This window comes from Leptodactylus fuscus, chromosome 6 (assembly GCF_031893055.1).
Source record: "Leptodactylus fuscus isolate aLepFus1 chromosome 6, aLepFus1.hap2, whole genome shotgun sequence".
Taxonomy (NCBI): domain Eukaryota; kingdom Metazoa; phylum Chordata; class Amphibia; order Anura; family Leptodactylidae; genus Leptodactylus; species Leptodactylus fuscus.
The window spans coordinates 55646420-55718508 of NC_134270.1; the positions used below are offsets into that span (position 1 = coordinate 55646420).

The 72089-nt window shown below is 41.9% G+C and overlaps 1 protein-coding gene across 1 annotated transcript; it reads left to right on the top strand.

Annotated features, from left to right (window-relative positions):
• Positions 1–10193: 10193 nt before the first annotated feature.
• Positions 10194–31254, top strand: PLOD1 (procollagen-lysine,2-oxoglutarate 5-dioxygenase 1). The gene is made up of 19 exons (XM_075280001.1): positions 10194–10351; positions 13575–13666; positions 15425–15537; positions 15766–15929; positions 16211–16323; positions 17456–17519; positions 18706–18803; positions 20965–21066; positions 21267–21401; positions 22246–22367; positions 23483–23587; positions 23677–23802; positions 24079–24220; positions 25800–25913; positions 25999–26064; positions 26474–26578; positions 27725–27871; positions 28872–28997; positions 29177–31254. The coding sequence occupies exons 1-19, from the start codon at positions 10279–10281 to the stop codon at positions 29330–29332; spliced, it is 2163 nt and encodes a 720-aa protein (XP_075136102.1). The 5' UTR covers positions 10194–10278; the 3' UTR covers positions 29333–31254.
• The last annotated feature ends 40835 nt before the right edge of the window (positions 31255–72089 follow it).

A 72089-nucleotide genomic window follows, 5' to 3' on the forward strand; every position in this document is an offset into this window, starting at 1 on the left:
AGGGCCATATGCCAAAGATAGACCAAATCAATATCTATCTGTGCATGTTTTACACTGTCTACTTCAGGTTTATACGGTCTATGAATTGGCTTACTTTGTGCCCGAATTTTATACCAGGTTTGGCTTACTTATACCATGTCCTTTTGAATATGAAGCCATATGTTAGGAACCTGATGCAACAATAACGGACAGTTAGTCCTGGGCAACTAGAATCCCCAAGCACCGAGGCTAAAACAGTCCTGAGACACTCTCCTAACCAGAGCGGATCCAGGTCCCAGAGGTCTTCGCCAAAGCTCCTGATGGTGGAGTTGGACCTGGTAAATTCTGGGACCCAGAACCGCAACCGCCCAGAGAGCATCGCACTCCCAGAGCACCCCAAGTATCAGAGGCTGCAGAAAACCCTGGAAACACTAATCTCAGCAGATGAAGAAATGGGAGAGCTGGTCAGCAAGGAGAGGGATGTTCTAAGGTATGCCAGGAGGTAGCAGAAGCACTGCAGTAGTAGAGGCCAAGACGGCAAACAGGAGGTCTCACAGGTTCCAGGGATAGCCAAAACGAAGTCAATCAAGCTGGTTCAGTACACAGGAGGTCACGAGGTAGCAGGAGGGAGAGGCAAATGCGTAGACAGGAGAGCCGGGTCATGCACAAGAGGTCACGGAGAAGCCAAGCAGAGGTCAAGCAGCAGTACTCAGGAAATAAGCCAAAGTCATCCACAGGAGGTCAGAAGGGAGCCAAATCAGAAGGTCAAGGAGAGGTAGTCTGGAAGGTAAGCCGAGGTCATACACAGGAACACAGAGGACAAACAGGAGGTTCAGGGTCAGAATAGCAATAAAAGTGCAGGATGGAACTGTCATCAGGTATACTGAATAGCCAGCAAACCAGAATGAGGCCCGCCGCAAGACCCCTGCGGATCTCTGTTCTCACGCTTGTGGTCGGACCTCCATCATATATTTATGAATTATCATGTGGATAGACAATAAATATTTTTTTATAAAACCAGAGACATTCATTTTGCGAATAGGGCATGTCATTAAATCTTTGCCATTTTTGCCAGCATGAAGCTAAGTCCAAAACAGTACATTTAAGGGCGGGTTCACATTCGCACCCAGGTCTCTGCTTTCAGGTTTCCGTCTTCCGGCAGAAGAGGAGACCAGGGTGCAGATGTGAACCCGCCCTTAGAAATATGCTCTAATGATTGTACAAGGCTGGCACCATTCCTTTACTAACGTTTCATTTCTTAGCTGTTCGCCTGTTTTATAGACCTTTTATTTATTTTTTTGCTTATTTTGCTAGGGTTTGTAACAATGAGTCTCTGTTCTGTCCTCCTGGGAGCGCCTCTTATTATCTACATAGAAAGTAAGTCTTTTTCCAAGTTCTCTGGTCCTCTACACTTCAAGAAGCAGGAAACTGACACCATGCTTATTCTGGAATGAATATGGTCCTGAAGAATACAAAGACTTAGTCATCTAGACGGTAAGAATGCATGTTAAATAAATGAAACAGTGAAGAGCGCCTGAAGAAGAAAATACAACGTGCATAAGACAGAGTAAAATAGAAATATAGTTAACTCATGATACAGTGAAGGAAATACCGTAAGTATTTGATCCCTTGCTGATTTTGTAAGTTTCGCCACTGACAAAGACATGAACAGTCTACAGTTTTAAGGGTAGGTTAATTTTAACAGTGAGAGATAGAATATCAAAGATAAAATCCAGAAAATCACATTGTATAAATTTTATAAATTTATTTGCATTTTGTATAGAGAAATAAGTATTTGATTCCTCTGGCAAACAAGACTCAATACTTGGTGGCAAAACGCTTGTTGGCGCTCACAGCAGTCAGACATTTTTTGTAGTTGATGAGGTTTCCGCACATGCCATGAGGAATTTTGGTCCACTCCTCTTTCCAGATCATCTCTAAATCATTAAGATTTTGAGGCTGTCGCTTGGCAACTCTGAGCTTCAGCTCCCTCCATAAGTTTTCTATGGGAATAAGGTCTGGAGACTGGCTAGGCCACTCCATGAGCTTAAAGGGGTTGTCCCATCACAAGGATCCTATCTATATTGCTTGTTAATGTGAATGTAAGACTTTTCCTAAATACACTGCTTCAGCAAAACTGCTTTGTCTGTCCACTATCTTACTTTATTCAATTCTTTGTGGCCACAGCCCTGACTTATTTGCTCAAAAGTCAAGTGATGTATCTGCTGCTCTCAGGGGGGAGGGAGGAGGCGCTAAGTGCATGGGAGCGAGCCTGTGTTTCTAGCTATTCCTGTGTCTGCACCACATGACCTAGCTTCCTGCACTCAGATAGGGGAGAGGAGCTGCTTTCGTTTCTTCTGTTCTCCCAGTTATCAGGCTAGCTAATTCAATTGTGTTCATTATGGCAGAGACAGGCAGTCTCTGTATGTAACACAGAATGGAGTTGCTCCTGCCTGTACTTCATAGTCCAATATTGTGCATATAGTGTTGTTTGAGGACCTTTGATGACATCACAGGCCCTTCAGCCGCCCCATAGGATCACGCTATGCGGTGGGCGGAGCTACACACTAATTTGGAGGTGGAGCTAAACGGCAGGTTGCATGTGAAACCCCGCCCACCAAATGATACAAGAAACCAGGAAGAAAGAAGATTTTACAGCAGTGAAGACTGGTGAGTATGCGACGTGGGAATACCCCTTTAATGTGATTCTTATTGAGCCACTCCTTTGTTGCCTTGGCTGTATGTTTTGGGTCATTGTCCTGCTAGGAGACCCTATGTGCTTTAGTGTGGTGATGTTTGACTCAGATCTTCTCACCCCATATTCAATTGCCCGAGATGGCCCGATTTCGTTTCATCTCAACTAACTAAACCGTCACTAAACCTTCACTTTACTAAACAGTCCCCTCTACAGTCTATGCTGAATTCAGCAGTCATGTTTCAGGTCGAGATTCTACACAGATGCCTCTGCTTTGTGAGATTCACTGCATCGGTTTCCTATCCACCATAAAGTAAAATTAAAACTTATAATTTTCACCCACAAAGCCCTCCACAGTGCTATACCTCTGTACATCTCCTCCTTCATCTCTGTCTACCACCATAGCCATTCTCTTTGTTCTGCCAATGATCTACGACTACCATCCTCTATAATCAAACCTCCCTATCCCAGCTATAAGAATTCGCATAAGTTGGACCAATTCTCTGGGATGCGCTGTCCTAGTAATCAAGTGAGTGCACTCAGTCTGACTTAACTCTTCCCTGACCTCCCTTCTCTTTTACATTATTCTTCAGAATGACATGCCTTAACAGTAACACTGCACTCTATACACTTAAAGGGAGTGTGTCACTAGGGTGAAGCATATTATGCCACTGCCAGCAACACAGATAGATTAGGCTCATATGAATATAATACTTTTTATCTCTATGAAAATTTGTGACTCAGTTGCAGAGATATTCATTTCTTTACTGAGGGTGTCTCCATTGCTCCAAACCACTACACTTCACAGTACTCTAATATGCCTCTCCCTCTGTTCTTTGTGTGAACGGACCAGGGAGATATACTGATATCTCACCTGGCCTTGTGTTCGTATTGGCATATTAGAGCAGGTTAGGATGTAGGTTTAGAGCAAAATAGGTGCCCTTAGTGCTCCAGATTGCTTATTTGTATAGTGTGAACTAAATTAGTACCTCGGCAATGCAGACACAAATTTTCATGGGGACAAAGGCATTACATTAAATTGAGCCTGATTTACCTAGCTGTGTTGATGGATTAGTAAGCTTCACCCTTGTGATAGACTCCCTTTAGAAGCAACCTTACAAAAATGATGTGACAGCACTCCGTTTTTTCCCTGCATAAAGTATATATTAACAGTTCAAGGTAAGGTGCAACGTTAACGTTTCGGGAACTTGTCCCTTCATCAGGCATTGGTCCAGAGGCAGGTAGAATAATAATGGTGATGTCAAGTAGTAGACAGGAAAGTATTAAGAAATACTTTATGCAGAGAAGAACTGGAGTGCTGTCACATAATTCTTGTATTATTTCAATGTGGGAGCTGGTCAGTTCCCCAGTGAACACACATCCGAACCATTTTTGAGTCAATAGGAGTCGAATGCCGTCCTGTACCCCATTTCTGCAAGTTTAAAAGCAACCTGTCATGATTTCTGTCATAATAAACTATTCTCAGGTCCTTATAGACCAACAGTTATGGATATTTGGAACCATAGGTCCCCCCCAAAAAATTACATGTTCCCTTTTAATGCATTTCATATGTGACAGACAGATTCTAACTGATGTATGGCTCATACTGCTTTATATGCAGGACGCTTTAACTATAGGGCCACTGGTGCACGTGCAGCTATGGTAGCGGGGGCCACCTTGGGACAGTAGGACAGTCCTGCATTTGCTATCCCGCTGTGCTGGGTAGTGGGTCTGGGCTGTCCTAACACCTCCGGACACCAATGAGTTGTAGTTGTGGTGAAGTAGGGAGTCGTTCACCATGTAGCCGCTGTTTCTGCTCCTGGTGTCATGATGTGGTGATGTCACTAACATTGTGCCTGTTGCTCCTTGAAAACACTGAGAACAGAAACAGGAGTAAACAGGAGAACAGGGATTAGCCCTAGTAGTGATACAAGAAACACTAACAGCTCAGTGATATATGCAGAACATCTTGCCTTTCTTGGCAGGGCTTTTAACTGGCATTTTTTAGCAGGATAATGCTCAGGGCTCATTCACATCAGCGTTGTGAACTCCGTTCTGCAGGTTTCCGTTTCCTGCCTAAAACAGAGGCAGGAGACGGTAACCTGCAGGAGTCTCTCTCACCCATTCATTTGAATGGGTGAGAGAGATGTCCGGCCGTGAGCGGCGGTGAGCGTTTTATGCTCTCCGCCGCGAAACCGGGTTTTATAATCCGGACACAGAGTCGGACATGCAGTACTCTGTGTTCGGATAAAAAAATCCGGTTTCGCGGCGGAGAGCATAAAACGCTCACCGCCGCTCACGGCCGGACCCGGTCTGTGCTTTCCGTCTTATGGCATGCAGAAGACGGAAAGCACAGAACGGAAAGAAGAACGCTGGTGTGAACCTAGCGTTACCCACACACAGAAAGGGTTTCCCAGGAATGGCTCCTCAATATTGCAACACTTGAGGCACAGCAGCCTTGGAAGTCTAAGAGCGTTCAGGATCCACAAACCCAGATGCAACATCCATGGTGCAGGATATTTTATGGAACCTGTATGCCTCCATGTTGAACCGTAGCTTACCTTGTATCCAGACTAGAAGTGGCCCATTGTTACATTCACATACATAAAGATTCATTAGAGTACAACAATGCCTTATGGTGCATTATATTTTGTATATATTTGCCTCCCAAACTGACCTTTCTGGCAGGTTGCCTTCTCTATTGTAGTAACAGTGTTATTTCCCTGTAGATACAGAAGAAAGCATCACTGTCATGTGAAAACAAACATGTACAGGGTCAGTATCATTTGCACAGCTGAGGGGCACATAGAGAGTTGTGTACACGTATAGGGGCACTCTGGGCACCTTCCCCGTCACTATCCAGACTGACATGTCTTGTTCTGATATGTTAAGTTGACATGTTGTGTTTTGTTAGTAAAACATCCTGGGGACACTTTGCCATTTTGCATTTTGGTTTCTTGTTCTGTTGTAATAAAACAGTGTAATCTAGAAAATTCTTATGCAGACAGCATTACCCTAATCACACTAAGATTCAGTGGCGTAACTAGGAATGGCGGGGCCCCGTGGCGAACTTTTGACATGGCCCCCCCCCCCAACCGACACCGACGTCAAAGACCTCGACCGACCCCCTCCTCCGCACTCTATTATGTCCCTTAGTGGCCCCTGCACACAGTATAGTGTCGGCAAGTGAATAGGGCCCGTAACGGCCTATTAAAAAAAAAAAAAAAAACGCAGCGGTAGCGGCTGTCACCAGGCCCCCTAATGGCCCGGGCCCTGTGGCAGCCGCCTCCGCTGCCTCTATGGTAGTTACGTCCCTGCTAAGATTGATTAAACTCCTTAGCACCCATAACCATCAATATCAAGAATTTGCTATAGGGATGAGGTAGGGGCCCCGGACAAATGATTGCACCAGGGCCCCCAAGACTTTAGTTGTGCCACTGAGTGAACCTAACCTCTCTGCTGTCTGAGGTGAACTATAGAAAGGTCCCCCCCCCCCAAAAAAAAAAAAAGGATACGCACACACAGTACACAATCCCTTTTTTTGGCCCCCACATGGTACACAAGAATCTTTTTTGGCCCCCACTCAATATACAGCCCTGCTTTTCTTGTCCCCCCCACACAGTCCTCTCCCCACTAAATCACCCCATTTTTCATCCCCTCTCACAATATATGAACCACTTTTCTAGGCCTTCTTTTTTGCCTCCACACAGTATATGACCCCCCTTTTCCCTTCCCACAGTATATGACACCCTTCCCCTCCTAGTATATGAAGCCTTTTGCCCCCCCCCTTTTCTTGGCCCACATAGAGTATATCCTTTTTTTGGCTCCCCACAGTATATGATCCCTTTTTTATGCCGCCCCAAGTATGTGACTACATGGCGTCATTCTTTTGTGACTGGACTGCTACATTTTGTATTATTGCAATAAGTAGCAGCTGATACTTTTTTACTTACTCCATGCTCATGTACAGGCCGGCTCCGCTGCCACTTCCTAGCTATGCTGTAGCTCATGTACAGCATCCTGGCGTCCTTCAGCACTGTGATGTGAGGCGCAACCTAGAGGCAGGAGCGGAGCTGGCCTGTAATGGAGCGTGGGCAGGTAAGTAAAAAGTATCTGCTGCTACTTAATAGTAATAAATAATTAATTGTAATTAGAAAATACCACCTCCCCCTAAGTTTATTCCATGAGGAGCCGCCTGAGGCCATTGCCTCATGTAACCTCATGGAAGGTGCACCACTGAAAAGACCCCATCGTTTGACAACCAGCCATTGCAGTTCACCAGGAATTATTTGACATCAGCCAGAGGTAAACAAGGTTTTTACTGAATGACAGCAAATGGAGGTGTGGAAAATGAGAAGAAAATTTATTATGCAGTCTTCTATTGTGAAAAGTCACAAAATCCATGTCATTGCTGGGCAGTGAGGCCCATCCTACTGACATTGTAGGGATATCAGTGCAGTAATGAATGGCACCAATATCTCTGTTACCGCTGCATGTACCAGCAAAGCAGACAGTGAAACCGTCAGCTCTGTAGCAGTATACAGTCCTATGAAAAAGTTTGGGCACCCCTATTAATCTTAATCATTTTTAGTTCTAAATATTTTGGTGTTTATAACAGCCATTTCAGTTTGATATATCTAATAACTGATGGACACAGTAATATTTCAGGATTGAAATGAGGTTTATTGTACTAACAGAAAATGTGCAATATGCATTAAACCAAAATTTGACCGGTGCAAAAGTATGGGCACCTCAACAGAAAAGTGACATTAATATTTAGTAGATCCTCCTTTTGCAAAGATAACAGCCTCTAGTCGCTTCCTGTAGCTTTTAATCAGTTCCTGGATCCTGGATAAAGGTATTTTGGACAAACAATTCAAGTTCAGTTAAGTTAGATGGTCGCCGAGCATGGACAGCCCGCTTCAAATCATCCCACAGATGTTCAATGATATTCAGGTCTGGGGACTGGGATGGCCATTCCAGAACATTGTAATTGTTCCTCTGCATGAATGCCTGAGGATTTGGAGCGGTGTTTTGGATCATTGTCTTGCTGAAATATCCATCCCCGGCGTAACTTCGTCACTGATTCTTGAACATTATTCTCAAGAATCTGCTGATACTGAGTGGAATCCAAGCGACTCTCAACTTTAACAAGATTCCCGATGCCGGCATTGGCCACACAGCCCCAAAGCATGATGGAACCTCCACCAAATTTTACAGTGGGTAGCATGTGTTTTTCTTGGAATGCTGTTTCTTTTTGGACGCCATGCATAACGCCTTTTTTTATAACCAAACAACTCAATTTTTGTTTCCAAAATGAAGCTGCCTTGTCCAAATGTGCATTTTCATACCTCAGGCAACTCTATTTGTGGCGTACGTGCAGAAACGGCTTCTTTCTCATCACTCTCCCATACAGCTTCTATTTGTGCAAAGTGCACTGTATAGTTGACCGATGCACAGTGACACCATCTGCAGCAAGATGATGCTGCAGCTCTTTGGAGGTGGTCTGTGGATTGTCCTTGACTGTTCTCACCATTCTTCTTCTCTGCCTTTCTGATATTTTTCTTGGCCTGCCACTTCTGGGCTTAACAAGAACTGTCCCTGTGGTCTTCCATTTCCTTACTATGTTCCTCACAGTGGAAACTGACAGGTTAAATCTCTGAGACAACGTTTTGTATCCTTCCCCTGAACAACTATGTTGAACAATCTTTGTTTTCAGATCATTTGAGAGTTGTTTTGAGTAGCCCATGATGCCACTCTTCAGAGGAGATTCAAATAGGAGATCAACTTGCAATTGGCCACCTTAAATACCTTTTCTTATGATTGGATACATCTGGCTATGAAGTTCAAAGCTCACTGAGGTTACAAAACCAATTTTGTGCTTCAGTAAGTCAGTAAAAAGTAGTTAGAGGAATTCAAATCAATAAAATGATAAGGGTGCCCATACTTTTGCACCGGTCAAATTTTGGTTTAATGCATATTGCACATTTTCTGTTAGTACAATAAACCTCATTTCAATCCTGAAATATTACTGTGTCCATCAGTTATTAGATATATCAAACTGAAATGGCTGTTGCAAACACCAAAATATTTAGAACAAAAAATGATTAAGATTAATAGGGGTGCCCAAACTTTTTCATAGGACTGTATAATACCGTCCATGTCAGAGGACATGAAAGGCCCTCTGCATTCACACTGAGTAACGCTGGCGTTTTTTGTGCTTATTTTTGCACATAGCGCCGCGTTAATGCCGCGTATACGCCGCGCTATTTTGCGGTCGCGTTGAATGGCGCAAACGCGGCATATACGCGGCCTTATTGCGGCGCTATGTGCAAAAATAAGCACAAAAAACGCCAGCGTTACTCAGTGTGAATGCAGCCTTATTTATTAGAGCTGTCTTCAGCAGAGAAGAACAAAGAGTCCTGAAAGTGATGATATGACCCCCACATCATCCAGTCCGTCTGGGATTACATGAAGAGACAGACAGAATGGAGCAAGCCTACATCCACAGATCCTTGCTTAGTTCTCCAAGATGGCGGGAACAACTTCATTGCCGAGTTCCTACAAAAACTTTGTACCTATGCTGTGGTGGTCACACCAAATATTGATTTTAGATTGATTGATTTTAGATTTATCTTATTTCTCTTATTTAGATTTATCTTTTGATCATTATCTTTATTTTGTTTATTGACAATAAATTATTAACACGTCTAGTTTTGAAAATATTTTTTCACACCAGCCGAAATATTTAGCACTGCACATTAATGATATAAATATATTGCTTAATATAAAGAATAAATGCATTACTATTACATGAAAAATTCTAATCTATAACTAAAAGAATATGCAAATAAATAATGGTGTACAATAAGCAGAAATCCATGACTGCACATATAGAATGTCTATATACATGCTATTTCCTATGTGCTGCTGTGTGCCTGGTGCTGAGGAGTCTTCTATGGGGTCTGCACACTTCTCACGTATTGCACGTACATAGTACAACATCTGGGCTGGGACAAGCAGTGACTGGCAGGAAGCAGAGCATCTGTCTATAGTGCAGCCTGTGCTGCTGTTGCATCTGCTGTGCACTGCACCTTATAGCTGCCCTCTGTGCCTGTACATTGTGCAGCATGCACTAACTCCAGAGCTGTCACTCACCACCTTCCTACAATGCACAGAAGCTGGAGCTGACATTGCATTGGCTTTGCATTTTGGCTAGGTATCTGGAAACTTCTTGAGTTCTATGATCCCCAGCCTTGGTTTCATGTAGCAGTCCCGGGCACTGAGCTGAAGGCTCATTCATAGACTCTGTGTGATAAATGGATCCAGATGATATATAAAATGCATCTAATATGCAGAATATTCCATTAAAAGTCGCATTAACCCTGTATTACCCAGCCTAAGGCGATGGGCGTGACCGAGTCCCCCAAGTTCCCTTGTCATAGCTTGGGTGGGAAGCGTCAACTTTTTGGGCCAATCAGCGGCGGGAGTGTCGGTGAGTGACGGGAGTCGGGCCGGCGGTAGGCGTGGTCATTGCGTGGCAGAGTCTTGGGGAGGCAGGGGGTCCCTGGGATTCCAGTGGAAGCTTCTGTGGATGGTGCGACATGTTCCTGGGACTCCTGATCACCTTGCTCCTTGGTTGTGTGCCCCTGGGGGCCCTTGGCTCCAGCCCAGAGGGTGAGTGTTGTCTCTGGAAATCTGCATCATTGCATAAAATCACATGTGCAGCCCCCTGTAGACTAGATACATCTGTATATTGTGGAGTGTTATGGTGGTCCTATACTTCTTATATGTCTCATGCATGTGTAGCTGGCATCCATAAGGGCATTGCCCCCTGTATACTGAAGTCCTCTGCTGGAATTCCTGTTACTTCCCATCTCTCACGCAGAACTCTCTGGAATCGTCACCTAGCTGTCACAGTGTCATATATAGAGATGACACCTACAGGGACCTCACTGGGTGCTGGCACCGTCCCGGGTACATAGTTACAATAACTAAGTAAATGTTATTAAAGGGGAAACAATTCCTACCCTGTCCCCGCAATGGACTGTTTATTTATTTTGCTTATATAGTATCATATTCCGCAGCACTATGCAGATATCGTCAGCACTATGCCATATAGGGCTCACAATCTATATTCCCTATCAGGATGTTATTTATTATACCTTATTTCCGGGATGTCCATCTATACTTGTGGGATAATCACAGTCCAATAATTCACATTGTAATGGTCAGATATGGGACCAAAAACAGTAGATAGTTACAAAATACACTTGTATAAAAAAAAAAAAAAAAAAAAGTAAAAACAGCTAAATTTTTTTAACGTGGGTTCTGCATATTTAGCCCCAGCAAACTCCTTGTGATTGTAACGTTGCATAACTGCTATTGAAACGTGCAGACATCTGTGTAATGCATGTAGGCAGTCGGCCCTACACCATCGGCTACTATAAGAGTGGTCGAGGAGTTAATATTATCTACAGTATGGGTTATGGAAAAGGATGCAAAGCAAACACCATTAATAATGATGGAAAGATATAATATGCTGCAATTTTATCTCATAAGATTGGCTTATTTTGATAAAAGGCTTGTCCCCTATGTCCTTTTGGAGCATATGCACATTATAAGGGGGGCTTCCAACTCTGTTCCACTTTCCGTCTTATATTACATAATTGACATAGGTGCTATATGTTCTGTTTCTGGTCTAGTGTCACCATCACTGGCTGATCACGGGGTGAGGTGGAATGGGGTGCTGTTATATTACGCAGGGTTGTTTGTTTAAAGGTTTTCTAGAACTAGTCCTCTTCCATGACCAGGTTGGGCATTGTATAAAATACACAGAACAGTTTTGTAGACAGAGTGTGAAATGAGGTGGGGGATGAGAACAAAAACCACCATTCATTCACCAGAGCTGCAGGAAGCCCCAACACTGGGCAGCCCACCGATAATACTCAGCGCAGACTATACTGTCAATGTTCACCTCACACATGGTCCTTACACTCTAAAGAATGTAGCCTGTCATAAATACCTTCCTTGTCTTATGTACCAGACTTTTATTTTTTTCCAAGAACACATTAAAAAAGGAATTTTTAGGTTTATAAATTCTATTAGCATAGTGATGTATTTACAGAGCTACTAAACATGTAGACCATTAAAAGGTATACATTTATGCAAATACAAATAAATCATTACAGTTTTCTCTAACGATCTTGGTGGTGACCGTCTTGTGTCTTGATCGGTTGCCAATCGATACGTCCACTAATGCACTAACATTCTATAGTCTGGGACTTGTCAGACACCCAGCCATGGTTTCCTTATTGTGGACAGGTTATCCTATAGGGACACTACATACGAGCCATCATGGCTAGGTTTCTGACAGGTGCCATACCATAGAGAGCTCCTGTATTCATGGCTGTATCCATTAGCAAGCGATCAAGACAAACGACTGTCATCACTAAGGTGACTTGACAAGATCTGTAAAACTGAAATATGGTTATGTTCATGGGAATGCCCTTTAGTGCCAATAACTTATAATAGAGCAGTGATATTATAAGAGGAGCGGTTGATATTCCACATGTAGATATAAATAAAATTCCTTATTGCTAAAATTCCTGTAATGACGGTACCAGTGAGCACATGCTTTATTTTTAGTTCTGCAGCAGAAAGGGAAGGGAGATGTAGTCGGAGATTAGTGTCCCTTTAAGGGTCCGAGTTCTGTCACTAACAAGTATAAGTCTAAATGTTGGGTCTCACGATGTTTTTCCAATATTGTTGTTCCTTGTGTTTGAATAATGGAAGAGCAAATCCAGATGCTTTGTGACATTTACTGGCATTCTGTATTACATATTGCAGCTATTAGCCATTACTATCCACCGCCTCTGCTTTGGTGCTGCCCCAGTGACTTGGCTGTTTCCCAGTTTCCTATTTCCCATAAGGGAGTTTCAATACATATACTGTATATGCAACCTCTTCTTCAGGCATGGAAGGCTAGAAAGAATCCCTCTTGGGATTGGTGGGGTCCCAGCATTCAGGAACCTTCATCAGACATTCAAGGCTCATCTTATAGATACGCCATAAATGTCTTGTAGTGGAGAAACCCTTTTAGCTTGAAATGTTCTGATTAAGGAATCATCAATAACACCAATGGCACAACTACCTGTGTCACTTAAAGGGGTTGTCCACAAAATTCAGGACTCAAGGAGGAGACCAGGGAAGATGAAACATTAAAAAAAAAAAAAAAAAACATATTCGCCTGTCCGAGGGAAGGAACTGGTGACTATACTCATATATGTGAGCAGTTCCTCTTCTGTAGCTGCTGACCCCTTCCAGGCCACCATACACATTAGAGAAATGTTGTTAGAACTCTCAGATTTCAGCAGGACAAGCTGAGATGTATGGGGCTCTCCCTCCTCTAACCAAGCAGATGATGTTGGAGAAAAGAAGAGTTAGTAAAGCTGAGTTTCAACGCCTGATCCTTTTATGATCTTCATTTGACCTATCCTAAAAAGAAGGCTCATCAGTTAATAAGTCCTGTAAATCCCTCTAACTTTGATCTCCAATAGTCTCGTAGAAGTGAAAGGAGTATTAGAGACTCATATACAACACAGCTCTGAGCATTTTGGTATTCCCTGTTCCTTCGAACCCCCAGTGATCATATCTTTACTCCCTATCCTGTGGGTAGGGGGATAATAATCTAAATCATCTACAGGGAAAAGCATCTTTAAGTGTTGGTGATCTTTAGTGATGTCACTGGTACCTAGTGAGTCATGTAGGTGCACTTCCTTGTGTCTTCCTTCAGTCCACAATATGGCTGCCTCCACATTACCTACCATTCGGCTATAGTTTTAGTGATTTTGCTGAATGAATGAATGATGACTACTTATGCTTATTCTTCTCCTTCCAGACAACCTCTTAGTCTTGACTGTGGCCACTGAAGAAACAGATGGCTTTAGAAGATTTAAGAGATCAGCGCAGTGCTTCAACTACAAAGTAAAGGTGCGTGACAAATAGTTTCAGACCCCCAAGCATTATGACAAAGAATTCCAAGACTGACAGGAAATACTTAAAGACTGACGAAACAAATAGGAACAATCCATAGCCTACAGTAGCAAAGAATAAGGACAATGCAAAGAGAATTGTCCTGATCTCGATTGTTCTGCCAATGATCTCAGGGGAATTTCAGTGTTATATTGTTTATTCTTAAAGGGGTTATCTACTATCATTATGTGAGGCTATCAATTTTAGATCAGCGGGGATCCGAATTTTGGGACCAGATCAGCTCTTTTTAGCTGACTAACTTCTGACACTAGGTTCACGGGTTTCCGTTCTTCGGATCTGCTTAGGAACCAAAAAAATGGAGATTCATTCTGCTTAAAAAGCGGTTACCCGCAGAAACTATAATGGGATCCACCCGGTTCCCGCCCGAAAGATGCAGAGAGAAAAGTCTTGCTTGCAGGACTTTTCCCTCCGCATTTTTCAAGTGGAATGGGGGACGGAATTCCTGAACAGAAACCCAGCGCTGGTGTGAACGTAGCCTAACATTGTTTATATGCTGGGAGCTGCAGTGCTCATTTAACATGTCTTTCAATTATGAGTCACTGTGGCAGTGTCCCATTCAAGCGAGCTCTGTAGCTCCCAGCATGTAAACAATGGCAGGAGCTGTGGTTAGGTAAAAACAGCTGATCTGCGGGTGCACAGATTTAAATTTTTCATACTGATAACCTATCCACAGGTCAGATATCCAGACTCCAAACCACTGTGGAGCAGATTATGCTGACGGGGGGGGGGGGGGGGGGGCACTGTGGAGCATATTATACTGTGTGGGGCCACTGTGGAGTATATTATACTGTGTAGAGTTACTGTGGAGTATATTATACTGTGCAGGGTAACTGTGGAGCATATTATACTGTGTGAGGACCATGGTGGAGCATATAGTACTCTGTGGAGGCCACTGTGGAGCACAATATACAGTACTGTATGGGGCCACTGTGGAGCATATTATACTGTGTGTGGGCCACTGTGGAGTACATTATACTGTGCAGGGCCACTCTAGAGCATTATATTATTGGGAGGGGCTCTGGGAAAGATATTTTACTGTGTGGGACCCCTTCACTATTTACGTCAGTTCTCATCTGTTTTATAGCAGACGTGTGATTAGTACAGACTGTAATAATGTCTAATGGTCAATATAAAACAGATCCTCTTCAATGTAAATAGTAAAGGGTTAAGAGTGTTTGCTAAAGGGCCATGGTCCCTTCAAACAGTTCATCAGCAGGGTTTCTGGGTGTTGGACCCCCACTGATATCTTAGACTGTTAGGATCCAGTGGATCAGATATTTACCAGAACACGCAGCTCCCAATATTGTTTCTATGCTGGGCGCTGCACTGCTAACTCACTATATTCTTAATAACCACAGTTGTGGGTACTATAGTTTTATCCCTTTCAAGTATCTGAGATACTGCTGCAAGATCCATAACCGCCACTATCAAGATTACACTGTAGGGAGGGGGTCTGGTAAAAGTTTGTATCGGGACTCACAAGAGTTTAGTTACACCACTAGACACGGGTATTAATCTTAGTAAATTATATTAATTTTGTCATAATTTAATATAGTGTTACCTCCTCCTCACTATTGATCATGGGGGTCCTAGCAGTAGAGAAGTCATTGATCAAACATTTTTCCCCTATCCTGAGGATACACGATAGTTGTCAAATGTAGGAAACCCTCTTAACTATTTATGGTGACACTGTAGGTGCTGGGACGTGAAGAGGAATGGCATGGAGATGGGCAGAAAGTCAGACTCCTGAAGACGGCTTTGGAGCAGTACGTGGATAATGAAGACCTTGTTATCCTCTTCACTGAAAGGTATTCACTAAAGATGGACCCTGTATTCAATGTTGCCACATAACATGAGATATGAGGCATTTTTTTGTCTCAGTGATATCACAGATTGTCTGAAGCAATGCTGCGCACTCACTGCTTAATTCTATTAATTTTGCATGTCGTCTGACTCTTATATTAATCTGTTATATATATATATATATATATATATATATATATATATATAAAAAATTATTTTTTTTTATTTCACAGCTATGACGTGGTGTTTGCATCAGGCCCCACAGAACTCCTCAAGAAGTTCAAGCAAGCTAAGAGTAAAGTGCTTTTCTCAGCAGAAACAGTAGCATATCCTGAGCGACGTCTGGAGCCCAAATACCCATCTGTATTTGAGGGCAAGCGCTTCCTGGGCTCTGCAGGTATACTCTCATTAATGGACTTAATTGCCATTGAGATGAATCTCCTACTATTCCCGGGAATTAAAGCCACATTAGGCTCGCTAGGGTGCCTTAACCCCTAAGATGTTGGTCTGAGGTTTCCTTTACTTGGAACTGGAATCCCCAGCATAGCAATCATTATATGCTGACATACCGCCATTGATTTCTCAGTATGACTTTTTTATTATTGGGGAGGTGGGTTATATATCATTTACACTGATTTACTTTTGTCTTTTACAATAACTTCTTTTTTCTGCCTGCAGCTTTCATAGGTTATGCTTCACATCTGCATAAACTGGTAGCGGACTGGGATGGAGCTGATGATATCAGTGACCAACTATTTTACACCAAGATCTTCTTAGACTCAGTGAAAAGAGTAAGTGAGATCAATGGGAATTGTCTTTTACCAGTCAATGTTTTTTCCAGTGACTATATTAATATTAATGTTTTTTTGTCCTGGGGGGTAGCTCTCCCCTGAGTTGTCAAGGGCAATGGAAGTAGGGAACTAACTTGCTGAATTGCTTTGAGTATATTTCTATCTTAGATACTAGGTTGTCATTTTTCATTCCCATGTTAGCTTGTTAAACTGTTTAGATTACTTTGTACAGCAGCTCTATCTGATACAACTGATCCCCTATTTAAAAGAATATAACTGATATAATACTGTCCCTATGTACAAGAAAATAACAACCATAATATTGCTTTCTACGTGCAATAGTATATACCTACTATAATACTGCTTCCTATGTACAAGGATATAGCAACTATAATACTGCCTTCTATGTGCAATAGTATATACCTACAATAATACTGCTTCCTATGTACAAGGATATATAACTACTGTAATTCTGGGTGTTATTTACAGAAGTATAAATAAAATCCTTCCCTCTATATACAACTACTGTAACACTGATCTTTATATAGATGAATATAAAGACTACATTACTGGCCCCTATGTACAAAAATGTGACTACTTCCTTCTATGTTACGGCCCTTATGTACAAGAATATAACTGCTATAATACTAAGAACATAACTACGATAATACTGCCCTTTATATATAAGAATATAACTATTATAATACTGCCTTCTATGTACAAGAATATAACTACTATTACTGCCTTCTATGTGCAAAATTATAACTACTGTAATACTGCCCCCTATGTACAGTAATTAAAACAGTGTAATACTGTCCTCGATGTACAATGATATAACTACTATAATGCCGTCCTCTATGTACATGAATGCATCCACTATAATATATTCACTGTGATATTATCTGTATGTTGCAGTGTAAGGGGAATCATTTTATGTAATATTTTAATAATCACGGTGACTGCTTTCTCTGTTTGGCCTTCCAACAAGTTAGGACATATTGGCATAAACTATAGTTCAGCGGCTCAGGAAGAAGCGGCTCATGCCTGGACGGATGCGCATATTACACAATAAAATATACTTATATAACAAGTGACAGCTGCAAAACTTATTTCTGTTTGCTTATTCATCCAGGAGAAGATTAACATCACCTTAGATCACAGATGTCGAATCTTCCAGAATCTTCATGGTTCTGAGGGTGAGTAAATCTTACCAAATGTGCAGTTTTGTGTAATGAGGATAAAGAGAACCCGTTGTGACTTGTATGTTTTACTAAATCGTAATCCCCACAAAATAACAAGTTTCTTACAGCTCTCTGTTGTGTTCCTCTGTTATTCCTCCTAGAAATGTATGACTATATTGATAGCTGTGTACTTAGGCCTGGTTCACATCTGCGTTCGGTATTTCGTTCGAGGAGTCTGCTTGGGGACCCCCGAACAGAATACCGAATGCATTGACAAGCAGTAAGCACTGAAAGCATACGGACCCCATAGACTATAATGGGGTCCATGTGTTTTCCACGCCGTGTCCTCATGGAACATGCGGAGAGAAAAGTACTTCATGAACTACTTTCCTCTCCACATGACCCATACGGACACCGCACAGAAAACACACGGATCCCATTGTAGTCTATGGGGTCCGTGTGCTTTCATTGCTCACCACTTATCTATGCATTCAGTATTCCATTTGGCGGGGGGATCCCCAAGCAGACTCCCCGAATGGAATACTGAACGCAGATGTGAACCAGGCCTTAGTCATAGGGGGCTGCATTTATCTTGTAAATAGGGCTAATGAATTAGCCCCAATTACAGGAAAAATTAACAGAAAAAAAAAAATTAAAGTAAAAATGCCCCCAAAGGTTTATTATGACCCTTATGGGGGACACAATATGCAAAAAAATTAAAGACAAGACAAAAACAAAGTTAAAAAATGCTATTTTTTCGTATTTCACAAAATAGAAATATAAAACATACTACAGTGTTTTTGTCTTTCCATCGGGTATTTTTTTCTGGCATTTTTCATAGGTTTCTCTGGGGGGAAAAAGTATGGCAAAAAGATTTGTGTATGTAAAAAAAAGCCATTGAAAATGATCATGAAAAACACCACAAGAAATACATGGTGCGGAATAACACCGCAATAAGAAAGCCTCAGTGTATTAAAATCACACATGGTTTTGGTGCAATTTTCATTTTTACAGGTGAAAGTTGCTTTATGGAGGAGCACTTCATGAGACTTCCTGCTTAGTTCATAAATAGTCCAGACTGAACAAGCTGGGCTGCAGTGTAAAGCATGGATAAGGGACATTACAGCACCCTAAGCTTCTGAAATACAAAATATAACACCATCATTGTATTGGAAAGTGATCTAGGTTTCTTTTCTTTCAGGGGATGTTGTGTTGAAATTTGAGAATGGAAGGGTAAGAGCCCGGAATCTGGTTTATGACACGCTGCCTGTGCTAATAAATGGGAATGGACCATCCAAGGTAAGCTTTTATATTGATCAATGCAACTGGGATGAAAGGGGATGTAATTAGAAATAAATAGCCACAGTGGCATGCAAAAGTTTGGACACCCCTGGTCAAAATGCTTGTTTTTGGGAACAGTTAAACAAGTTTGAGATAAAATGATCTTCAGAAAGGTATAACAATAAAGATGACACATTCACAATGTATTTTTTTTGGGGAAAAAAATTAAATATCTTACGTTTTCAACGTAGTAAAAAATGAAAATGGCCTGATGCAAAAGGTTGGGCACCCTGCATGGTTAGTACCTAGTAGCGCCCCTTTGGCAAATATCACAGCTTGTAAATGCTTTTTGTAGCCAGCCAAGTGTTTTTCACTTCTTGTTTGAGGGATTTTCTTCCTTGGAAAAGTCTTCCAGTTCCATGAGATTCTAGGATCATCTTCCATGGACTGGTTCTGAGAGGTCTAGCCACAGAGTTTCAATCATGTTCAGATCAGGGGACTGTGATGGTCATGGTAAACCCTTCAGCTTATGCTTTTTTAGGTAGTTTATGGTGGATTTGACATGTGATTAGGTTCATTATCCATTTGTAGAAGCCAACCTCCTCCTCCTCCTTCCTTCTTGTGCTCTTCTTTTCAGTTTCAGCTTTTTTACAGATGGTGTTATATTGCTTCAAGAATGTGCTGAAATTTCATTGAATCCATTCTTCCCTCTACCCATGAAATGTTCCCCATGCCATTGGCTGCAACATAACCCCAAAGCATGACTGATCCACCCCCATACTTAATGGTTGGAGAGATGTTCTTTTCCTTAAATTTTGTGCCCATTTTTTCCAAACATACCTTTGATCATTGTGGCTAAAGCGTTCTATTTTAACCTCATTGGTCCACAGGACTTGTTTCCAAAATGCATCAGGCTTGTTTAGATGTTCTTTTGCAAACTTCTGATGCTCAATTTTATAGTGAGGACGCAGGAAAGGTTTTCTTCTGAAGACTCTTCCATGAAGGTCATATTTGTACAGATATCGCTGAACAGTAGAATAACATACCACAACTCTGGAGTCTGCTAAATCTTCCTGAAGGTCTTTTGCAGTCAAGCGGGGGGTTATGACTTACCTCTCTGGCAATCCTACGAGCAGCTATCTCTTAATTTTTTCTTAGTCTTCCAGACCTTATCTTGACCTCCGCTATTCCTGTCAGTGTCATTTCTTAATTACATTTCAAACTGAGGAAAGGGCAACTTGGTTTCCTCGGGGATACAAAGGTTTTCTGCCACACTCCAAAGACATACTAATAAGGAATTTATATTGTGATTCCTATATAGGACAGTGATTGACAATATCTGTAAAGCGTTGCAGAATATGATGGCGCTATATAAGTAAGCAATATAATAAATAATCTTTAACTTTATGCCTTTTAAAGATCATTTCATCTTCAACTTGTTTAACTGTTCAAATTAACAGTTATTTTGACCACTGGACATTCTTCCAAAAACAGCGACACACCTGTCCAGAGGCTGTGTGTGGTATTGCAGCTTAGCTGATCTCCATCTCCTAGACTTGTGTTATGGTTTTTTTTCTCAATCTACACAAACAATTTAGTTGCTTTGTAAATGCTAGAGCTGCACTTGCTATCTTCTACTGATCCTGAGGTACAGTTATATTATATTCCAGAGCTGCACGTACTATACAATACTTGGTGCAGCTAGACATGTGGGGTGTGGATACTCAGAAAATGGGGTTATGGCTTAAATGTGCATTGTTTAACTATTAGAAAATCTTGACCACAAAAGATTACTTATCTTGTACTGATCCTGAGTTATATCATGTGTTATATTCCAGAGCTGCACTCACTATTTTGCTGGTACAGTCAATGTCTACATGCATTACTTATCCTGAGTTATAGCCTGTATTATACTCCAAGGCTGCATTCACTATTCTACTGGTGGAGTCACTGTGTTTAATGCATTACTTATCCTGTACTGATCCTGAGTTACACCCTGTATTATACTCCAGAGCTGCATTCACTATTCTACTGGTGGAGTCACTGTGTACATACATTAATTATCCTGTACTGATCCTGAGTTACAACCTGTATTATTCTCCAGAGCTGAACTCACTATTCTGCTGGTGGAGACATTGTGTACAAAACATTTCATTATGTTTCATCTACTTTGTTTCAGCTTCTTATGAACTACCTGGGTAACTACATTCCTCGTGTGTGGACCTTTGAAACTGGCTGTAACATCTGTGATGAAGGCTTGAGAAGTTTGGAAGGATTTCAGGTAACTCAACTGAACATCCAGTAACCTGAAGTAATCCAGAACATTCCAAGTAGTTTAGATTTTTTCTTTGGTCCACAGTAACCCTTTTTCTCACTCTGGCCATCACCTTTAGATACCCTGGATCCACTCTACTGATTTCTCCGCCAGTCTTTTGCAGTTTTCTCTCATTGTAACAAGTCTCTTCTCATTTGCTTTCATAGACTGATGACTCCTTCCCATTGGTTGTGATTGGCGTCTTCATCGAGCAGCCAACGCCATTTGTTTCTGAATTTTTCAAGCGACTTTCTAACCTTCATTATCCAAAAAAAAGGATCCAGCTTTACATTGCCAATCATGTAAGTCAGAGCTGCAATGTGTGGATACTATCCATTGTGCCTACATGCTTGGGTGGCTGGTAGTGAACTGTAGCTGGTAAAGATGAGGTTGGTGAATGACTGGTTGGTTTAATTTTGGTGAAAGCACATTGGTTTGGTTCATAATGGCATTGGTTGGGTTGTGCTTGGTGAGTGTAAATTTGTTGTATTAATATTGGTGACTGGCAACTGGTTGAATTGACACTTGTGATTGATAGGTTGATTTGAGGTTGGTGAATGATGAATGGTTGAATTGAGATTGGTGAATGATAGGATAGTGTGAGGTTGGTGAATGATAACTGGTTGGATTGAGATTGGTGAATGATAGGTTGGTTTCAGGTTGGTGAATGAAAAATGGTTGGATTAAATGGGGTAAATGGTAACTGAGGGTATCAACATTGGAGAATGGTAACTGGATTGAGCTTGGAGAATGGTGAGTGCTTGGGTTGAGCTAGATGAACGTCAACTGGCTGGATTAAGAACAGTGATTCTTAACTGGTTGAGGTTGGACAATTGTAACTGGTTGAGAGGGGCCACACGGTGGCTCAGTGGTTAGCACTGCAGCCTTGCAGCGCTGGTGTCCTGGTGTTCAAATCCCGCCAAGGGCATAAAACCATCTGCAAGGAGTTTGTATGTTCTCCCCGTGTTTGCATGGATTTCCATCCCATATTCCAAAGACATACTGATAGGGAAAAAATGTACATTGTGAGCTCTATGTGGGGCTCACAATCTACATTTAAAAAAAAAAAAAAAAATTGTAACTGGTTGAGTTTCACCCCTATGCTGGCTCTTTTAACATTTAAAACCCTCTGTCCTCTGCCCCAAGGAACCCCATCACCAGAGGCATGTTGAGAAATTCCTACAGGTGCACAACACAGAATACAATAACGTCAAATATGTAGGACCTGAGGAAGCCGCTAACTTTGCTGAAGCTCGTAATGCAGGAATGTAAGTGTATAGTAAATATAACAGAATGTTTTTTTGTTTTTTTTGTGGTGATGATGGAGAAATTGGCAACCAATAAGGCCGCTGTAAAGTTCCCATTCAAAAAAGTTTGAAAGCAATCCTCCAGTTCAAAATAAAAATTTTCATACTACATTCATAAAGTGGCCTCCATCCTCTTACACTACTCTGTACACATTGGGGCAGATTTACAAAAAAAGATGCCCCATAGTCCTAAAACAATTTGCATTTCATCAGAAAAGTGGTGTGGCTTAGGTGAAAAAGAGTAATTAAACCAGAAAGGGGAGCTGCTTAAGGTCAGTTTTTGTGTCGCAAAAAACTGTGTCAAAATTTTGATATATGTTTTTGTGTAAACTAAGCCAACAAATAGGTGGAGTAAAGCTGGCCTTGACAGTGAAGATTTTAACATTGTCTAGTCTAAGTTTACAGTTGAGGGGGTTGTGCCATTCAAGACTCTTATTTGTTATTCTGTGGATAGGGGATAAGTGTCAGATCACTAGGAGCCATAAGAGAACAGGGCCCGTAAATCTCCATTAAAAATCTCCTTGTGAATAAAGCGACATTGCGCTTGTGTGGCTGTCGTTCCATTCATGTTTTTTCCAATCTTTAGCATCCCCATTGAAGTGAATGGAGCACAGGTCACACAAGCACACTGGCACGTCATTCACATGGAGGCTTTAGCAGGACTTTTGGGCCCCCGTTCTCCTGATTGTTGGGGGTCCCAGGGATTGAACCTCCTGTGATCTAACGCTTATCACCTATCCTGTGGATAGAGAGTAGTTGTAAAAGAACCGCACATGGAGCTGTGACACAATGTTCAGTAAAAGACAGCTTGTATGAGTACAAAGGAACTATACTGTCTACTGGCTGGCCGCTCCCTTCACCAGGTCTTGAGAAACAAGATATTGAATTTCTCAGCCAGTATATAAGGTTATACTGCCAAGACATATATTAGAGAGTATTTGCAAAGCAGGGGAAAGTGTCTGCGACTACCAAATGACTGTGTACATAGAGTATTCATATTCCAGAAATGAAGAGGGGACTGGGTATTGAATGAGTTGATATGAAACATAAAATGTATTTTATATTGTTATCTCTAGGGACATCTGCCGCCAGAACCCAGAGTGCGAATATTACTTTTCTATTGATGTCCAGGTGGTTCTCAAAAACACCAGCGTGCTACGGACCCTCATTGAACAGAACAAGTAAGGAACCATGTTGGAGGCCATAAATCGAATGTGGCTAAAGATTGATAGTGTTTGGTAGATGTAATGGATGTCTCATCTCTTCGCAGGTCAGTCATTGTGCCTATGGTCAGCCGCAGTCAGGACTTGTGGTCAAACTTTTGGGGTGCGCTGGGTTCAGACGGGTTTTATGCACGGTCGGAGGACTATATAGACATTGTTCAAAGACAAAGAATGTAAGTACATTAATATGATACGTGTCTTAGGGGAATTGGTCAGGACATAGACAGCATCACTCAGGACCTAAATATGCTCTATGGGGTATAAATACTAAGAATGTGTCAATATGAGTTACTCATTGCTGGATGAGGGGAGAGTAAAGGGCATGTGAAGCATTATATATGTCCTAGAAAAAGGGACCAAAAAGCCACACACTATAGTCTGAGACATATTACTGATGCAGCAATTAGATAGGGTAAATGTTTCTGCCAAATAATCGACTGATTTTTCAGTGGGATCTGGAATGTCCCCTACGTCACCAATGTCTACTTAGTGCAAGGCAACGTCCTCCGCAAAGCGCTGAACCAGTACGATCTCTTCCACAGCGGACATCTGGATCCTGACATGGCATTCTGTGACAACTTACGCAAAAAGGTCAGTAAGAAATTCAGTCTTAGATGGATATTACAAATTCTATATAAAAGCTGTCACACAGATTTTTTTGACTCCTGAATGATATTTGTGCCAGCTCCCTTTTCTGCACACAATGACTTACCCTGTACCTAAAGGAAGTCAGAGCGGCTAAGGATAAGCTGTAATGATATACGAGAGCATTCAGGATGCAGCCATGATAGGCAAATGATCTGTGACACTGTGTGTGGCCCCTAGAGGATTATATAGACTGATACTAGCAGTGACCTATTATGCCAAAAGTAAGAATTTAGATATTTTTAATCTTATGGGTGATTTTTGGTTTTAATCTTGATTTAAAAAAAACAAACAAGGTCAGCGGCCTGACATCAGGAGAAGGAGTTGGATCTATTTAATGAAGACTTCCCTGTCCTGCAACCCAACTATTGAATGCATAATAAATACAGCCTTAACTTCAGGCAAAACGGCAAACAAAACTGTACTATTCTGAGCACTAACTTAGGGCAGGTTCACACCAGCGCCCAATCTCCGAGAAACTGGAAGGAGACAGAAACCTGAAGTCACTTTTGAAACCCATTCATTTGAATGGGTTTGGAAAGTGTCCGGCCACGAGCGCCTGTGAGCGTTTTGTGTTCTCCGCGGCGAAGCCATTTTTTTTTAACCAGACACAAAGTTGGACATGCAGGACTTTGTGTCAGGTTAAAAAAAAATGGTTTCGCCATGGAGAGCACAAAACTCTCACAGACACTCACGGCCGGACACTGTCTGCCAGGTTTCCGTCTTCTATCAGCAGAAGACCAAAACCTGAAAACGGAGATCAGGCGCTGGTGTGAACCAGCCCTAAACAGTATAAAGCTAACTATACTTGTGGCTTACTACCGACCACACGAACAAACAAAATAGCACAGCACGGTCTCACCAGACTCTCAGTATTTCAGAACAGACCCAGGTGCCTCCTCTCGGTCCTAGGATCTGCCCTGAAGTGCAGGCTCTGCAGCCTTTTAGGTCCCAATTTCAAGCCCAGGACGCACACCTGAGGCCTACTCAAGACCTGGACCACACATATGTTAGAAACCTGGGGAGAGATATGCTGGCATTCCAGTACTCTGACTGTCGCCTTCTCACTACATAGATACACTCTAATGTATATATATATATATATAGTTTGAGTATATATATATTTTGAAAAACGTTTAAAAACTTCTCCTATGACTGGTAACAGACTGTAATAATGGTAGTGTAAAGATAACTTCACACGGCAGAATTCCTCTTCATTTTCCGCTGCCAATTTCTGGACACGGTCTAGCCGGGATGACTTCTGCTCACCCTCACCGCACATGTGAGTGACATCACAGGTCCTCTCCAGTTGTGAGGGACACCAGAGCTCCAGGACAGATGAATATGGTTTTTTTTTTACATATATATATATATATATTACGTTTCCCGGTGCTAAAATATCCCGGACAACCCCTTTAAGGCTTTATTGATATTGGAGAGCTATTCACATTTACCCTTCGCACCATCTTCTGATGGTAGTGGCACATATCAAGGTGTCTGCTGATTTCTTATTATTCTCCTGCAGGGAGTCTTCATGTTTGTAACCAACAGACAGTTATTTGGCCACATCCTCTCTGTGGAAAACTATAAGACAACTCATCTCCACAATGACCTCTGGCAGATCTTCGAAAACGTCCAGGTAAGGTTTTCCTGCAAGAATATAAGTGGAATTGGAACTTTTCATAATTGTCATCCAGTGATGAAAAAAAATCTATATTTAACAGGATTGGAAAGAAAAATACATCCACCCCAATCACTCATTGGCTGTCAAAGGGAAGCTGATAGAGTCGGTGAGTTGTTTTTGTTTTTTTGTTTGTTTTTTAGGAAAAATGAAAAATGTTTAATTTTCAAAATGCTGAAACTGATTTGTAAAACATGAAAATCCTAGGTGATAACCTCATGCCAGCATCCTGGGAGTAACAGCAGAGTATAGTCCTCCCTAGGTTACATCTGAACTGATATGGGATAAGGGCAAAGAATTGCAGCCCCTTCAACGTTCTTTCCTGAGCAAGCTTCATCTTGGCCACTCGCTGAACTGGAAAATTACAACCCAATTCTGTTCTATAGATATAGTATATATATATATATATATATATATATATATATATATATATATAGCTGGGAATATGCTTTATATTCATTTTTAGGGTATGATTTTTTTTGGAGTCTTGAATTTTTAAAAATGTTTTCTCTTCTCAGCCATGTCCAGATGTGTACTGGTTCCCAATATTTACCGAAACCGCATGTGATGATATAGTGGAAGAAATGGAAAATTATGGTCAATGGTCATCTGGAAGTAACTCGGTAAGGAGTAGACAAGTGCCCTTTAAGTGTAAATCTGGCCACACACATTAGACTTAAAGGGGTATTCCCATGATCAGAATTATTTTTAAACTTGAAGATAATTAAAAGTTAAGCATTTTTGCAATTATAGGTAGTTAAAAATTCTGCAGAGTTTTGAAGATTTTCTCTAAATATCTTGTGGTCACAAGTTGTTGTCTTGATCGGTTACCATCGGATACGACCATGAATGCAGGAACTTTCTAAGGTCAGAAAATCCGTTATGACTTCCTTATTGTGACCGGGATATCTTCTGATACATGTAATGCCCATGTCTGATAACCCAGCTACAATAATAAAATCATAGCTGGGTTCCTGACAAGTCCCAGACCATAGAAAGTTTCTGCGTTTGTGGTCGTATCCATTGGCAACCAATCAAGATAACAGACTGTCACCACTAAGATGTTTAGAGGAAATCTTTAAAACTCTGCAGAATATTTACTTATATTGTCAAAAATGTTTCAATTTTAATTATCTACAAATATAGATATGATTATATTCATGAGAATACCCCTTTAAGTTAGCTGAAATGGCAGTTTGTCACTGAGCATCAAACCACCAATGACCAAGTGTTGACATATCCTAGTGACACTCTTAAAAGATTTATGTGGGGCCATGAATTTTATTTCGGAGCAGTCACTGAAATGCAAGCGGGTCTGCCGGTGTCCTGATCTTTTGCTTTGCAATAGAGGGTAGAGGTCTCACTCCTCAGTCTACATTCCCGTCGCTCTGACTCTTGGTCTCATGACCAGTTCTATTCTATACTATGGACCTGCAACCGGAATAGAGCGGACTCCAGTGTTGTTGCAGAGAACCAGAGCAGCAGCAGAGTGGGCTGAGAAATAAGACTTCCAGGACGCCAGGGGACCCTCTTGTATCAGTAAGAGGTTTCTCCAGTGCAGCGAATACTTTGTAATAAAATGAATCTTCCCAAATAACCTTTTAAACTGTGTAGATATTTGCATGAATTGAAGGATATTATAATGATGTTGTTCTTAGAAGTGAACAGTAGGAATATGTCTAGCACCACCTAGAGTCTGTTGCAGGGTACTACATAAAAATAATCTGGCTCCACCTCTAAACCATCTTCTTACTTTTGAATCATTACAGGACCAAAGATTGCAGGGAGGATATGAAAACGTCCCAACAATTGACATTCACATGAACCAAGTCGGTTATGAAAAGGAATGGCAAAAATTCCTTCTGGATTTTGTGGCTCCTATTACAGAAAAAATGTTTCCAGGATATTATACACATGTAGGTATTACTTTATGTTTGATACTGAACCAATAAACTTAGGGGCATGTTCCATTTCCGTAGTCCCTTTGTTTTTAGAAGGGTCCCCCACAGATAGACTGATACATTATATTTGCTGGCACCACCAGCAGTCAGCCGTAATCTATGGGGTGACCAAACAACTGAACAATCCTCATAAATGATTGGAAATCACAAGATCTTTGTTATTGTGCCTAAAAGGCATTTGGCAACATGCACTAATTTTCATAAAATCGCAGTTTATTGGGTGCAGTGGATAACTAGCACTATGAGAGCGCAGAGTCCTCTCAGTGATATGTACTTTTGTTGAGTCCTCAGTATTTGAGTAGGGGGCTGCCCTGGCCACCCGCTTCTGAATAACAGTTTTTTCTTTGTTCAGAGTAACACAGAGAAAGATGACAATTGGTGGCTAGAGGGCAGGGAAAGCCCATTGCTCATGGATGTGATGACTCCAGGCTCCCACTTTGCACCTAATAAACAGTGATCCTATAAACACTACTGCATGTTACAAAGGATGTTCTGTAGTCAATGGAGTCAGCGTGTTTGTCACTAACTTGGAAGGCGTTCACACTTGCATCCGTGTCCACTCGCCGGGTCTCCGTCCTATTCCCTGGGGAAACAGTTTTTTTTGCACGGACACAAAGTCGGACATGCAGGACTTTGTGTCTGTGCAAAAAAAAAAAAAAAAACTGTTTCCCTGCGGAGAGGTGGCAATCGGGCACCAGCGGTTTGCTTTAAAAACCCATTCAATTAATGGGTTTTAAAACTGACCACCAGGTGGACACAGTCGCAAGTGCGGACGCCCCCTAATGCTGCCTTCAGATAGGGCATGATAAACATGGTCTTGGGGTCACTTTAATAGGCTGTGTCTGTAACTGAGAGACTCTCTTGCTGTTAGATGAAGGTTCCCCTACTATTCAGAATGCCCTAAGAGACACAGGAGATAGTTCTCTTATCATGGTTTCTCTGTTTATTGGTGCAGGCTCAGTTTGACTTGGCCTTTGTCGTACGGTACAAGCCTGATGAACAGCCGTCCCTTGAGCCTCACCATGATGCATCGACCTTCACCATTAATATTGCCCTGAACAGCGTGGGACAGGATTATGAGGTCAGTTACAGATTATTATACAACAAGATGCTGCGGGGTCTAGTTCCATTGTTTTCTTTGCAACCATCTTACAATGTAAACCTTACTGTTTCTATATAGTACTTGTAAAGGGGGGGCTACCTGTGTCAGACCCCTTTAAATCTCTTATATAATCTCACTATGGGTATGTTCTTGTGCAGGGGGGTGGCTGCAGATTCATCCGTTACAACTGTTCCATAAGGGCCCCAAGAAAAGGATGGGCCTTAATGCACCCAGGACGACTGACTCATTACCACGAGGGACTCCCGACCACAAAAGGAACCCGTTACATTGCAGTCTCCTTCGTGGATCCTTAACCTGAACTTGTCTTACAAGAACTTTGGAGAAGTTACAATGTAACACTGATGAAGTATTATGAGGTTCAGACCATGTTGGCAGAATAGCGATTACTGGTTGGCACAATTAACATTATCTTTTTGGATAAGTACCCTATGAATCTGTAAAATTCTTTCAGATTGGCTTACATTGAGCGAGCCTTGGTGGAGAACAAATGGCAAATCCAATCCTTTGTATGATAATGTTTTTCCCTGTGTATTGGATTTAATGCTTCCTCAGGTTCCAGATCTCCCTTTTGTAATGTGTTATTATTTCAGTCAATGTCTGTAAAGTTTCTGGTGCTATGTACATTTCAGCATAGAACATGCAACCTCAGAATGTGACAGTAAGGAGCAGGATAGGAGGGGCCGCCTTATTTTAATATTAAAGGGAAATTTATTCTTAAAAATATTATATCTATAAGTTTTAATAAATGTTTGTAACCCTCCCCCCCCCAAAAAAAAAAAAAAAGAAAAAAAAAAAGCATTGCCTAAAGCTGGTGGTCTTAGTTTATCACTGTTCACAAGTGTTAAAGTGGGGCACAAGCAATTTGAGGGGTTATGGCACCTAAATTATTTATCCTCTATGCTTAGCATGGAGGTTAAATTGCTGGTCAGCGGGGCCAACCACTGATGCCCCCACCCATCCTGTTTTTTCTCCCCTATTGAGAATGTAGCGGATACAGACACAGTCCTTCTCCATTTATTTTAATGGTAGTGCTGGAAATAGCCAAAGTATGGTACTCGACTATCTTCAGCTCTCCCATTGAAGTGAATATAGTAGGGGTACATCTGCCAGCTCTGCTACATTCTCAATGGGAGAAAGAAAATAACCACCGTTTCTCAAGACCCCCACCGATCAGCAATGTATTCTCTATGACTAGACAATAAATCATTTTCGTGGCATAACCCCTTTAGTAATGCCCTAGAAAGTGTGAACTGGGCCTGAGCAAATGCTGATGTGCAGTATATTAGGTAAGTGAGATTTCCACTATGAGGTCACTGTATTATGGTCATTTGGCTTGTCACAATGTCATTCTGTGCTATTTAGCAGTGTGTCTATATCATCAGGGAGTATTGAGATTTATTTATTGCCTTCCTTTATAGGTGTTCTTTGTGTACGAGCATCATTTGTGTTATAGTATTGGTATACATGTGTGCAGAGTATATCAGATGTTATTGACTTGGCTAAAAATCACAGAATGGCTGCTTGTAGCTGAATAATAAAAAGGTGGGAAGCTTGACTAACATGACTTTGCCACATGTATGCTGTGTAGCACAGCAGCGCTGCCAGTCTGTGAGTCCCATCTTAGGCCTGGTTCACATTTGTGAAGTGCAAGCAGCACTTTTCTCTCCAAAAGATTCATGCAGAAAACACTCGGGCCCCATTACAGTCTATGGGATCTTTGTGGCTTCTTTGCTCACTGCTTTTTAATGCGTTTGGTATTTCATTCGGGGGGTCCCCAAGTGGACTCCCCAAACAGAATACCATATGCAGATGTGAAACCGGCCTTACACCCAAGTGGACTCCCCGTACGGAATACCAAATGCAGATGTGAACCCAGCCTTACACCCAAGCGGACTCCCCAAACAGAATACCAAACGCAGATGTGAACCAGGCCTTACACCCAAGCGGACTCCCCGTACGGAATACTCAGCGCATATGTGAACCAGGCCTTACAACTGTGCTTTTCTTTAGATTTCTATGTGAGCTCTTGGAGATCTGGAGCTTCTGAGATTGTCATATTTGTATATTTTGTAACAAGCCGCAAATGGATCTTCAACTTTTTTGTGAACCCTTGTTCTAGTCGCAGTCACATCCTCAATGTCTCCACAATAGAGGTTATTGTTTTGTACAGTTTGTTAGGACTTTTACATTAAAAGACATGTTGTTTTGTCAGTGATTTCTTGTGTGTGTGTGGTTCAATACAACGCCACATCTTATTCTTGTGGTATCAGACCTAACCGAAGGGATAGCTGTACCTGGATAAATCTGGCCAGATCTAGTGGTAGCAGAGAAACACTGTAGAGTAAAAAACACTGTATAGTAAAACTGACCATCCCCCCCCCCCCCCCCCCCCGTCTGGTAGTAAAGGCACATGGGGAAGTTATTGCTCCAATACCAGTACTACAGCAAACAACCACTTGCCTAGCAGACCTAGCAGCTTATGGCTACTGGGTGCTTTCTCTACCTCTGACCACATATGCAGCACTGAAGAGTGCAGGTGGGGCTGGAAGCTATGAGACAGATAAATTAATGTGACAATATTAGCTATGTCATTATGGGATACCAGACATGGCAACCTACAAGTTTACAGGGTCTACAGGCCCTGCTGCAACATCTGTGGCCAATTTACTGCAGGATACTACCATATGTAACCTGTTTGACTCCATGCCTGTCCATATTTTATTTTCTATTCAGCCTACACTTGGCCAAACAGGGTACTAGAACCTTCTTTTAGTAGTATAGTTTTCTACAATAAACGGATCTTTTGGCTCTGGTATTGTAATCACTTACATATACACATATCTTTCATTCCGTTCCAATAACTCCTTGATGCCTTATTTTTTTTGTCAATGAGTGTACAAACATAACATTTCAGTACAATAAATGTAATGAAGTAAATGACTATCACCATCTGGCTGCAGCTCCTCTTTCCACCAGCCAAACTATTCTCCGAGGCTACAGGTAATGCTCCTCAGCCCTTGCCTGTAGGGTGTACTGGCCCTTTAAGAAACTTTGCCCTTGCTGTCTCCTAGCCAGTCTTCTACACATGTGGGCTATTTCAAGCAGCCTGTTCTTCAGGACATTACCTGACCAAGAGCCTTCTAGCTTGTAATTGTGTTGCAAAAGTGTATCTCTGTCCTTTCTATATTCATACACACATATATATTTTAATATTTGTGGTATGTGTATGCATAGTTTTGTAATGAGTAGGAGGATATGTATTGAAGTTGATTCGCATAGGAAAGAACCTCCCCTTTAAGTCCCTGTTAACATTATGGTTGATGCCTCAATGGAAGGGCAGGTTTCACCCGGAAGTGTCTGTGATGCTCTCTGATTACTGTGTGATCTGTGAAAACAGGGGGAGGTGAGAGCAAGGAAGGCTGATGAGTCATCATCATCAGCAACAGCCTCCCTGCCCTCACCTCCCCCTGTTTACACAGATCACACAGTGCTCAGAGAGCATCACAGACACTTCCGGGTGTGTCGTAGAGGCTAATTAGCATATCAATAAAAGCGAGCTAATTCAAAAACAGCTGGGGGGATTAATAAACAAATGGTAGATGCTTAGTTAAAAATGAGTTTTTCAATGAGACACTCCCTTTAAACCCACATAAACATCTTGATCTTGGACCCGAAACATCTAAACCGGAAATGAATCCTGAGAGGTTTGCCCATCTCTATTTCTAATTAAGCACAGAAGAGCCATTGACTGAATTCTCTCATCTCAAAGGATGAGCTAGTGCAGGGACTCCTAAAGCTACATAGGAGTCCCTGCAATTGCTATGTGACTAAAATTTCTCTTGGTCACACTGAAATGAAGCCTTTGTAATCACTTACTGTTGATGTGTCTGGAACATCCTGATCACATTGAAGTGCTAATAATATTAATTCAGTGTGGAGGCAGCTGACGAATTGTATTCAGTGATAGTACCTCAGATAGCTGGGTAATGCCCATGTACTACCCAGCTTTCTGAGGCACTAAGACAGTATACCTCCTCACTGAATCAATCTTATTAATACTTCAATGTGATCAGGTTGCTCCAGGCACATTGACAGTAAGTCTCTTACTGGGAAGCTGCTCTGTATTTTGGGGGGTGGTACATATGAGGGACTGAAAAGTGTAAGGCGTGGACTCAAATTGTTATGTATGGGAGTAAGATGTAACCAGCATGGAGTTCAACTGCAGACCATTGTTCTGTAAAGTGAACTTTACTGTTGTGACCTGTATTTGTGAACTGTATATACATTTCCCCCAAATTTCAAAGGAGTGGAAAAGGGACAGAGTGTGCAGAACACCACAACAAATTCACAAATAGTAAGACCCACCTCCCTCCCCACTCACTTCCACTTTGGCTGTGCTCATTCATACCATTGTCTCTTTGTGCCCCCACACATGGGACCCCGACACGGTATATCCCTGCATTATAATGTCCCCCTCCAGTTGCATTCACAATTTAACGTCCCCCTCTATTTGCCCCCAAATTATACATTTCCCCTCCAGTTACACCCCAGTATAAAGTCCCTCTCCTGGTGTATCCTCCAGCCAACTGGGACGGTTGGATATAGGAATGCAAGCGTATAACATCTGCACTATTCTATTCACTCCAAAAAAAGCATGTTTGTTGTTAAAACATGCAAACTGATCAACAGAATAATTTTATTTTTGCCAAATCCTGCAAAAAAAAAAAAAAAAACTAACAAAAAGAATAGTGCAAAAGCGGTTCAGTGCTTACTAGATAAAACCTCTTTAGTTTTCCTTCAATCATTCCTGCTAACCACCTTCCTAAAGTAATTTAGGAGAAATTAAAGGATAGATAGTAAAGGATAGATAGAAGAAAACATGAGTGTAGGATACAACTAAACAGTTAGTATATATACTGTAACCATAGAGATGCATGGAGTCTCATAGGGCTGTATACACAAACAGGAGATTTTTAATGAAGACTTTTTGCACAATTTTTATTTTAGATTGAAGCAATTTAGAAATGAACTGCCAAGGTGAACATGAGACAATGTCCAGTGAGTTAGTGGCTTTCTAGTGAGCTCTGCAGGACACTGGTCTCTGTTTAGTTTTGGTTACCAGTTCCTGTGTGATGTTGCTGGGTTGGGATGCTAAAACCTTCCTTCAGGCTTTGATATGCAAGTCCTGTAAGTGTGGTCAGTGTGCACAGCGCTGATCATACATGGCTACAGTATCTGTCAGCAGCTCTGTGTCAAGTTTCTTATTTGCTCATGAAAAGCCGTGGCTCTGGGATACAGATTTAGATTTACACAAACCTGGTATGACACAATGTAACAGGCTAAGCACAAGCTGTTATGTCATTCATGCTGGGATAGCAGCACTATTTATCTGCAGGCTGTGAGTGGTACAAGAGGTAGCTGGACTCTAAGTCAAAGAGAGAAGGATGAAGAATCTCCATCTTATCACAGGGTAAGTGACTCCATTACTAAACAATACCACTGACCACCATAAATGATAAACCAACTACCAAAGAAATACTGCCTTGGAGTCGAAGTTTGTTGTTAGCAATTCATTACTGGATACTTCTTATCTATCTATCTATCTATCTATCTATCTATCTATCTATCTAATATCTGTCTGATCTATCTATCTATCTATCTATTTAATATCTATCTATCTATCTATCTATCTAATATCTGTCTAATCTATCTATCTATCTATCTATCTATCTATCTAATATCTGTCTGATCTATCTAATATCTATCTATCTAATATCTGTCTGATCTATCTATCTAATATCTATCTATCTATCTATCTATCTATCTATCTATCTATCTATCTATATCTATCTAATATCTGTCTGATCTATCTATCTATCTATCTATCTATCTTTCTAATATCTATCTATCTATCTATCTATCTATCTAATATCTGTCTGATTATCTATCTAATATCTGTCTGATTATCTATCTATCTAATATCTGTCTGATCTATCTATCTAATTATCTATCTATCTATCTATCTAATATCTGTCTGATCTATCTATCTTTCTAATATCTATCTATCTATCTATCTATCTATCTATCTATCTATCTAATATCTGTCTGATTATCTAATATCTGTCTGATTATCTATCTATCTAATATCTGTCTGATCTATCTATCTATCTATCTATCTATCTATCTATCTAATATCTGTCTGATTATCTATCTAATATCTGTCTGATTATCTATCTAATATCTATCTATCTAATATCTGTCTGATCTACCTATCTAATTATCTATCTAACTATCTATCTATCTATCTATCTATCTATCTATCTATCTATCTATTATCTGTCTGATTATCTATCTAATATCTGTCTGATTATCTATCTAATATCTATCTATCTATCTATCTATCTAATATCTGTCTGATCTATCTATCTAATATCTATCTATCTATCTATCTATCTATCTATCTAATATCTGTCTGATCTATCTATCTATCTATCTATCTATCTATCTATCTATTTATCTATCTATCTATCTATCTATCTAATATCTATCTATCTATCTATCTATCTATCTATCTATCTATCTATCTAATATCTATCTATCTATCTATCTATCTATCTATCTATCTATCTATCTATCTATCTCCTATCTATCTCTCTCTCTCTCTCTCTCTCTCTCTATCTATCTATATCTAATATCTAGCTGTCTACTGTATCTATCTATGTAAATTACTGAGTAATATCATTGTATTGAGTAATTCACTGACTCAGGTTTCTAATACTTTTTATATGCCATTGCCTGTGACTGCTTCTTTCAGACTTCTTCTCTGTGTCTTGTCTCCTGCACCCTCCTGTTCCTTTCCTTTTTGGAGGCGTAGACTGGACCCTATCCAAGAATCCTCTACAGGTAAACACAATTAATAACTATTATTATTATTATATAAAACAACCAGAAACTAGAATAGTAACTATAGACAAGAACATCATAAATGGTTTTATTCCAGATCTGGTTATTTTTTATAACAACAGGGTGTATAAGAGTAAAGAGAACTGAAATATGATTAATGCTGCACATTTACTAGACACATAATTATTGGGAGGGTCATCCCACATTTATAGGGAACTTGTTAGATCTATTTGGGATACTAAACCACCCACAGTTCCATATAGACCTGGGGAACAGTGTCCCAAGTCACCCTGTTTTAAAGCTATCAGTGCTCGCAATTAAAAAAACAAACAAACCTTTATTCTTACGTAGAGATGAGTCCTCATGGGGACCCCTGAACGGACTACCGAACGCATTTGCAAGTGCTGTGCAGTAAAAGCATACGGACCCCATAGACTATAATGGGGTCCATATGCTTGCCGCGAGATCTCCGCAGGGAACATGCGGAGAGTAAAGTAGTGTTAGGAGTATTTAGGTTCATTGCTTTCTATTTTTCTTACCTGGGGAGTTTTTGGCTGCGCAGTGTCTGGGGTGGCATCCTGGCGCTGCGGGGTTGTCCTGTCGTGGGTATTGGTGCACACCTTCTGACTTGCACGCGCGCACTGCTGGTAGGCAGCTTTATCTCCTGGTGGATTAGTCTGTCCTCCCATTTGCACCTGGGAGGAGTGGTCTCTACTCTGTATTTAAACCCATGCCTCCCATGGTTCTGTGCTGAGTGTCGCTTTTACAGAGCTAGGCCTTAGCAGGAGGAGTAGGTGGTGTTCTGGGATAGAGGAAGTTCCGTGGTTGGTTTTTGGGAGGTTTGGGTGAACGAGTTGGTTTGTGTGTTTTCCCTTCTGTGTTCACCAATCCTCCCTCTGTGTATAATTGACTGTGTGAGTGAATTGCCTTATCCTTTGATTTCTACTCCGTTTCCCTGTGTTTGTTTCCTAGTGTAAGGTTCCTTCCCATATTGGTTTGGGGGAATCCTTTCCCACATTTTTTCCTGTGTGCTGCTTGTGTTGTTAGTCAGCGCACACCCTTGTCAGTCCCTGTCAGTAGCAGCTTCACTTGTTCGTTAGGGGTGACCCCCTTTAGTCTCCAGTCCCTAGAGGTCTTATAGGGCATTCCTTCTCCCACTTCCCTCTAGGCCTACGGAATCAGTGAGAGAGGAGCTGTCGGGGTCAGGCTTAGCCTGAGAACAGCCGACCCACACACGTGAGGCAGGGACCGGGATAGCTAGTGGGAGTAGTGCAGGGCGAGATTCCCTACTGCTATCCCTTAGCCCCGTTGCAGCTACCTGGACTGACATAACAGTACACTCAGCCGGTAAAAAAAAAAAAAAAAAAAGGTTCGTTTGCATTATGACGGACCTGAAACAGTTGTACCAGGCGGTGCAGCAGATTTCCACTGAGATGGAGGGGATCAAGCTACGAATGGATGCCATCCAAGCTTCTGGCGTATCTCAAGTACAGCAGTTGGCTCAACACACAGCCTCTCAGGTGGAGGGCATACAGAGGCAGGTGAGTAGCGCCCCTGTGGGTCGGCCTCTGGAGCCAAAAGTCAGCTTACCTGAACCCTTCCGAGGTAAGAGGTCAGATTTTTTCCGATTTCAAAAGGACTGTCTTTTGTATTTCCGGCTACGGCCGTTTTCCTCCGTTTCTGAGGTACAGAGAGTTGGGATTATTATTACTTTATTGAGAGATGATCCCCTCATCTGGGCACATTCGTTACCAGCCGACTCAGCTTGCTTACTAACTGTAGAGGCGTTTTTCTCCACAATGGGGTTACTGTATGACGACCCAGACAGGGTACGCACGGCTGAGTATAACCTACGACGTGTGGTGCAAGGGGATCACGCTATAGAGAAATATTGCACAGAGTTTCGTAGGTGGGCAGCAGAAGTACACTGGAATGACCCCGCTCTACTTAGTCAGTTTGAGACAGGGCTCTCGGACCAGGTTAAAGACCATCTAGTTTCTCACCCTGTTCCGGGAGATCTAGATGAGGCCATGCAGCTGGCAATTAGAGTTGGACGGCGCCTCCGGGAGCGTGGAGACAAGAGTCCTGGGGGGCTTAGCCCTCCTCAATTCTCTGTTTTTAGAGAGGACCCGGGGGACCAACCTATGCAGATTGGGGCCACTGTGCGAAGTGCAAGACCCAAGAGTGAAGGGTCCCGCACAGTACGCTGTTTTGTGTGTGGAGGGATGGGACATGTAGCAAGGGTATGCCCCTCCAGAGAATGGTTCGCCAAGGAGATTAATAACCCCAGGTCTATTGAGGGTAAAGGGAGAAAACCTACTAAGGAGGGAGGTGTGCATATTTCCTGTACTCAGACTGCCGGGTTGACCCTTGAAGGATGGGTAAATGGGCAGAAGTGCCGGATTTTGGTTGATTGTGGTTCGGCAGTCAACCTTATTGACTCAGAGTTTTGCGAGCAACTAAGGGTGAGTCCTTTGGTCTTGAAGTCTCAGATACCAGTGTGGGCTATTGATAAGACCCCTCTACAGCAAGCTGTCATCTCCAAACAGGTGGAGGGTTTGGAGTTTATTGTGGGTGGCCACAGGGAAGAGATTGACTTGTTCTTGTTGTCTAAGTTACCAGCACAAGTAGTTTTGGGGTGGCCCTGGCTGAAGCAGCATAACCCTATTATCAACTGGGAGACCGAGTCAGTAGTTTCTTCGGGGCAGGGGTGTAATGGTCGATGTCTGCCCATATCCGTTATGTCTTTGTCTATAGACAATTTGCCTCAAGAAATATGTGAGTTCAGCGAGGTCTTTGAGGAAAGGGCAGCCAAGACATTACCACCACATCGCACCTATGATTGCTCGATTAAATTTATACCAAATGCAATGTTACCCAAGACAAGGTTGTACAATCTCACTATTCCGGAGAGGGAGGCGCTCAAAGAGTATATTGAGGGGAGTCTAGAGGTGGGGCATATTCGCCCATCTAAGTCCCCAGTAGAAGTGGGGTTTTTCTTTGTAAAGAAGAAAGATGGAGGGTTGCGCCCTTGTTTGGATTTTAGGGAGATTAACAAAATCACGGTGCGGAATCCCTATCCCATTCCGTTGATCTCGGATCTATTCAGCCAGATTACGGGAGCCCGCTGGTTTAGTAAAATAGATTTACGTGGGGCGTATAACTTGCTGAGAATCAAGAAGGGGGATGAGTGGAAAACAGCGTTTAACACACCCCTAGAACACTTTGAGAATCTTGTGATGCCTTTCGGTCTAACCAATGCGCCTGCGTTTTTTCAGAATTTTATTAATGATGTACTAAGTGCCGTCATAGGGAGGGGGGTTGTGGTCTATCTGGACGATATACTCATTTACACCCCGGATTTGGAGACTCATTGGGAGAGAGTGAGAGAGGTTTTAGATCTCCTGAGGGTTAACCAATTAAGTGCTAAGCTGGAGAAATGTGTGTTCGCGGTCAATAAATTATGTTTCCTTGGCTATATCCTATCGGACAAGGGGTTCGAGATGGACCCTGAGAAGGTCAGGGCAGTCTTGGAGTGGCCGCGACCCGAGAACCTAAAGGCGGTCCAACGGTTCTTGGGGTTCTCCAACTATTATCGCCAGTTTATCAAGGGATTTTCTGAGGTTGTGAAACCTATCTCGGACTTGACTAAGAAGGGGGCTGACTGTGCTAAGTGGTCGCCAGAGGCGCTAGCTGCGTTTGAAGAACTGAAGAAGCGATTCTCGTCCGCTCCCATTTTGAGACAGCCGGATGAGAGGTTGGCCTTCCGAGTGGAGGTGGATGCCTCCTCGGTGGGGGTGGGAGCAGTACTTTCTCAGGAGTTCGAGGAGGGTACGCATCCCTGTGCCTTCTTTTCTAAGAAATTCTCTGCCTCTGAACGGAATTATGACATCAGAGATAGGGAACTACTAGCAATAAAACTAGCGTTCGAACATTGGCATCATTTCCTGGAGGGGGCCAGAAGGCCAGTCCAGGTATTTACTGATCACAAGAATTTGGTTTATCTTGGGTCGGCGAAGAGATTAAATGCACGGCAGGCCAGATGGGCTCTATTTTTTGCGCGGTTCCATTTTAACGTGACTTATGTGCCGGGTTCAAAGAATGTTAAGGCTGATGCTTTATCCCGGTATATGTCGACTGAGGAGGAACGAGAGGCGCCTGCCACTATTCTTGGGGATGGAGTGGTGGTAGCAGTATTGGGCGCGAAATTGGAGAAGGCCTTGATCGAAGCGCAACACGCTGCACCTTCCAAGATACCTAGAAACAAGCTTTTTGTCCCAACTACTCTCCGACAAAGTCTCCTGAGGGAGTGTCACGAGTCGGTTCTTGCTGGTCACCCGGGGGTTTCAGAGACCATGAGATTGGTGTCTAGGAATTTTTGGTGGCCAGGGTGGAGTAAGGAGGTCTTGCAGTTTGTTCAAAATTGTTCGGTCTGTGCAAGAGCCAAGGCGTCGCATACCCGTCCCCACGGTCTTCTACATCCATTGGAACCTCCTAAGGCACCTTGGACTCATCTGTCTATGGATTTCATCACGGGCCTTCCGGTGTCTAAGGGTTTCACGGTCATTTGGGTAGTCGTTGACCGCTTCACGAAAATGTGCCATTTGATCCCGTTTTCCAGGCTGCCATGTGCCAAGACACTATCTGAGGCGTTTATTAAAGAAATTGTAAGGTTGCATGGTCTTCCTGAGGAGATCGTTTCGGACAGGGGACCGCAATTTGTGGCTAAATTCTGGCGGGCTTTTTGCAGCAGGTTGGGAGTTACACTGTCGTTTTCCTCCGGGTTTCACCCAGAGTCTAACGGACAAACAGAGAGGAAGAATCAGGATGTGGAACAGTTTTTGAGGTGTTTTGTTCGAGAGAACCAGAATAATTGGGCTGCCTTTCTCCCCCTGGCAGAATTTTCCCTAAACAACCATGATTCCAATGCCACTGGTACCACACCTTTTTTTTGCTCCGGTGGTAGACATCCTGTTTTCGGAGTATTTTCTTCCATTTCTTCCCCAGTTCCGGAGGAGGAGCTATTTTCTAAAAAGCTGCAAGGGGTATGGTCCCGTATCCGAGAGAATCTGGTGCGGGCGTCGCACCAGGCTAAGGTCCAGGCGGATCGGAAGAGAGGAGAGTTGCAGTTCTTCCCTGGTGAGATGGTTTGGTTGTCCACCAAGAATATCAGGTTGAAGGTTCCTAGCAAGAAGCTGGGTCCCAGATTTGTGGGTCCTTTTAAGATCATCAAGATGGTAAATGAAGTGGCGGCGCAGCTGCAACTACCTAAAAGGTGGAAGATAAACCGGGTCTTCCATGTCTCCTTGTTAAAGAAGGCCAAGAAGGGAACGTCTCCAGTTAAGGTTCCACCAGTTTCTGAGTCCGGGGAGTATGAGATATCCCGAGTTCTGGATAGCAAATATGTTCGGGGGAAGCTACGGTATCTGGTGGCATGGAAGGGATACGGTCCTGAGGATAATTCTTGGGTCCTGGAGTCGGATGTGTCAGCTCCCAGACTCGTGGAGAAATTCCACAAGGAGTTCCCGAAGAAGGATGCTCCTAGAGAATCCGGAGTCTTCTCCTTGAGGGGAGGATCCTGTTAGGAGTATTTAGGTTCTTTACTTTCTATTTTTCTTACCTGGGGAGTTTTTGGCTGCGCAGTGTCTGGGGTGGCATCCTGGCGCTGCGGGGTTGTCCTGTCGTGAGTATTGGTGCACACCTTCTGACTTGCACGTGCGCACTGATGGTAGGCAGCTTTATCTCCTGGTTGATTAGTCTGTCCTCCCATTTGCACCTGGGAGGAGTGGTCTCTACTCTGTATTTAAACCCATGCCTCCCATGGTTCTGTGCTGAGTGTCGCTTTTACAGAGCTAGGCCTTAGCAGGAGGAGTAGGTGGTGTTCTGGGATAGAGGAAGTTCCGTGGTTGGTTTTTGGGAGGTTTGGGTGAACGAGTTGGTTTGTGTGTTTTCCCTTCTGTGTTCACCAATCCTCCCTCTGTGTATAACTGACTGTGTGAGTGAATTGCCTTATCCTTTGATTTCTACTCCGTTTCCCTGTGTTTGTTTCCTAGTGTAAGGTTCCTTCCCATATTGGTTTGGGGGAATCCTTTCCCACATTTTTCCTGTGTGCTGCTTGTGTTGTTAGTCAGCGCACACCCTTGTCAGTCCCTGTCAGTAGCAGCTTCACTTGTTCGTTAGGGGTGACCCCCTTTTAGTCTCCAGTCCCTAGAGGTCTTATAGGGCATTCCTTCTCCCACTTCCCTCTAGGCCTACGGAATCAGTGAGAGAGGAGCTGTCGGGGTCAGGCTTAGCCTGAGTACAGCCGACCCACACCCGTGAGGCAGGGACCGGGATAGCTAGTGGGAGTAGTGCAGGGCGAGATTCCCTACTGCTATCCCTTAGCCCCGTTGCAGCTACCTGGACTGAAATAACAAGTAGTTCACAATCTACTTTCCTCTCTGCATGTTCAGTGCAGCACACGGACCCCATTATAGTCTATGGGGTCCGCGTGCTTTTACTGCACAGCGCTTGCCAATGCGTTTGGTACTCCGTTCGGACTCCCCGAATGGATTACCAAACGCAGATGTGAACGAGGGGTGAGGGTGTACTCCCCAGCTTCACTGCTCAAGTGCCGGAGGTATGGCATGCACACTAAAGTCGAGATGTATTCACAGTGGTGTAACTAGGAATAGCGGGGCCCCATGGCAAACTTTGACATGGGCCCCTCCCCATGGGCATGGATGTATTCATAATAAGATGATTTGGGACACTAAAACTACTTGTCTATAACGATCTATAAGTGGTTTAGTGTCTCAAATCGCCTTGAGAGATTCCCTTTAAAGTTGTTTATCAGGATTCTGATGTTGATGACCCATCCTTAGGATACGTCATCAGTATCAGACAGATGAGTGTTCCACCAGCCAGCTATTACAGACCAGAAGTTGTACCCCCTTTTCAAGTTTTAGCCACAGGCCATTTTTAATTGGAAATTGTTTTATTAGTATGAGTCCTAAAGTATCTTTTCTTATTTCTGCTGATTGAATAAATGTCACATTTGAGTGTTATCTCCATCATATAGGCCCATAGTTAGGCTTGGTATGCTCGGGGTCCTATCTGACTTTTGGAGTACGACTTATTGATACTAGAGATGAGCGAATACTATTCGAAACTCTAGTTTTGAATACCTCTCTCTCATAGGAATGAATGGGAGCAGGAGAACTGCAAGGGGTTAAGTGCCGGCCGGCGCAGGGCCGCTCACATTCATTCCTATGGAGCGAGATATTCGAAACTGCAGTTTCGAATACTATTTGCTCATCTCTAATTGGTACCATACTATAATTATAGACACTTACTAAACCAATGTGACTCTTTACAATGAGAATTTTCCATAGCTGGTTCGCTGATGCCATATTATAATTACAGATGTTGTGAAGTGCCAAAAACAGGTTAAGCCCCCAAATTATTGTTAAGAAATACATGGTGTACAAACTGGATTTTGGAAGGCAATTTTCCATAGCTGGTTTGCTGACACTATACTACCATTACAGATATTGTAAAAGGCCCAAACTGTGAGTCCCCCTAAAATGGTAGTCAGTAATCAGTTTGTTAAGTGTGATCAGAATCACTGTGTGTCTGCACCCTCAATATGTAATAACACGCTAATACCGTACCACTAACCAACCCAGACTTGAACTGGTCCAAATGGGAACAGACGAACTTCCAGAGTGGGCCCCAAGTATCTCAGACAGCCTGAGCGTCCTTGTAATAGATTAGATAAGCAAATAAGGTCCTCAGTTTATTATTATATAGAATAAGGCACAGAGGGAGGTCGCCCAATAGGTCGTTGTCTAAAGTAAGGACTTGGCATGTAGCTATATGGTGGACTCCCACAATTAATTTTGCTGGTGGCCTTTAGGCACCCCATACCATCATTGATGTCACCTGTTACTAATAATCTTCCTCCACAGACAATGTTGAATGCTTCCTAGACTATATGGAACTATGGATCCCCAGGAGACAGATGGATGGATTACTGCTTTGGCTATCCAGAGTCATGAAGTTCCCAGGTACTGATACAAAGGGTGAGGGGATACCTCTATGTAAGTTATAGACTGCCGATCAGACAGATTATCTGGATATTGGTATAAATTACAGTACACTTTACTGGTAAAAATCTCCAGGTGCTGAGTTACATCATGTTTTTTGTGCAAGTAATACTTAGTATCACAGGAAATGTACAGAGAAATATTACATATGGATATAATGTCTTTTGTTGCAGTAAGTCTCAATTCATTAGATCGATCAAATCACCTGATCGCTCGCTGCCGCTACGCGTTGGATATGGATTCCAATGGAAACTTTATTTTCAGGGTTCATTACTCTGCTTGCAGTGTCCAAACACAGGTAGGCTGAAGTATTATATAGAGGTACTATATTGTATGGTGGGATTGCTGGTGCGCGCAATGGCTTTATTGTGTGGGCACTGTATGGCAGTATCAGTATACAGTAGTGTCCTGAAATTCCTGGTCCTTAAAATTCAGGTTAAAGATCAGCCACCTGCCTACTACGTCTACTGTCTAATATGCAGTTCCCTTCAGTCTCTGATCTGCCCTAATGTTTGTATGCGCAGAATGGTTTCCATGTTCTGGAAATTCATATGGTTAAGAAAACTTCCTCAGGAAATGGTCGGAGCGATCGCTACCTCATGAGGTGCCCTGCAGTGACTGCCGCCATGGGCAGAGAGAGAGTGCGATGTGACCCCAACTATGTGCAGGTACCAAGTTATCATGAAAAGTGACAATATATGGAGTAATTCGCTCACTTCTATATTCATATAATTTATGTCTCTGTTGTAGGTGTCACGACCGATGCCCTTACAAAATGGTGATCAGGTAAAAAGTTATTCTAACATATCTCTAGGATTTTCATCTGCTGTGGACCGAGCCCCACCTCTGCACAAATCGCATTTCTACACACACACTATTATTTGGCATAGTTCCCCTTACATACTCTATTATGTCCCATAGTGGTCCCTGCACACACTATTATGTACCATAGTAGCCCCTGCATATACTATTATGTCCCATAGTGACTCCTGAACACAGTATTATGCCACATAGTATCCCCTGCATATAATATTATGCCCCATAGTGGCCCCTGCATACGCTGTTATTCCCCATAGTGGCCCCTGCGCACAGTATTATGTCCCATAGTGGCCCCAGTACACACAATAATAATAATAATAATAATAATAATAATAAATAATACATTTTATTTATATAGCGCCAACATATTCCGCAGCGCTGTACAATTTGTAGGGTTCAAATACAGACAGATACATAACAAAGAACGTCATTTCACACAATGGGACTGAGGGCCCTGCTCGCTATTATGTCCCATAGTGGCCCCTGCACACATTATTATGTGCCATAGTGGCCCCAGTACACACTAGTGTGCCCTATAGTGGCCCTTGCACACAGTATTATGTCCCATTGTGGACCACCCATGAACAATTATTATACTCTGGGGACTTTTCAGATTTCAGAGTATAATGATTGGAGACCCAGGGGAGGATACAAATGTAAAAAAAAACAAACAATGTTACTTACCTCTCCTGTGCTCCAGTACAATGTTGGTGAAACGTCACGGGAGCCAGATCTGCGTAGTGACGCATAATGACGTAGGCGTGGCCAACATGATGTCTGGGATGTCACCAAAAGGCCCAAAGCCTGCCAGAGTGCAGGAGAGTTAAGTAACAGTGTTTTATATGTTCACATACCGTATAAGCTCACATGAGCACATACAGGGCTTGAAGAAGCGCTAATACAGCACGAAATTGCCTGGCCTATTATTGTGCCCTACTCTCCCCATTCATTGTTTTTAACACAACATGGAATAAAGGACTATATTTTATTAAAAATATGCCCAAGTGAGTGCCCCTGTTTATCTCAATTTGTATAACTGTTTTATACCTCCCCTGGCGCTCTGATCATTATACTCTGAGGTGTAATGAGAGTATAATGGTAGCAATTTCTGTTGAGGTTCACGGGCCCGCAGCCTCATTTACTGATCCCCCCTCCTGATCACAGCCACATCCACAGAAGGGGAAGCGCAGGCGGCAATGAGAAGGAGCAGGGGTCAGTAAGTAAGGTAACGGCCTATTAGAAAAAAAACCCCAAAACATCAGGACCCCTAAAGTCCCAGGCCCTGTGGCAGTGGCTACTGCTGCTATCCCAGTTATTAGGCCACAGGTTCTGATATATTTCTCATCTTAACATAATAGGTATCATATCACATAGTGCACCATTAAAAGACCTTTGGACAGTGTTTGTAGCTGCTTAAAAGCTGCCATTATAAATAGGGACCAAGAAGAGATAGTCTACAGAATATACAGTACATTGTGATAAAATAAAGCTGCTGTTATACCGCTTATGGCCAGTAGGTGGTGATGTTGCTTTATGTTTCAACCTTAGACATAACATTAAATCCTAAATGTTTAGTTTCTAGTCTCATCCTTTGTACTGTGGGTCTTATTCCTATTTCAGGACTGGTTTTTACTATTTCGTGGTGAACTGGTGGTTTCGGTCGAGGATTCAAGTTTGATTGGTGTGGAAGTAGAGATGAATAAATCTGGCGTAAGAGTGCGAGGACTGCGAAACCAGCTGCTGACTTCTAGAGAGGTAATGTATTGGATTTGGATAATTTAAATTCATCTGGCAAGTACCATATACTGACAATAGGGCTGAATATTAATAGACTGGAAGTTGTATTAAAGAATTTTTGTTACAGGTTTTTGGCAACTGAGAATGTATATAATATCACTATACAATGTATGGATCTGTGCTTGATAGATTAGGGAATTAGGCCACGGCAATAAATATCAAAAACCTGGAAAACCAAGAGCAATGTGTATGTAATGATGAAAAATACATTATTTTGCAGTTCTTGGACGGACAGATGGATATGCTTCCCCTGTGGCTTGGGTATGGGGTTTATGCATATTCACTGGAAGCCTCCTGCCCACCAGGTAAGTGACACTGTGTTAATTTAACTATTTTATGGTCCGGGTAATTCATACTTTGCAAAGAAATACTCTGGAAAAAACTGATGCTCTGGGGTTTTAAGTATACATGTGCATTGCAGGCAGGTGTAGCATGCACCTCCATATACAGTTCATATCGTGTGGCAGTGCTGATCATGTTTCAGGGGTGCATATAGGGGTATGGTTAACTCCATCTTGATCATACACACCAGATATCTGTCCAAGGACAAATTTAAAGGGTTTTTCCAGTTTCATACCAGGCAGATGTCGGATTACTGCGCTGTGACAAGCCATGCACCTATTTGTCCACCACATGACCATGATCAGACTTTTATCCACTGGAGGTAATCAGAATGAATGACAGCAAGCAGAGATATAGAAAACTGTAAGAAATCGATGCAGAAGATATACTATTGCCGAGTATAGATGAACTACACCTCCACACAATGCTTTGCTGCCGGTAGATGGGCTCGCATAATTTTTTCAAAGTGTACCCTAGGAACCTTATTCTCATAACTATATATATACTAGATGAAGCAGTAATATTCTTAGCCCTAGTTAACATCTGCGTTCGGTATTCCGTTCGGAGAGTCTGCTTGGGGACCCCCCGAACAGAATACTGTACGCATTGACAAGCAGTGAGCAATGAAAGCACACAAACCCTATAGACTATAATAGGCTCAGTGTGTTTTCCGTGTGGTGTCCACATGAGTCATGCGGACAGGAAAGAAGTTCATGCAGTACTTTTCTCTCCGCATGATTTGTGTGGACACCGTGCGAAAAACACACAGTCCCCATTATAGTCTATGGGGTCCGTGTGCTTTCATAAGCTCACCTCTTGTCAATGCGTTCAGTATTCTGTTCGGGGGGTCCCCAAGCGGACTCCCCTAACGGAATACCAAACGCAGATGTGAACCAGACCTTAGTCCTAGCAGAGCACTGCTGCATCCCACCCCGGGGGGCGAGGAGAAAATTCAGCCTAGTCACACTACCAGTTTGGTAATCCTGTCTCATAGGTTTCACCGACGTCTCAGTCCCCTCACTCCTTAGACATTGTACAGAGCTTGTATGCATGGTGCATGAGCCGAAAGTTGATTCCTCTCAGGCATAACACAATGAGGTAGATTTGTTAAGACAGGCATTTCATATGCCAGTCTTAATAATGGCCCTGACTGGTGCATGAGCCTCTTTATAAGTAGTCATCTCTGTGCGTCAAAATGGAAGTCTACACCAGACAGGAACTCAGGAAACTGGATTGAGTTATAATAAATATGTCGAGCCAAGGCACTCCTTCCCCCGGCCAGTACCGCTTGCCACCTCATTCCAGTTACACTAGTAGAAAACTGGGGCACAATGGGGGCTGTAGTGCATCCGTGGAGCAAAAAGAGCCTTATATTAAAGATGTGCCACATTATCACACATCTACTCCAGATGCGTTGATACATTCTGGACAAGTTGTGCTCTTTGTAAGAGGGCGGTCTGTTTTATGATGTTTATATGTCCTTTTTGACAGACACTATAACTGGATCTTAATTTCCATTTACCAGTGATGCAGAAGCCAGGAGAAGAGGTTATAGTTCACATCCCAAAGCAGCGCATGGGTTTGGTAAAGAGAGGGTCATACATCGCTGAGACCCTGACATTAAAGAACATTATGGTTGGACACCCTCTTAATGTCACTGTCACTGAGAATAAACACTTTGTAATGGTGAACATACGAGCCGCGGACATCCTCCAAGCACAGGTCACCTTTATTCTCTCTCTCTTTTTTTTTTTTTAATCTATTATCCTTACTAAACAATATATCTAGTATTCTGGACAAAATGTGATTTATTGAAATGTATTTACAGGCCTGCACTACGCCAGATATCAAGCAAGGAATCCAGGCTTTCTACAGTATTGATCTAGTGCTCGAGTTTGCAGAAATTGCTTATCCAATGAACTGGACAATGGAAAACTATTATGAGTGTAGAGGTAAGAGAATCCCAAAAATATGTAAGGAAGGTGATAAATCGTAGTGCAAAACGATCTATCTATCTATCTATCTATCTATCTATCTATCTATCTATATCTATCGTAGCTATGTAATATACAGTATATCTACTATTCCTCTATCATACCGCACTGTCTATCAACCTGTCTAGCTATCACATTATTATGCTACACTTTGGGGCAGATTTATTAATAAAAATACGCCAAATCTTTGGTCCAGTTTGCGCCACTAGACCAGTGCTTTACATCACATTTAGTAACTATTTTAGACACTCTCTTCACATTGAGGCATGGTTTAGCAAGAAAGGGACAGAGCTTGCAAAAAGGGGACAAAGCTTTGTGTGTGACACTGTGGAAAAACTGTGAAATATGTTGGAAAGTCAAACTAACAGGCCAGGGTCGTAACTACCGAGGTAGCAGAAGTAGTGGCTGCCATAGTGCCCGGGACATTAGGGGGCCCATTGGCAGCCGCTATCGCTGCAGATTTTATTTTATTTTTTTAAATAGTCCGTTACTTGCTGGAGTAATGATCGGAGGGCTAGGAGAGGTGAGGGAACATAAAAAACAGTGTTACTTACCTCTCCTGGGTCCGACAGGCTTTCAGGCCTCCTTGGTGACGTCATGTGGGCCAGGGCCTGTGCCTTTATACGCAAGCCTTGGCTCAAGTGATGTCTCTTCCATCATTGCAGATGGCCGACATCACCGAAGAGTGCACCGGAGCCAGGGAGAGGTAAATATTTTTATGTTTTTGTCCTCCCCTGGGTCTCTGATTATACTCTGGGGTCTGATGGTCTATATTTTATATGGTCTTCTATATGGGTGATCTTCTCAAAGAATGTTTGCATAATATATGGTGGAACTGTAAATCTGTAACAGAAGATCTGATTTGGATGGGGGGTGGTCTTGTGGTCTTCTCTTTTGGAGAGATTTCATGTTACATTGATAATTATCCTCTGTATAAATATGATAAGACTGTCTGCAGCCATCACTAGGGGAGCTCAGTACACTGGAATTAATACAGCATATCATTGAACTCATTGGAAGTTGTTATAACCTCCTTGCATTAAGTTCCCCCTAGTGGCAGCTGCAGAGGATTATTATTGGGAATCGGGAGAAGAAGATCTTCCCCATGTGCTCCATAGGAGTTGCGTGGTCTGCCAACTTGGTAGCTATCCACTATGGGTGTACCAGAATCTTAAGGCATACCACCATCTGGTGCATCACCACAGCACATACTTAGGCATATCAGGAACGCTATATAGTGATCTCGTGAATTGTATTGTTACAGTGCTGTCTCCAGCCACCGACCAGCAAGAAACCTTTTCCAAAAGCAATAAAGCTGTTGCATCATCAATGAATAAGGAAGAGGAAGACTATGCGATTCAGTCATCTGGAGACTATCCACTGTTATCAGCCCCAGATCCAAGCAGACTTACCAGTATTAAATCTACAGTAACATCTGTGAAGGCAAAAACTGATCCTGTGAAACTTACAGGAACTTTTATTGAAGGATCTGGGGAGCACATGGACTCTGACATCAGTGGGTCAAGAGACTACCAAAATATTACTCATGATCAGATTAATGTAACAAGGTCAGTGGACACAGTGCCAGATAGCTCTAATAACTCTATAACCTTTCCCCCCAAATATCCAAATATACATAATCTTGTGCAAACTACTCTACTACATCCCCAAGACAAACACAGCAAAATCTCACATGGCCTCTTTTCTAACTCCACTAAAAGTGGTGAACCAAAAAATGTAACGTTATCCGTCAAGGTGTTGTCTACATTGGCACCTACGAGTTTTTCCAATGAAACTCTAGGGAAAAATGAAACAACTAATGTAAAAACTTTAGACTATGAGGAAACAAGATGGACAACGGTTCCTTCTCCAATCACAAAAGCCATAAAGCATGGAGGATCCATGTCTGATTCGGCTGTAAAGCAGGAAGACGCCAACAAACCATTGAATTCCCAACAGATTTCTGGAAAAACGCTAAAAGATGATACAGACTTGTGGGACCTTCTTATTGGTGATACAATCACTGAACTTTTACACGAGACAGTAAGGGAAGGGTTAATAGCACCAGATTATAGACATAAACCATCCAGAAAAAGTAAGACGGGATCCTTGCAGAGACCAAAAAATAAAAGTGTTCCTGACACTGAAGAGCAGATGATGGATGCGACATCTATCCCAGGATTAAGCCATCCAAAGAGACCAGCTAGAGATCTACAGCCCATGGCTGAGGATTCGACGCTCTCTAGCCGTCATATGGAATGGTCCATACTGAACAATCCTCATGAGGACAAGCTCGATAATACGTCAAGTGAAATAGAGACGATCGGTTCCACAGAGCAGCTGATAGTGACAAAGTGAATAAGGAACATCGACGGCTGGAGTATTTATATTGTATTGTACATGGAGATTATGACAGTACATGTGATTTTACAATTAAGCTATGAATAAATTGATCTTATTTGTCAGTGAATATGGAAATTAGTGCAGGAAAAATGAGTGAAATGCAGCACACTATTGTATATTTCCCGTATATTCTCATTACGTTATCATATTATATTGGGGGAATTGCATGGCCAATACAAAAAAAAAATCATTTGTAATATAAATTTGAAATGTAAGTCAATTCACTTTCTTAACTAGTACAAGAGCAGATCTTTTCTCTTGTCCATGACCAGACACAGTTTCAGAATATTTTTTTTCAATTTATTAAGAATCTACCTCTCTGATATGCTCTTTTTTATACACAGTCATGTGACACCATGTAATGCGCGTGTTGTGTTGTTGATGATCTGCCTACTCCGGCATTTCGGCAGCTCTCAAGCTGTCCTGCTGCCGAACTTCTTCCTCGCACTGTGCCTGTGATTATTTCGGCATCTCAGTAGCTCGCTGGGACACCATATAATGAGTGTGTTGTTGGCATCGATGATCTGCCTGCTCCTGTGTTTCGGCTACTCTAAGAGCTGCTTGACACCTAGCTTGCTCAATACCCCTGAGCTCCGCTTGAGGAGAAGTCTGTGACTTCTGGCTACCTTCATACCTCTCATTTTAGAATTTTGCGACAAATTAGATTTTCTTTTTCCCGGCATGTTTAAAATTGACAATTGACAACTGCCAATTTGGATTAAAGGGGTTTTCCTATGTCAGGCCTGATTCACATCTGCGTTCGGTAATCTGTTTGGGGAATCCACATGGGGACCCCCACAAACGGAATACTGAATGCATTGGCAAGCGGTGAGCTTATGAAGCACACGGACCCCATAGACTATAATGGGGTCCCTGTGCTTTTGCTGCTCACCGCTTGCCAATGCATTCGGTATTCTGTTCTGGGGGTCCCCATGCAGACTCCCCGAACGTTTTACTGAATGCAGATGTGAATCAGGCCTGAGTGTGTCAGCAGATCAGATAATATTTAGATGCTTATACATCTCCGGACTCCGTGTTATCTGTGTGTTTACATAGAGAGATAACAGACCTGGCTTTATCAGCAAACTGCAATTAGCTGATAGTCCTGGCAGCAAGAGCAGTTTAATATAGTATATGAACATAAATTCATAACAGTCGTGAAGTCATGTCATTTACCGGGATAAAAAGTAGCCTATGTGGTAATCGAGGTTACAAACTATTTATGTGCCTAATTTCATCCAAATCCGTTCAGCTATTTTTGCGTGATTGAGGAACAAACATCCAAACTTTCACATTTATATTAGTAGGAAGGATAGAATATATATATATATATATATATATATATATACATACAGTGGGGCAAAAAAGTATTTAGTCAGTCACCAATAGTGCAAGTTCCACCACTTAAAAAGATGAGAGGCGTCTGTAATTTACATCATAGGTAGACCTCAACTATGAGAGACAAAATGAGAAAACAAATCCATAAAATCACATTGTCTGATTTTGTAAGAATTTATTTGCAAATTATGGTGGAAAATAAGTATTTGGTCACCTACAAACAATCAAGATTTCTGGCTCTCACAGACCTGTAACTTCTTCTTTAAGATTCTCCTCTTTCCTCCACTCATTACCTGTAGTAATGGCACCTGTTTAAACTTGTTATCAGTATAAAAAGACACCTGTGCACACCCTCAAACAGTCAGACTCCAAACTCCACTATGGTGAAGACCAAAGAGCTGTCAAAGGACACCAGAAACAAAATTGTAGCCCTGCACCAGGCTGGGAAGACTGAATCTGCAATAGGCAACCAGCTTGGATTGAAGAAATCAACTGTGGGAGCAATAATTAGAAAATGAAAGATATACAAGACCACTGATAATCTCCCTCGATCTGGGGCTCCACGCAAAATCTCACCCCGTGGGGTCAAAATGATCACAAGAACGGTGAGCAAAAATCCCAGAACCACGCGGGGGGACCTAGTGAATGAACTGCAGGGAGCTGGGACCAATGTAACAAAGCCTACCATCAGTAACACACTACGCCGCCAGGGACTCAGATCCTGCAGTGCCAGACGTGTCCCACTGCTTAAGCCAGTACATGTCCGGGCCCGTCTGAAGTTTGCTAGAGAGCATTTGGATGATCCAGAAGAGTAATGGGAGAATGTCCTATGGTCTGATGAAACCAAACTGGAACTGTTTGGTAGAAACACAACGTTTCGTGTTTGGAGGAAAAAGAATACTGAGTTGCATCCATCAAACACCATACCTACTGTAAAGCATGGGGGTGGAAACATCATGCTTTGGGGCTGTTTCTCTGCAAAGGGGCCAGGACGACTGATCCGGGTACATGAAAGAATGAATGGGGCCATGTATCGTGAGATTTTGAGTGCAAACCTCCTTCCATCAGCAAGGGCATTGAAGATGAAACGTGGCTGGGTCTTTCAACATGACAATGATCCAAAGCACACCGCTAGGGCAACGAAGGAGTGGCTTTGTAAGAAGCATTTCAAGGTCCTGGAGTGGCGTAGCCAGTCTCTAGATCTCAGCCCTATAGAAAACCTTTGGAGGGAGTTGAAAGTCCGTGTTACCAAGCGACAGCCCCAAAACATCACTGCTCTAGAGGAGATCTGTATGGAGGAATGGGCCAACATACCAACAACAGTGTGTGCCAACCTTGTGAAGACTTACAGAAAACGTTTGACCTCTGTCATTGCCAACAAAGGATATATAACAAAGTATTGAGATGAAATTTTGTTACTGGCCAAATACTTATTTTCCACCATAATTTGCAAATAAATTCTTACAAAATCTGACAATGTGATTTTCTGGATTTGTTTTCTCATTTTGTCTCTCATAGTTGAGGTCTACCTATGATGTAAATTACAGACGCCTCTCCTCTTTTTAAGTGGTGGAACTTGCACTATTGGTGACTGACTAAATACTTTTTTGTCCCACTGTATATATATATATATATATATATATATATATATATATATATATTTGTAGGATATATATATATACATATATATACAGTCCTATGAAAAAGTTTGGGCACCCCTATTAATCTTAATCATTTTTAGTTCTAAATATTTTGGTGTTTATAACAGCCATTTCAGTTTGATATATCTAATAACTGATGGACACAGTAATATTTCAGGATTGGAATGGGGTTTATTGTACTAACAGAAAATGTGCAATATGCATTAAACCAAAATTTGACCAGTGCAAAAGTATGGGCACCTCAACAGAAAAGTGACATTAATATTTAGTACATCCTCCTTTTGCAAAGATAACAGCCTCTAGTTGCTTTCCTGTAGCTTTTAATCAGTTCCTGGATCCTGGATGAAGGGATTTTGGACCATTCCTCTTTACAAAACAATTTAAGTTCAGTTAAGTTAGATGGTCACCGAGCATGGACAGCCCGCTTCAAATCATCCCACAGATGTTCAATGATATTCAGGTCTGGGGACTGGGATGGCCATTCCAGAACATTGTACTTGTTCCTCTGCATGAATGCCTGAGGATTTGGAGCGGTGTTTTGGATCATTGTCTTGCTGAAATATCTATCCCCGGCGTAACTTCAACTTTGTCACTGATTCTTGAACATTATTCTCAAGAATCTGCTGATACTGAGTGGAATCCATGCGGCCCTCAACTTTAACAAGATTCCCGGTGCTGGCATTGGCCACACAGCCCCAAAGCATGATGGAACTTCCACCAAATTTTACAGTGGGTAGCAAGTGTTTTTCTTGGAATGCTGTTTTTTTTTTGGACGCCATGCATAACGCCTTTTTGTATGACCAAACAACTCAATCTTTGTTTCAACAGTCCACAGGCTTGTCCAAATGTGCTTTTACATACCTAAGGGGGCTCTGTTTGTGGCGTGGTTGCAGAAACAGCTTCTTTCTCATCAATCTCCCATACAGCTTCTCCTTGTGCAAAGTGTGCTGTATTGTTGACCGATGCACAGTGACACCATCTGCAGCAAGATGATGCTGCAGCTCTTTGGAGGTGGTCTGTGGATTGTCCTTGACTGTTCTCACTATTCTTCTTCTCTGCCTTTCTGATATTTTTCTTGGCCTGCCACTTCTGGGCTTAACAAGAACTGTCCCTGTGGTCTTCCATTTCCTTACTATGTTCCTCACAGTTGAAACTGACAGGTTAAATCTCTGAGACAACTTTTTGTATTCTGCCCATGAACAACTATGTTGAACAATCTTTGTTTTCAGATCATTTGAGAGCGGGCTGTCCATGCTCGGTGACCATCAAACTTAACTGAACTTGAATTGTTTTGTAAAGAGGAATGGTCCAAAATACCTTCATCCAGGATCCAGGAACTGATTAAAAGCTACAGGAAGCGACTAGAGGCTGTTATCTCTGCAAAAGGAGGATCTACTAAATTTTAATGTCACTTTTCTGTTGAGGTGCCCATACTTTTGCACTGGTCAAATTTTGGTTTAATGCATATTGCACATTTTCTGTTAGTACAATAAACCTCATTTCAATCCTGAAATATTACTGTGTCCATCAGTTATTAGATATATCAAACTGAAATGGCTGCTGCAAACACCAAAATATTTAGAACTAAAAATGATTAAAATTAATAGGGGTGCCCAAACTTTTTCATAGGACTGTATATATATATATATATGATTTTTTTTTTTTTATTTTTTTATTTCAGTATATTTCTTAATTAGTTCAGTTAGCCAGATATTTTGTGCATTGATTTTCAGTGATACCTAGGGCTTGCTTCAGATGTAAAGTCGTTGGGTGTCTGGCCAATGGTTAAGAGGGTTTTTCTGGAAAACACATTATATCAGCCGCCAATGTGTGAGACATATGTGGTGGTCCACCGACCAGCAGAACAAAGAGTATCTTGAGCGTAGTTTCTTACAAAATGTTCCCGGAAGAATATACACATGAAACACATATTGGGGATCAGGTGTTCCCTGTGTTATTAAGTCAGTATATCCGTCTCTTTCCTTGTAAGCTATTTGTTATATGTATATATATGTGGGCCATTACACCCTGGGGTAAATATTATACTGTGGATAGACAAGTCTTATGTGCGTTATGCACAGATTTATTTGATCTTTGAGAAGATTAACAGCTTTGATACATCATTCACATAAGTAATGTTTGTAGTGTTTTTAATGATGGATTGATGGAAAGATCAATGAAGATCTTCACTATTTTCACAACTTTGGCTTCCTGTGTTCTTTTTCTCATTGGTGTTTTGTATTTAATACTGACACAGGATGAGTTATATAACACTGGGAATCCCTTTTCATTGCTGTGTATGTTAGATCTTATGTTAGGTGCTTATCTAAATACAGCCTTATAGTCTTTCTTTTCTTGTGAAGCTGAATATGAATGTTATGAGAGGTTGACACTCAGTATTATCATGGGGTACAGGCTATACCAATTGCATCTTTACTTTTTTCTTTTTAAAGGTCCTAGAAGACAGAACTAAGAATACTCCTGTAGCTATAAAGCGCGGCGGGAAAAACTGCGGCGGCAATGAATCGCAGTTCTTCCTGCAGCGCTTTAAACAGAAAGTTTGCTGAGTTTTCCTCCACGGGCTTTCTGTTACAATTATACCTATGGGGAAACTGCATGTGTTTCCGTAGATATAATTGACATGCTGCGATTTCCAAAACCAAAGCGAAATCTGCAACAAAAAACACGACACAAGACCTTAGCCTTAAAGGGGTATTCTCATGAAAATAATCATATCTATATTTGTAGATAATTAAAAGTTAAACATTTTCGCAAATATAAGTAGTGAAAAATTCTGCAGAGTTTTAAACATTTTCTCTAACCATCTTAGTGGTGACATATGTTGTCAATGCAGAACCTTCCTATGGACTGGGACTTGTCAGGGACCCAGCTATGATTTTCTTATTGCAGCTGGGATATCGGGCAGGGACAATACATGTATCAGAAGATAAATATCTGCAGGAAGCTGTAAATCACTTTCTATGATGGTGACAGGAGGGATTTGAGGGTTCTGAAATCTACTGTGCGGCCAAAAAATAACATGGAGCTGCTCTCACCTGGGTTTTAATGGTGACATGACCATGCTAATACATGCCATCAAAGAAGATCATTGTATGTTGAAAAAATGGTATCCTAAGGTTCAGGAGCCTAAATTAAGGGGGTGCAGAGGGTGCAGTCCCACCGGGTCCAGGAGCCTTAGGGGGCGCATAAGCAATGACATCAATACTGAGATTGTAGCTTCCATCTGGCCCATAAGCCAAGGAGACCCACAGATTACCCTAACCACACTAAGGTTGATTAAACTTCTTAGAACTGGTAACCATCACTATCAAGAATTCATTGTAGGGATGAGATAGGGGGTCCTGGACAAAAGATTGCATCGGGGCCCACAACACTTTAGTTACACCACTGCTGAGGCTGTTGTAACTTGAGGGACCACTATTCATCCAAATTGGAATGAAGAATATGTGTTCTAGTCTGCTGATTAACCAGTAGAGGGCAGTGCAGCACCACAGTTTATACAAGTGACCACTTGTCAGGTGCATGTAATACTCTAACAAATGGAATCTAGTAATAAATGATCCCACAATTTGGCGCCTCAGTACAATAATCTGCTCGGCTGAGGTTCTACGTCCTCCTGGAGCCACCTGAATTGTGTTTCTTTTTCTCCTGGTTTGAATGTTTTTACATAATTGATATCACCCAGTTGCCTAAAGCGAAACAATACTTGTCTAGGGGGGAATGGCGCAGTCTCGCAGATACTTACCAATTAATGTTCAGCGTTCCTGCTTTTTGGGGAATATGAGTGTTAATTATTACATTTCTCGCCACCAGAATTCATGAATGTTGAATGTGCTCTGTTACATTATTCCCATTCCTGTCCCTACCAGGGAAAATGTTGTAATTTCACTTAAATAGAGTTGTTATATTAAGTTTTAGGCCATCTTCTTATATACTATAGCCAGTTATTTATCATCCAAGACTCTGAAGACAAATTTTACGAGTGTGAATTTTGTTAAAGAGTTAAAAATTAGAAGATGGTAAACAGGGAACATGAAGAACAAAAACAGATATTAAAACAAGATAAAAAAATAAATCTAATAATGAAATGTAAACTAAAATCAAAATGTATAGATTTATTATTACCTGACAGGGGTAAATGTGCACCCAAAATAAGGATCAAATGCAGGAAACGAACATAAGGGCTCCTTTTACATTATAAGAGACTATATTGACATTTATTCCATTACAATTGTGTCATGTTATAAGCCCCCTTACATCAGGGACAAGCCTTCAATGAAACTAGCCTTCCACCACAGTAGCAACTGTTCATCCCCTATGTCGCTGACACGTGATGGAGCTGACATTGCAAGCGCTTCCTTATATTCTAGTAAGATAAAGGGTTTGCTGAAGGCTATTTAGTAGACGTGTAGACTCGCAATAACTATTAGACAAACTAAGTGACCATCAAACTCATCACCTTTCATGACACTTATCTTGGAGGAGATATACTTCATGGACAGGCAGCACTTCTTGAATCCAAAGCTGGGTCCAATATCTGTCTGGACTTGGAAGTAGTAAAATAATGAAGAATAAAATGACTTCTGGAATACTTATCTTGGAGGACATCATCTGGATCCTAAGTAAAATTTTATCTTATCTCCTTTTACTTTAGACAATTGAGAGAGAAGTGCCAGGCTTTTCAAGGCAATAGCGTCTGAAAGACAACTCTGTTATATGGAATATGGGTTTATTTGAGGATTACGGAATTAAGGAAATGAGAATTGATTCTTACCAATTGGTTCCTGACCTGTAAAGTGCAAACTAAAACCAACTTCATTATGTGCAAGATCACTAGGATGGGTCAGAAATCTGTGTAAGCCCATCTTTAGACTGTCAGCAGGGGGTGGTAAGGGGTTTATAAGAAACCACTGGGGGGAATTACTATACTGTGCGTGCCAGCATTTGTACCAAAAATACATCACTTTGTCTATTTTCTGACGTGCTTGACATTTTTGAGAATAGTGACTGGATCAGGGCAGTGATCAGGTGGGGTGAAGTCAGATTTACATTAACTGACATCATAAAGTTGTCGTGAGTTATTCTGGAAATCTATGGCAATCCCTGGTGTAGACAATTTTGGCACAATGGATCTCCCAGGGTGCCACAGAATTACTAAGAAGCTGGAACCTCCTAATAATTTTCATGCATCTCCTGCCAGTGCTTACATATCAATACACCAGGGTGTTGGACCAATCCTGCGTTATTTTTGTCTTTGTAGCCTGACCTCGATCTCTCCCTTGGATGTATCATACACATTTAATTAAAGATCCTTTAATATGGGCTGATCATTGAGTAAATGACCATTTGTATGAACATTCATTCCCGACCATTGCCAGTGTTCAGGAGTCCTCTAGCACCGACAGATGAATTGCTGTTTGGCAGGACGTCCCTGTTTACATAAGGCGATGCCCTGCCAGCATGCGGTCATTTTGATGCCTACGTAAAAGGTGTTTTCAGCCAATAAATGAGCAAATAATTGTTTGTCGGGTGATCGATGTGCATATTTATACTGGACAATGGACAGGAACAAACATTCGTGTAAATCTTCATTCGATCGATCATCAGCCCATAAAAAGTCTATTCATTTACATTAAAACCCAAAAAGTATGAGAATTATATAATATTACTATATGTTAAGCTTTATGTTTCATTTAGGAAATTTTCATGTCATTTTACTGGCGGTAACCAAATATTCTTCTGCCATTTTTAATAATAAAATACTAATAAACATTTGTGATCAAATATGCTGACAACTTGTAATATTAATTTCTGAACTGTGCCTTAATATCCTGCGGGGATTTTATTTTGTACTTTTTATAAGGGATAATAATTTTAATTCCTCCCGTTTAACCCTTTGTACGTGCCATGTCTCATTAGCACTACCCATTTATTCTAATACCCAGACTGGGGCCTATAAAATGGAATTAAAAAATTTCGAACATAATTGTAAGCTGGACCATCAGTTTTATTGCATCTATATGGCAGGTACCAGGACACACAATCCAGCCATTTAAAATATTAAAAAGAAGGAAAATCCCCCAGTCCGTGCTGAAAAAGCGCTTCTGCTAATTGCAACTTATTACAGTTCTGAAGATGTTTTCATAATTTTTAATTTCTTAAATAATGAGACATGTGATTGCTGGGGACACAGGAGGCCACTAAGGTTGAAATGAACTTGAGGTTGCTGATATTGCAGAACTTGAGAAAAAACAAAGAAATTTATGTACCAGCTCCACACCTTTACGCACACATGCCTTTAAGAAATATCATGTGGCGATGATAGCCAGTAATCATATGGGCAAGAGAGACCTGCGCCTATAGACATCAAGTCAAAGTATGCATGCCAAGCTTATATAGCTAAAGAACATGTAGATGGGAAAATCAGCCGAACGTGCTTATATATGAAGAAATCACATAAGATAATGAGAGAGTGACATGGCGCTTGGTTAATATCAGCTTGCAATGCAAATATAAAATGTAGTTCCTCTGCTCTGTGTGTAAACCTGTCACCGGTAAGATGAATCCTGAAGAGGGCTAACACTATACCATGCTGCCCAAACAGGCTGACAATCTCTTGTGATGAATTGTACTGTCCAGTTATACACTTCACCAGCAGCAATGCAATATTACACACTGATCTTCAGCTATGTAATACATGCACAGGACTGGTCTAGCAGAGTAGGAGCATTTGGCTCTGGCTCATAGAAAGGGTTTTGTGTGGTCTCCCTGTGATTCATATGTGCTAAAAAATTTACAAAAAAAATGAAAGTTAGTGTCTCTCTGGGTGGGTTGCTGGATAAAGTTCCCCAAACATTATTTTACTTTATTCTCTCCTTAGAATTTATCATGAATATCATATCCATGTTTCTCCTGGCACTTGGCACCACCACCAATCTATTCATGGCAGCTGCCAGAATAAACAGTAGTTTGAAGCTTAACTCAGGACAGGTCACAGCTATTCATTTGAGGTGCTGGGGGACCCACACTCATTGCATAACTTATCCTAAGAATAGATCATCAATCTCTAACCCCTTCAATGTAAATGTGTCCAACTGGACAATATGTTTGCTTAGGCCTGATACACACAATCGAGTGTGCAGTCTGAGGCTCTTCCAAGGGGGTTACTCAGTTCCATTCCAATATTTCTATCTAGTTACTTTGCTTACTGCAAATATATTCCACAGCTTTACACATATTGTCAACGTTGTCCCAATCACAATCTAAATTCCCGATCAGTATGTATTTGGGGTAGTCAGGATGTAGTCAAACAAGCCGGATTGGTACACAGGAGGTCACGAGGTAACAGAGGATGCAGCGGAAGAGTAGTCAGAAGATCCGGGTCATACACTGGAGGTCAGGTGGTATCTAAATCAGAGGTCAAGGAGAGGTGGTCTTTAGGCAATCCGGGGTCATCCACTGGAGGTCACGAGGTATCCAAATCACACGTCAAGGAGAGGTGGTCTAGGAGGCAAGCAGGGTCATACATGGAGGCCAGAAACAGGAACACAATAGGAGGCAGGGAAAAGGCAGACAGGTAGGAGTGAGGCGCAGGAGAGTTGATTCCTAGAGGTAAACTGAATAGCCAATGGTGGGCTGGAGCCAGAATGAGGCCTAAATAGCCTCCGGCTAACGCTAACCCGCCTGACCCCAGAAGTATGGTTCCGGTCCCAGGCGGAGACGGGCAACACACCGCAGACTATTGCGGAGGTTCCGGCCCTCCTTCACTAGGGACCTGGTGCAGAAGATAGAGCAGGCAGCCTCCATGCATCGCAGCAAAGGCTCTGGCCCGCAGTCTAACAGCACCATGTTATTGATATAGTTTCTTTTAGTAGCCATGCTATATACATCTCTGTAATACGGCATAAACAATTGTGGGTTATGAATTGTGCCACAATGTGGTTTCTGTTGATTTGGATATGTGTATGCATGAAATTAAGGGCATATGGAGGTACAATAGTAGGTACTTCTATGGAAGAAACCCTGAGCTTCAACCCTGAACTTGATATCAACTCAGAAGAGAACAACAAACACTTCCTAGAACAAGTCCCTGCTCTAATGGGCCCAATAGTGTCGGTAAATACCATATTCATGATTGTGTTGGTCAGGCGATGTTCTTTGGGAAATTTCAGTAATCTGCATAATACAGTAATTGATTTATTATCACATAACATCTTAAAGACGCACTTTGTTAGCAGATATGACAAATATCGGTGCATGTGAGAAATGCTGATTTTATTGGCGCTTTATGCAGTTAGTCACAGCCAGGGTTGGAGCTGATGTTACATACACAGTCCAATAGAGCTGGTAATAGGAAACAGACAGATCTGCAGTCTCATAATAAAAACCACTCCCTTAATGAAATACTAGGAAGATAACATAGTGTAATGAAAGACTCATATACACAGTAGTTCCTATGGCCGGTGACATACAACAGAAGAAAGCAGGAAATAAAACCCCAGAGGAAGCAATTCACTGCACCATGTGCTTATTCCTGCCACAGGGAAACAACACTTCCAATGCAATGCTACATGTCATTGCACAAAAGGCTTGTTTTCTGGCTACAACACAGATCAGAGATGTCCCAGAAAACTTATCTCATCTTCTATAGTCAGCAATTTCCTAATGCCCCCAATACTTTCCCTGTTCTGGGTCCTGTGACTGTCTGCAGTCTCTAACCCAAAGACTACCATATAAAGCAGCTTATAGGCCACTGATGGACTCTATGCAGGGGTACACATACAAGAGGAAGGGCCACATTAGAATACTTCAATACTTATTTCTAGCACTCTATCTCTGTCTTACAATTTGTATGTGAATAGACTGAGGAACCTACTGTACGGTTTTCTACCCCCCTAGTTGCTTCTGTGAAAGTAGCCTGCAAATTCCAGAAAGCCATTGGAAATGGAACCAACATAAACTCCACTTCTAACCCATGTGCCGGGGATCGGTAAGTAAATAGGGCCGGTTACCTACTCGGGTTACTCCAGAAGGTAACGGCTTATGTAAAAAAAATAAATAAATTATGGGCCTAATGTCCCTGGCCCTGTGGCAGCCCCTACCGCTGCTACCCTGGTATTTACACCACTGCTCTTTACCTATAGTAGGCCGCAGTCCTACAGTCCTGTGACTTACTAGAGCCTGTGCTCACATTTGTATCAGAGACTCCGTTGCACTTTCCATCATATTGGATGAAAAAATAGCACTATCTATGTGCTCCATTAGGCCTGATGGTATCCATCATGATCAGGCACTGTGTTGTAGTTTCTGTAATAAAGCATTGATCACCTCTGTGCCGCAATATACCCCTTATTACCACAATCATTACACCGCTGGTTCCTGGGTTCACAAAGTGCACAGCTTGTGCTTTTTCTGCTACTTTACTAAAATATGTAGTGATATAGTTCACATCTTTATGCCTGGGCCCCACGTGGAAAAAAACGCGACCATCCACACCTTGCGGGAAAATATTCACGGAAAGTATGCAGTTTTCTTTTCTGTGAAAAGCGCTGAGGGAAAAACAGTATAAATGTGTATAAATGTGTGAATCTTATAAACACTATAAATATAGAGATATGATAAGGATTAAGTAATAAAATGATAGATATATCATGTATTTTGGGTACTGTCTCCTTTTACTTAAAGGGATTCTATCATTAGAATCCCTTTTTTAACTACGGTAATACCACTAGGAATAGCCTAAAGAAAGGCTATTCTTCCCCTACCTTTAGAATTCTTCTCCACGCCGCCGTCCCGTAGATATCCTAAAAATTTATTTTTTTTACTGACTCGAGTATAAGCCGGGGGGGGGGGGGGGGGGGCTTTTTCAGTACAAAAACTGTGCTGAAAAATTCGGCTTATACTCGAGTATATACTGTAGTTAAAAAAGGGATTCTAATGATAGAATCCCTTTAACAAAATGAATGAAAATTTACAAGTATTCCCTTTTTCCCCATCTATTTGCAAAGTATACTTAGATCCAAGTCCCCTATTCTGCTATACGTACTATGCACGTCAGTGTTATGTCACACTTATCCGCGAGATCTGTGTCACGGTGTAGTGTAAATTGTGCGTCACTTGCACTTCCAGTTCATTCATTCGAGACCTTACAACAGCAACAGTCTACCGGATTGAAGGCAAATCCGGGGGGAAAGTCGAGCATTAGCAGATCCTATAAAACTGTCAAGGATCAGCGAGGGCAGAAGTGCTCCGGGGAGGCCTCTCCTGCTGTGCACATGTTCAGTGCAAGAAACTTGGGAACAGGAAGTTGCACAGATTGGGCCAAACTGTTTTATTTATGTGGCTTTTTCTAATCCTTTGGATTAAATTTCAGAAAATTTCACAGTTAGACTTGTACAAAGAAAAGTTTCCTTTTATGTTCGCATTTTAAAGAAAAAAGCATTGAGTGGAAACAGATGTGCTTCCCAGGATCCAGATGTGGCACGTGTGAAGGAAGGCGGAAAGGGAAAAACAGCGGAAAAACAGTAGCAAGATTAGCATGTGCAGCCTACAGCAGTGCCGATATCTGGAGGAATCCACCAGAGGTTAATAGAGGACATACTGAGATAATTAGCTTCATGTCGAGGCGAAAAAGTAGTAAACAGCAAAATATTTAAAGGGATACGCTTGGATTTTTTTTTTTTTTTAAGTCCATTGTGTGGAACTGAGAACTGCAAGATATAGGTTACGTCCATATAGGTATACTACTACTAGTACACCTTAGCATGAGGATATGAGAACTTGTGAACCCTTATTTTCTTGTACCAGGGTACAGCTTGGAGAAATGTTGTGTATACTCAGTGTATATATGGGCTGCTTTATTCAATGCAGATGATAGATCTGATCAATATTGCTTGCCATGTGGCAAGTAGGTCAGGTTGCGGTATAAAAAAACACTGATGTGTTTATGATCCTGGGAGAAATCCAGCTGCATAAAGGGGTATCAGTCCTTAAAGGGCACCTGCATCACCTTATCTACCCAAGATTAAGAAATTTCTGTACAGAATGTGCCAGTTATTGGGCGATAGAGGCATGCAAGAGAAGCCGCGGCCTGGGATCCAGCATAACTATGTTTGCTGTTTGCAAACAAGGTGCAGAAAGCCAAGAGTTCATATTATAAAGATTTATGACTGCACGGGTCTGGCCAAGAAATAGTTAATTTGAGATTTTAGACTACATTAGAATTGATGAATGTGACTAGAGAGTCAGAGCTAACAAACTATCAGAAACGAAAATCACCGCCGTTGTCATTCCTTGACTATTCCACAAGATGGCCATGTTCTACTAGACAAACTGCATACAGCTGATGCGTTTCGCGCACATTAGAACGTACTGAAGTGTTAGATCCAATGACTTATCTGAAACTTTGTGAGCGTTATAAAATCTACTTCTGCTCCCGTGTACTATGACTCTAAGTAGCCAATGAAATGGCATCAATTCTGGTGGATTTTACCATTGTAAAAAATTTTTAATAACAATCTGCTTGTGACAAGCTGTGTATGATATCAGGACGTGGGCCACACTGTAGTGTAACATGAAGCTTCTGATACCCAATATTTAATATGATCTTTACATAAGTGATCCGTTGTCAATACAGTTCCATGCTCCTGTGTACAAGGATCTAAACTGGGCTAGGAAACCCATGGTCAACTGATACCTATTACCTTACAAGATAGAAATCAAGAGGTATAACAAGGCATCCAGAGACCCAATACAAAATATGCAACAGGGTGCCTACATGCCATGTTCTAACTATAAACCTGATGGCTTCTTATATTGAGAGACCTTTGGGCCCCCTGAGACTGAAGGGCCCTGTACTGCTCTCTATAGCTACACCCCAGGGGCCGGCCATATGCCTACTGAGACAGTCCTGTTATTAACATGAGAAGTCATTGTATCTCCACAATCACTGCATCTGTCTAATGTGGCAATGGGCCCTTTATTCCCCTTGGCATAAGTACGATTGCACTTTCTGCAAACCCCTTTACCCGTAGACACTACTGATTCATATTAATAGCCAAACCATGCGATCTGAAGAAGAATATGAATAGACTGAGGCACATGGATGTCAGAACGGAGATGAATTTCCATCTCTATTAGCCAGAGTAGTAAGCGAAGAGTGTCTCTTGTTTTGGAGACTTCACTATGTATTAGACATTGCCTAGTAATAGCTATAGGCACTGTGTACTGTCTATTGACCTATTTGCAGTATGCACCAGCCGGTTTCGGGAGTAAAACTGCTCAACATCAGGGGGCACTGGATTAGGGAAGAGCGCTCTCCTTATGAGATCGAACCTTTAAGAATCAGTATACTATAACTTTAATGAAACATTATGGCGCTAAATTTCAGGTCCCTGAAACAACCTAGGAGAAGAGATAAATTGGCGCCTGGCGTATCCCTGCGCCATTAGCACACGATAAAGAGCGGGCACAGTGGATAGCAGCGTTTAGTCAACCTGCGCCGTTCCTGCTCTTTGTTGTATACATATTCAATGTTTGCTTCTCAATTTAGGATATGAGAAATAGCTTATCATTCAGCGGCTGAGAGCCATGCCAGCATTAATACTGTAACACATATTAGGTGATATAAACGTTGCCTGAGTTTATCTTCATTAAACTGTAAAAAGAAAAGAGCGCTGCAGTGATTTTTATGATAGAGTGAAATTATAAAGAAACTTTGAGGAGATTCACAAGTGCTGACATTTTTAAAATTTCCTCATATTTCATGCATAGGTTTTTTTTTTCCTTTTTAATGTTTGTAGTTTCTGTTGAGCAAGCGTAAAGAAACCAAATCAATACAGGATCGGATAAAAGGGAATTAACAGCCCCTCCCCCAATACAATACCTTCCAGTGGCGAACTATCCGCCGTTCCGTATTAAAAGATGGAAAAGATTTAAAAAAAAAACCCTGAAAACAATTCAACGGAAAAGGTTTACCCTAGGGTCATACATTTTCACGTATATTCCTGTTATTTCCTACACCAATATTTCTTGACACTGACTAATAAGATCCAGACACCTTTATATTAAATCTCATGGGACCAGTCGGTCCATAGGTTCTCTGTGTTCATGAATTCTGCTTGCTTTCAGTGAAAAGAAACATTTAAAAAACCTGCCCTCTTCAAGCAATGTTCATACATGGTGCATTTTTCATTAAAGAAAGTCTATTACCTACCTGCCAATAAAGGCGACTCCAAACAAATATAATATAAAAGGTATAAATTTATTGATTTTTTTTAAAAAAAAAACAAAAAACACCACAGACATAAGAGACAATTAAAGAAACAATCCATCCGCAATAAAAATTTTACACAAGGAGACACTTCATCATATATAAATACATGCAAGTAGTGGGTAGAGACATAAAGAAAACAAAAATACCATAGAAGATAATGCAAAGATGCAAAAAATGCATCAAGCATACCAAGGCAAAATACAAGTAGTACTAATAATACAAAATATCCAACAACACACCAGTAGCATGCATGAAAAAAGTAAAGAGCAACAAGTCTCACCAGTGTGAATGCGCCCGACGCCTCTGTCTTCTTCTCCGGACCACCTCTTCTCTTGCGCTCTCATCGCATCTTCATCCAAAAGTGCCGACTGTGCATGTCCATCAACCGTTTTCCTGTGACCTCTCCCGTTTGGCCACAGGAAAATGGCCGACAGACAGGCAAAGTCGGCCGTTTTGGATGAAGACGCAATGGGAGCACGAGAGAGGAGGCGGTCCGGAGAAGAAGACAGAGATGTCGCTGGAGAGTACAGGGAATACCCCCAGTGCTGCGAGAAAACTCATTTACATAAGGAAGAAAGAAGATATTTCTCAGGAACGGTGGCGAATAATGAAGGTAAGAGAAGAATAGTTTTTCTTAAGGCTTCTCCGACGTGTACTTAGCTAAAAAGGGGAATTCTAATTATAGAATCCCTTTAAAGTTAAATATTTTTGAAGATATAAATAATTCCAAATTTGCAGAGTTTTAAAGAGTTTCTCTAACCATCTTAGTGGTGACAATCTGATTGTGAATAGATATGACCATGAGTTCAGGAACTTTCTATGGTCTGGGACTTATCAGAAAACCAACCATGATTTCCTTATTGTGTGACTATCAGAAAAGGACAGTGTAAGTGTGAGAAGATAACATAGCCACAATAAGGAAATCATGACTGCCTTTCTGATAAGACCCAGACCTTCATTCATGGCCGCATCCATTGACAACCAATCAAGACAGAAAACTATCACCACTAAGATGCTTAGAGAAAATCTTCAAAACTCTGCAAAATTTAGAATTCTTTATATGTGCAAAAATGTAATGTAATATAATTAATGTTAATTTAACTATGGTTATGTTCAATTTGCTGCAACACAAAGGGTAAAAGCAGGGTGGCATACCCACACCTATTACCCGATTAATTCCTCCGCAGAAACCCCCCCCAGGGCCGGCGTCAGCGCACGGCATAGTCGGGCAAGTGCCGGGGCCCACAGAGCCTCTGGGGGCCCCCCGGCACTTGCCTGTCACAATTTCAGCTCATCGGCGTCCGTCCGCCGATGAGCTGGAATACATACGCGATGCAGGAGCTGAGAGATCAGCTCCTGCTTTAAAGCTCCGGCCCGGCTTGCGTGTGTAGGCGTGATGACGTCATCGCATCACGCCTACACATGCAAGCCGGGCCGGAGCTAAGCAGGAGCTGATCTCACAGCTCCTGCATCGCGTATGTGACTGGAGAGAGGAGCATCGGGGGAACGATGGAAGGTGAGTGATAGAAGGTGAGTGTAAGTGTTTGATTTGTATTACATATTAAGGTGAAACATAATGAATGGGGCCCATGAAACTGGGGGGCAAATGAGGGGGAGGGGGGAACGGCATGACACTGGGGAAGATGAAGGTGGTGGGGAGAGAACAGCATGAAACTGGGGACAGAGATGGAGGGGGCCCAAAGAAACTGGGGGGCAAATGAAGGGGAGGGGGGAACAGCATGACACTGGGGCAGATGGAGGGGGGGAGAACAGCATGACACTGGGGCAGATGGAGGGGGTGGGGAGAGAACGGCATGGAACTGGGGACAGAGATTGAGGGGGCCCAATGAAACTGAAGGGGCAAATGAAGGGGAGGGGGGAAACGGCATGACACTGGGGCAGAGACGGGGGACATGAAACTGTGGGCAGATGAAGGGGGAGAACGTGATGAAACTGGGGACAGATGGAGGGGGGACATGAAACTGGGGGCAGAGGAAGGGTGTATATGAAACTGTAGGAGAGATGGAGGGGGGGCATATAATTTACAGGTGACTGTAGGAGGATTATACTGTGTGGGAGCACATAATAAATGAATGAGAATGGGTGGAATCAACATAAAAGTGGGTGGAGCTAAATTTGCAGCGGCGCGCAGAGCGCTCCGCACATTTTGCCCCTCTTTTTACTCTTTAAAAGATTGGGAGGTATGGCGTTGGTGGCGCCACACTCCTGCATGACGTCACTCGCTTCATCTGCAACGCACAGTGTCTCGATTCCCCCACCTCCTTTACAAGGGGGCCCACTGAGGCTCTGTCGCCCAAGGGCCCATAAAAACCTGGAGCCGGCCCTGCCCCCCCCCCCATTATAGGTGCTTGCCGCAGCAGAATTCATTTGATTCCACCATTGAGTTCCTGCAGTAATGGACACGTCCTGAAACACTTACCCTAAATCTAACAACGCACATTTTACATCTAATAGACTCCGAACAATACAGGAATAAATAATGAAGCATTTCCTACATTCCAAAGAAAACCGTTCTCACGTAATGTCTCCAAACATATCTGTCCTTCTCTGCCCAAAGTTTTTTTTTTTCATTATTATTTTCCTATGGAAATAAAATGTTCATTGTTATTGAAAGTCATTTCCCGTTACAAAAAATGAAAAAAGTTTCGAAACTAAACAAAATTGACAAAGTTCAGATTTATGGTGATTTTCATCTTTGTTTGATTTAGTTTGTTTTTGCGGTTGCCATAGAAAACCACGTCTTATTTACTGAGCCAGCCACTGTTTAATAGGCATGTCTTCCGTCTTTAATAAACTCCGACTTCTGCAGGAAATGGCTGAGGGGATGAGAATGGCTAAGTCTATGTGAGATAGGAACTTTTCCCTCCTCTTAAATCTACAGTCTTAAAACAGGGATAGAAAAAAAAAGAATGACTCTTTGTTCTCCAGAAAAGCTATTTTGGGAGATTGATGGGTATATACAACCCAATCTTTTGTTTAGGTCTTAAATACCATATTCAAAGCAGAATTTCTTCAATGTGGCAGGTTACAGGGAAATTGTCTTGTAAACAGAAATTTCACACTGGTTATACAAGATAGGTTTTGCAGGATAATGTGTTTTACATACATTGTAAGTTCACATCTGATCCCCTTTAACTTTCCACCTTTATAGGGTTAAAGACATCATTTAGTTTAGAAAACCAATTTCAATACACTTTATGAGATAATTCTGAGTAAGTAGATGGGGTCTTCTGTTCAGGATCCTAATTTCTTACTCTCTGGAGGACCAGTCCTGTCTCATTTGAGTGCTCATAGTGTAATACTTATTTTATCCTGTGGTGGCGGTGTAGACAAAATTACTGACAGGTTTCCTGACAGATTAAAGCTTTCCTGCCGTATTAAAATTGCTTTTCATTCTGCAGACATCATGTTAAAGTGCAGATTTGCTTGAAGCTTGGATTTCACCAGCACCCCTCAAAGATATACGTACCTGGTAAGCACTGTTCTGGAGTTACATATAGATCTCCAGGGGCATAACTTAGGGGGTGCAGAGGGTGCAGTCGCATCGGGGTCCAGAAGCCATAGGGGGCCCATAAGCACTGGTGTCAGTATTGAGATTGCAGTTTCCATCTGGCCCATAAACCAAGGAGAGCCACAGATTCCCCTAACCACACTAAGGATGAGTTAACTCCTTGGCACCTGTAACCATCACTAGCAAGAACTCGCTGTAGGGATAAGGTAGGGAGCCCCAGACAAAAGATTGCATCGGGGCCCACAAGACTTTAATTACGTCACTCCAGTTCTCCATATGGGCAATTCCTTCACCATAGCTGCAGGCTCAGTTATGTATTGTATAGGTTCCCAAGCATAGCTATGGTATCTGGACTTGCAGCCATGGAAAAATAACAGCTTGTACAGTATAAAGATCTCTGTGTATTTCTGGAACAGCTAGGGTATGACTACGTTATGGAATAGGCAGGAGAACCTTCAGTAGGGCCAAGGTCTGACACAATAAATGGCAGCTACACTATAAGCCATCTAAAGCCAATTACTTGGTACTAGAAATCATTTTAGGCTGGGGCCCCACGTGTTTTGGCATAACTCCTACAAAAAAAACAAACAAAAATTCAGTGTTTTACAGTCCCTGTGTAGTGGTGCGGACTTTCTGTGAAAAAGCAGGGTGAAAAAAACGCAATGCATTGCCTCTGTGGTTTTTCCCACAATGCTTTTTTGCTGCAGGACGCTGTTGGACTTGACAGTGGATTTTCAGAGACATTTTGTCTATGTTCTTGATACCTAGTTTGGCATATGTTGTTAAGCAGTGTATCCCTAGTAACCAGGCTGTCAAACACGACAAAGTTCAGTTTTCAATTGCATTAGATTGGCACCATGCTTACAGCAGACAATGGGGA

What these genes read in the sequence shown, in the direction of transcription:
- PLOD1 (XM_075280001.1), top strand. Translation starts at nt 10,279, where the DNA reads ATGTTCCTGGGACTCCTGATCACCTTGCTCCTTGGTTGTGTGCCCCTG. An exon ending in ATTGTTCAAAGACAAAGAAT is followed by an intron (nt 23,803 to 24,078) that starts GTAAGTACATTA and finishes CTGATTTTTCAG; the next exon opens with TGGGATCTGGAATGTCCCCT. An exon ending in AGATCTTCGAAAACGTCCAG is followed by an intron (nt 25,914 to 25,998) that starts GTAAGGTTTTCC and finishes TATATTTAACAG; the next exon opens with GATTGGAAAGAAAAATACAT.